This window comes from Salmo salar, unplaced genomic scaffold, assembly GCF_905237065.1.
Source record: "Salmo salar unplaced genomic scaffold, Ssal_v3.1, whole genome shotgun sequence".
NCBI lineage: Eukaryota > Metazoa > Chordata > Actinopteri > Salmoniformes > Salmonidae > Salmo > Salmo salar.
In genome coordinates this window covers 85,549-147,112 of record NW_025548015.1, presented here as the reverse complement: position 1 = coordinate 147,112, position 61,564 = coordinate 85,549, and the positions used below count along the sequence as shown (strand labels likewise).

The 61,564-nt window shown below is 43.8% G+C and overlaps 1 protein-coding gene across 1 annotated transcript; it reads right to left on the bottom strand.

Moving 5' to 3' along the window:
• Positions 1-15,957: 15,957 nt before the first annotated feature.
• LOC106597559 (iroquois-class homeodomain protein irx-4-like) lies at positions 15,958-31,738 on the bottom strand. The gene is made up of 4 exons (XM_045711847.1): positions 31,107-31,738; positions 29,343-29,449; positions 25,757-26,067; positions 15,958-16,914 (listed from the first exon to the last, which is right to left on the bottom strand). The coding sequence occupies exons 1-4, from the start codon at positions 31,350-31,352 to the stop codon at positions 16,244-16,246; spliced, it is 1,335 nt and encodes a 444-aa protein (XP_045567803.1). The 5' UTR covers positions 31,353-31,738; the 3' UTR covers positions 15,958-16,243.
• Positions 31,739-61,564: the final 29,826 nt, after the last annotated feature.

Below are 61,564 nucleotides of genomic sequence, written 5' to 3'. Positions count from 1 at the left end.
GCTAGGTGGGACGCTAGCGTCCCACCTACGTAACAGCCACTGGCAGCCTGTGGCGCGATTTTCAAAACCTTAACCTGTTAGGGCTAGGGGGCAGCATTGACACGGCTGGATAAAAAACATACCCGATTTAATCTGGTTACCACTCCTACTCAGTAACTAGAATATGCATATACTTATTACATATGGATAGAAAACACCCTAAATTTTCTAAAACTGTTTGAATGGTGTCTGTGAGTATAACAGAACTCAAATGGCAGGTCAAAACCTGAGAGATTCCTTTACAGGAAGTGGCCTGTCTGACCATTTCTGGAACTTCTTTGCCATCTCTATCATTTACTAAGGATCTCTGCTCTAACGTGACACTTCCACGTCTTCCATAGGCGCTCAGAGCCGGGAAAAAACAGAATGTCGTCATTCCAGCCCCAGGCTGAAACACATTATCGCCTTTCTCAAGTGGCCCATCAAGAAACACTAGCTTATGCGCGTGACCCCGACCTCCGCGCCTTTGGGATTTTTTCCTCTGTTTGCGAAAAGGAGATTCCCTGTCGGAATATTATCGCTTTCTACGAGAAAAATGACGTAAAAATTGATTTTAAACAGCGGTTGACATGCTTCGACGTACGGCAATGGAATACTTTGAATTTTATTGTCAGGAATTGCGCTAGCGCGTGACACTTCTTTACTATTTCGGATAGTGTCTGAACGCACGAACAAACGCCGCTATTCGGATATAACGATGGATTATTTTGGACCAAACCAACATTTGTTATTGAAGTAGCTGTCCTGGGTGTGCATTCTGACGAAGACAACAAAAAGGTAATGACATTTTTATAATAGTAAATATGATTATGGTGAGTGCTAAACTTGCCGGGTGTCTAAATAGCGAGCCCGTGATGCCTGGGCTATGTACTTAGAATATTGCAAAATGTGCTTTCACCAAAAGCTATTTTAAAATCGCACATATCGAGTGCATAGAGGAGGTCTGTATCTATAATTCTTAAAATAATTGTTATGCTTTTTGTGAACGTTTATCGTGAGTAATTTAGTAAAATGTTAGCGAATTCCCGGAAGTTTGCGGGGGTATGCTAGTTCTGAACGTCACATGCTAATGTAAAAAGCTGGTTTTTGATATAAATATGAACTTGATTGAACAAAACATGCATGTATTGTATAACATAATGTCCTAGGGTTGTCATCTGATGAAGATCATCAAAGGTGAGTGCTACATTTAGCTGTCTTCTGGGTTTTGGTGACATTATATGCTGGCTTGAAAAATGGGTGTCTGATTATTTCTGGCTTGGTACTCTGCTGACATAATCTAATGTTTTGCTTTCGTTGTAAAGCCTTTTTGAAATCGGACAGTGTGGTTAGATTAACGAGAGTCTTATCTTTAAATGGCTGTAAAATAGTCATATGTTTGAGAAATTGAAGTAATAGGATTTTTAAGATTTTGAAAATCGCGCCACAGGCTGGCAGTGGCTGTTACGTAGGTGGGACGAATTCGTCCCGCCGGTCCCATAGAGGTTAAAAATCCTATTACTTCAATTTCTCAAACATATGACTATTTTACAGCTATTTAAAGACAAGACTCTCGTTAATCTAACCACACTGTCCGATTTCAAAAAGGCTTTACAACGAAAGCAAAACATTAGATTATGTCAGCAGAGTACCAAGCCAGAAATAATCAGACACCCATTTTTCAAGCCAGCATATAATGTCACCAAAACCCAGAAGACAGCTAAATGCAGCACTCACCTTTGATGATCTTCATCAGATGACAACCCTAGGACATTATGTTATACAATACATGCATGTTTTGTTCAATCAAGTTCATATTTATATCAAAAACCAGCTTTTTACATTAGCATGTGACGTTCAGAACTAGCATACCCCCGCAAACTTCCGGGGAATTCGCTAACATTTTACTAAATTACTCACGATAAACGTTCACAAAAAGCATAACAATTATTTTAAGAATTATAGATACAGACCTCCTCTATGCACTCGATATGTCCGATTTTAAAATAGCTTTTTGGTGAAAGCACATTTTGCAATATTCTAAGTACATAGCCCAGGCATCACGGGCTCGCTTATTTAGACACCCGGCAAGTTTAGCACTCACCATAATCATATTTACTATTATAAAAGTTTCATTACCTTTTGTTGTCTTCGTCAGAATACACACCCAGGACTGCTACTTCAATAACAAATGTTGGTTTGGTCCAAAATAATCCATCGTTATATCCGAATAGCAGCGTTTTGTTCGTATGCTCCAGACACTATCCGAAATAGTAAAGAAGTGTCACGCGCATGGCGCAATTCGTGACAATAAAATTCTAAGTATTCCATTACCGTACTTCGAAGCATGTCAACCGCTGTTTAAAATCAATTTTTACGACATTTTTCTCGTAGAAAAGCGATAATATTCCGACAGGGAATCTCCTTTTCGGCAAACAGAGGAAAAAATCCCAAAGGCGGGGGCTGTCGGGGTCATGCGCATAAGCCAGTGTCTCTTGATCGGCCACTTGAGAAAGGCGATAATGTGTTTCAGCCTGGGGCTGGAATGACGACATTCTGTTTTTTCCCGGGCTCTGAGCGCCTATGGACGACGTGGGAAGTGTCACGTTAGAGCAGAGATCCTTAGTAAATGATAGAGATGGAAAAGAAGTTCAACAAATGGTCAGACAGGCCACTTCCTGTAAAGGAATCTCTCAGGTTTTGACCTGCCATTTGAGTTCTGTTATACTCACAGACACCATTCAAACAGTTTTAGAAAATTTAGGGTGTTTTCTATCCATATGTAATAAGTATATGCATATTCTAGTTACTGGGTAGGAGTGGTAACCAGATTAAATCGGGTATGTTTTTTATCCAGCCGTGTCAATGCTGCCCCCTAGCCCTAACAGGTTAATACATTTTATACAACCATTTAGATGCAAGTCCCATAGCTGAGGCTATTATATAACCAGTATTATGGTAATATGGCTATATTGTCTCTTCTGAGTATCACAAAATTGTACCAAGCGGACCAGTTCGTAGCTGGATTCTTCACCAATCTTTTCTACCTTCTCCAGAACATAAATGTCGTTCGGTTCCCCAAATCTGTGAGTTGGAAGAATTTCCTGTGTCTCTCTATGAAACCCCTCTGTGTCTCAACTGGGCCATGTGGCAGGAGATTCTCCTCTAGAATTTTACCACCCCTTCACACAGGGCCTGGGTGGGGGGAGGTAGGTTGGGGGATGGTGCAAGGGGGGAAGGGGTCAACTGTCCTCCCTGTACTCAAAGAGGGCAACGTCATGACACAGGAAATGTTTGTTCCCTTGGACTGTCGGCGTGCAGCAGTGAAAGCTCATTTGAATATGTATAATCTGCCACATGTTCGTAGTTGTCACGGCGAAAGGTCCTCTGGAATCCTTAATTTGTGAAAAAGAAATTGACCTGGATGCAGCTAAAGAAAGGATTATTACTCTTTATGAAGAAATAAAACATTTGACCAGGCGCCTTGAACTGAATATGGATTCTATCAGACTATCGGCATCTTTAAATGCTTCCTATCAAAACATCCAAGAGGATTATAATGGGGCCTTCCTGGACTATGATCAATTTCTGCCATTGCACCCCTCTACTAGCTTGAACCAAAACTTGGCTGCTCATTGTTCGACTCCAGGTGAGCGTAAATGGATGCCTGTCGGAACCAAAATGAAGGAGAAGAATCATTCTCGGCACGCCTGCCTTTTCCCCCTGCGTCTGGAGTTAAGACTTTGAGCCCCTGTACCAGCTGTCTTCTGCTGGGGGCTTGGGTGTTCCTCCATGGCTTTGGACGCCCCTCCAGCTACCTCTCCCTGTCCTAGTCAATCAACTGCCTGGGCACAGCCTGGACCACCGCGGCCCCCATTCCGCTGGGCCGTGCTCTCTGGACCAGAGCTCTGTCCCTTTGGCTGTTGTGGCCTGCACACAGCCTGAACCACCACTCTCTGGATCAGAGCTCTGTCCTTTGGCTGTTGTGTCCTGCACACAGCCTGAACCACCACTCTCCGGATCAGAGCTCTGTCCCTTTGGCTGTTGTGGCCTGCACGTAGCCGATGTCTCAGCATCCCTCATCATAGGTGAGTTCTGTGGCTCTGGGCTCGCAATCTTCTTTTAAGACACGGCAGAGGCCGGATCATTCTTGCTATTGTGATATAGAGTTTGATGGTGAGGCATATCTCTGTACCTGGGGCAAAGTCTTTGTGTTTTCCTGGTCAAAGTTCAGGATTTCACCAGGTTGCTTCCTGAGGCTGTGAGTCAGTCACCGGGGGCTGATACTGTCATGGGTCATGTGGGGTCAAATTACATTATAAAAGGCAGCTCAGAACAGCTGAAGAGGGATTTTAAAGAAATGATATGGTCTCTACTTGACACCAACAAACGCCCCATAATAGTTTCTCCTCTGCACTGCCTAAATCGTAGCATTGAACTGTTCGGCAGACTTTTATCCCTCCATAACTGACTACGAGAATATTGCAGCTCTGTGGGTGTAACATTTATTGACAATGTTGATACCTTCTGGAAACAAAGCTCGTATTTTAAGGAGGATGGGATCCACCCAAATCATTTGGGTTCCTGGATCCTTTCACAGCATTATAAGGCTGAAGTGAGACAATGACTTATCAATGACCCAAGCTAAGCTCAGTTAAACCCTACCATTGTGTTGCTGAGTTGTCATAATGCTTCAGCAAATGTACATTATCCCAGGGGCTTTGGAAGACACAATGTAAGTAACCAAATGTATTTCCCTCTAACTGCCCTGAATGCCTCTTCTGATCCTACAGCTATTGTATGCAGTAATCATATGCCTATGAACCAGAGTAATACTGTTAGCACTGAGGCAGTGTGCACTAGTAGGAAGTCCACTGTGTGCAGCTCACCCTGCACTAAAAAAATAACCAAAGCATGTCTACCTCTGCTAAGCTTCCCAGTAAATCATTGTGTCACAAGAAAAAAAAATCAGCAGTTTAATTTAACTTAGTGCTTTATGTTTAAGTGCCTGGTCAATGTTTCAACTTCAGGAAGTTCCTCCATAGAAATGATTATCCAAGCCAGAGAACACAGTAGACTAAATTCAACACACACTACCAGCTTGCCAGCAAGACTAATAATCAAGCATCCCAGAAAAGTGTTAAAAATAGCTCAAGTTAACATATGGATCTTAAGAAACAAGGTTCATGAAATCAATAATTTACTAGTAACAGATGACATTCATATTCTGGCAATCTCTGAAACTCACTTAGATAATAACTTTAATGATACAGTGGTAGCAATACATGGTTATAAGATCTACAGAAAAGACAAACATGTCAAAGGTGGAGGTGTGGCTGTTTAAATTCAGAACCACATTCCTGTAAAGCTTAGAGAGGAGCTCATGTTAAATACTGTTGAAGTAATATGGCTACAGGTTCATCTGCCTCAACTAAAGCCCATTCTGGTGGAAAGCTGATATAGACCACCACATGCTAACAGTCAGTATCTGGATAACGTGTGAAATTAAATAAAATGTTATTTGTCATATGCGCCGAATACAACAGGTGTAGAACTTACAGTGTAATACTTATTTACAAGCCCTTAATCAACAATGTAGTTTTCAGAAAAAAATAAGTGTTAAAGTGTTTACTAAATAAACTGAAGTAAACAAATAAATGAAAATGAAAGAAGGAGAAATTTGAAAAATGACAAATAATTAAAGAATAAAATAACAGTAACAAGGCTATATACAGGGGGTACCGGTACAGAGTCAATGTGGAGGCTATATACAGGGGGTACCGGTACAGAGTCAATGTGGAGGCTATATACAGGGGGTACCGGTACAGAGTCAATGTGGAGGCTATATACAGGGGGTACCGGTACAGAGTCAATGTGGAGGCTATATACAGGGGGGTACCGGTACAGAGTCAATGTGGAGGCTATATACAGGGGGTACCGGTACAGAGTCAATGTGGAGGCTATATACAGGGGGGTACCGGTACAGAGTCAATGTGGAGGCTATATACAGGGGGTACCGGTACAGAGTCAATGTGGTGGCTATATACAGGGGGTACCGGTACAGAGTCAATGTGGAGGCTATATACAGGGAGTACCGGTACAGAGTCAATGTGGAGGCTATATACAGGGGGTACCGGTACAGAGTCAATGTGGAGGCTATATACAGGGGGGTACCGGTACAGAGTCAATGTGCAGGGGTACAGGTTAGTCGAGGTAATTTAGGTAATATGTACATGTAGGTATGACTTAATCTGCTCCAGTACAGCCCCATCGATGAGAATGGGGGCATGCCCGGCCCTCCTTTTCTTGTAGTCCACAATCATCTCCTTTGTCTTGATCACGTTGAGGGAGAGGTTGTTGTCCTGGCACCATAAGACCAGGTCTCTGACCTCCTCCCTATAGGCTGTCTCATTGTTGTCGGTGATCAGGCCTACCACTGTTGTGTCATCGGCAAACTTAATGATGGTGTTAGAGTCGTGCTTGGCCATGCAGTCATGGGTGAACAGGGAGTACAGGAGGGGACTGAGTATGCACCCCTGAGGGGCCCCCGTGTTGAGGATCAGCGAGGAAGATGTGTTGTTACCTACCCTTACCACCTGGGGGCGGCACGTAAGGAAGCCCAGGATCCAGTTGCAGAGTGAGGTGTTTAATCCCAGGGTCCTTAGCTTAGTGATGAGCTTTGAGGGCACTATGGTGTTGAACGCTGAGCTGTAATCAATGAATAGCATTCTCACGTAGGTGTTCCTTTTGTCCAGGTGGGAAAAGGCAGTGTGGAGTGCAATAGAGATTGCGTCATCTGTGGATCTGTTGGGGCGGTATGCAAATTGGAGTGAGTCTAGGGTTTCTGGGATAGTGGTGTTGATGTGAGCCATGACCAGCCTTTCAAAACACTTCATGGCTACAGACGTGAGTACTACGTTTCGGTAGTCATTTAAGCAGGCTACCGTAGTGCCACGGGTCAGTAGTCATTTAAGCAGGCTACCGTAGTGCCACGGGTCAGTAGTCATTTAAGCAGGCTACCGTAGTGCCACGGGTCAGTAGTCATTTAAGCAGGCTACCGTAGTGCCACGGGTCAGTAGTCATTTAAGCAGGCTACCGTAGTGCCACGGGTCAGTAGTCATTTAGGCAGGCTACCGTAGTGCCACGGGTCAGTAGTCATTTATGCAGGCTACCGTAGTGCCACGGGTCAGTAGTAATTTAAGCAGGCTACCGTAGTGCCACGGGTCAGTAGTCATTTAGGCAGGTTACCTTGGTGTTCTTGGGCACAGGGACTATGGTGGTCTGCTTGAAACATGTTGGTATTACAGATTCGGTCAGGGACAGGTTGAACATGTCAGTGAAGACACTTGCCAGTTGGTCAGCACATGCTCTGAGTAGACATCCTGGTAATCCGTCTGGCCCTGTGGCCTTGTGAATGTTGACCTGTTTAAAGGTCTTTCTCACATCGGATATGTAGTGGGCGATCACACAGTTGTTCGGAACAGCTTGTAGTCTCATGTATGCTTCAGTGTTGGTTTCCTTGAAACGAGCATAAAAACCATTTAGCTCGTCTGGTAGGTTCGCATCACTCGGCAGCTCTAGTCTAGTCTTTAGCAAGGTGCGGATGTTGCCTGTAATCCATGGCTTCTGGTTGGGATATGTACGTACGGTCACTATGGGGACGATGTTGTCGATGCACTTATTGATGAAGCCGGTGACTGAGGTGGTATACTCCTCAATGCCATTGGATGAATCACGAAAAAGATTTAAGTCAGTGCTAGCAAAACAGTAGACTTGTTTACGTGCTGCTGTGCGGTTTGTTGCTAATGTTTCTTTGCTACCTGCCAGCTTTACGGTTATTAATTTTTAATGACCTTTTTATATTTTTTATTTTTCCCTCGCTCTACTTTTTTTCATTCAACTTTTTCACCCCGGACTCTTTATCTGGACACGGTTCTACACGACCTCCACCAGCCGACACTAAGTAGTAACATTAACATTATACCTTCTAATTGCAGTCGCTGTACTCATAATATACAGGAGAACGATTGCCTTATGGCGAGGACAACCATACTGCAAGCCCAGCTTCAGACGCAATCGTTAGGCAAGGGTAATGCTAGGCATCCCTCGTGGGACAACTTCCAGTGAAACTGGAGGGCGAGCAATTCAAATAAATAATCATAAAATTATGGATATTAAACATTTAGGAATATACACGTGTCTTATATCAGTTAAAAGCTTAAATTCTTCTTAATCTAACTGCACTGTCAGATTTACAACAGGCTTTACATCAAAATCATGCCATGCGATTGTTTGAGGACAGCGCCACACATCAAAATATTTTTCAACAGGGACAGGTTTCATAAATTCACAAATAGCGATTAAATATTCACTTACTTCTTGAAAATCTTGAGCGTCAGCTGTCAGAGCAGCTTACCGATCATTGCACCTGTACACAGCCCATCTGTAAACAGCCCACCAAACTACCTCATCCCCATATCGATATTTTTTTATGCTCTTTTGCACCCCAGTATCTCTTCTTGCACATCATCATCTGCACATCTATCACTCCAGTGTTAATGCTAAATTGTAAATATTTCGCCACTATGGCCTATATATTGCCTTACCTCAAATCAAAATCAAATCAAATTTTATTTGTCACATACACATGGTTAGCAGATGTTAATGCGAGTGTAGCGAAATGCTTCTAGTTCTCACCATGCAGTAATATCTAACAAGTAATCTAACAATTTCATAACAACTACCTTATACACACAAGTGTAAAGGAATGAATAAGAATATGTACATAAAGATATATGAATGAGCGATGGCCGAACGGCATAGGCAAGACAGGGTAGATGGTATAGCGAGGAGTATATACATATGAGATGAGTAATGTAGCGTATGTAAACATTATATAAAGTGGCATTGATTAAAGTGGCTAGTGATACATTTATTTCATCAATTTTTCATTATTAAAGTGGCTTGAGATGAGTCAGTATGTTGGCAGCAGCCACTCAATGTTAGTGATGGCTGTTTAACAGTCTGATGGCCTTGAGATAGAAGCTGTTTTTCAGTCTCTCGGTTCCAGCTTTGATGCACCTGTACTGACCTCTCCTTCTGGATGGTAGCGGGGTGAACAGGCAGTGGCTCGGGTGGTTGTTGTCCTTGATGATCTTTTTGGCCTTCCTGTGACATCGGGTGCTGTAGGTGTCCTGGAGGGCAGGTAGTTTGCCCCCGGTGATGCGTTGTGCAGACCTCACTACCCTTGGTGAGTTGACGTTGCTCTTATATCCAATAGTTCCTCCCTAATCTTACTACATTTGCACACACTGTATATATATTTATATATTGTGTTATTGACTGTACGTTTGTCTATTGTCTATCCCATGTGTAACTCTGTGTTGTTGTTTGTGTCACACAGCTTTGCTTTATCTTGGCCAGGTCGCAGTTGTAAATGAGAACTTGTTCTCAACTGGCCTACCTGGTTAACCTCTCTTGGGTATGTAGGACGTGACCGTCCCACCTGCGGGACACACTATTCAACAGCCAATGAAATAGCAGGGCGGCAAATTCAAAACAACCAAAATCTCATAATTAAAATTCCTCAAACATACAAGTATTATACACCATTTTATAGCTTTACTTCTTGTTAATCCAGCCACAGTGTCTGATTTCAAAAAGGCTTTACAGTGAAAGAAAACCATATGATTATGTTAGGTCAGCGCCTATACACAAAAAAACACAGCCATTTTCCAGCCAAAGAGAGGAGTCACAAAAACCAGAAATACAGCTAAAATTAAGCACTAACCTTTGATGATCTTCATCAGATGGCACTCATAGGACTTCATGTTACACAATACCTGTATGTTTTGCTCGATAAAGTTCATATTTATATCCAAAAAACCCATTTTACATTGGCTCGTAATGTTCAGAAATGTTTTTCCTTCAAAAACTTCCGGTGAATGAGCACATTAATTTATAGAAATACTCATCATAAACGTTGATAAAATATTAAATTGTTATTCAAAGAATTATAGATAAACATCTCCTTAATGCAACCGCTGTGACAGATTTCAAAAAAGCTTCACGGGGGAAAGCACACTTAATCTGAGTACTGCGCTCAGAAAACAACAGCAGGCAAATACAGATACCCGCCATTTTGGAGTCATCTAAAATCATAAATAGCATTATAAATATTCACTTTCCTTTGATGATCTTCATCAGAATCCACTCCCAGGAATCCCAGTTCCACAATAAATGTTGTTTTGTTCGATAAAGTCCATCATTTGTGTCCAAATACCTCCTTGTTGTTTACGCGTTCAGTAAGCTACTCCAAATGTAGGAAGCGCGCCAAAAATTTCACAACGAAAAGTCAAAAATAGTTCTATTTACGTTCGTAGAAACATGTCACACAATGTATAGCATCAATCTTTAGGGCCTTTTTAACATAAAACTTCAATAATATTCCAACCGGACGATTCCAATGTCTTGACAAATGTAATGGAACACAGCTACCTCTCACATGAATGCGCGCCAATGAACGTGCGCCTTTGCTGAGTCAACAAATTCCAACGTCCTTTGTTCGCTCTCTGTTCACCATAGAAGCCTCAAACAACTTTCTGAAGACTGTTGACATCTAGTGGAAGCCTCAGGAAGTGCAAAATGAACCCTAAGTCACTGTGTGTTAGATAGGCAATCACTTGAAAAAAACTCCAGCCTCAGATTTCCCACTTCCTGGTTGGATTTTTCTCAGGGTTTTGCCTGCCATATGAGTTCTGTTATACTCACAGACATCATTCAAACAGTTTTAGAAGCTTCAGAGTGTTTTCTATCCAAATCTACTAATAATAGGCATATCCTACCTTCTGAGCCTGAGTAGCAGGCAGTTTAATTTGGGCACGTCTTTCATCTGGACGTCAAAATACTGCCCCCTACCCTAGAGAAGTTAAATAAAGGTGAAATAAAAATAAATAAAAAAACTGGGTCTGCAGTATGGGCTCTGGGCTGATAGGACACTAACAGGGTCTGCAGTATGGGCTCTGGGCTGATAGGACACTAACAGGGTCTGCAGTATGGGCTCTGGGCTGATAGGACACTAACAGGGTCTGCAGCACGGGCTCTGGGCTGATAGGACACTAACAGGGTCTGCAGTATGGGCTCTGGGCTGATAGGACACTAACAGGGTCTGCAGCACGGGCTCTGGGCTGATAGGACACTAACAGGGTCTGCAGCACGGGCTCTGGGCTGATTGGACACTAACAGGGTCTGCAGCACGGGCTCTGGGCTGATAGGGCACTAACAGGGTCTGCAGCATAGGCTCTGGGCTCTGGGTTCTGGGTTCTGGGCTCTGGGTTCTGGGCTCTGGGCTCTGGGCTCTGGGCTCTGGGCTCTGGGTTCTGGGCTCTGGTCTCTGGGCTCTGGGCTCTGGGCTCTGGGCTCTGGGTTCTGGGCTCTGGGCTCTGGGCTCTGGGCTCTGGGTTCTGGGCTCTGGTCTGAATGGCTACTAGTACAGTCTGTTGAGGACATATTTGTCACGTCTAACTGTTGACTGCCGTCTCTCCCTTCAGTCCAACTCTCTCTAACCCTTTAACCATCTGATTGTCTAACCATCTGATATCTAACCCTTTAACCATCTGATATCTAACCAGCTAATATCTAACCATCTCATATCTAACCATCTGATATCTAACCAGCTAATATCTAACCAGCTAATATCTAACCATCTCATATCTAACCATCTGATATCTAACCATCTGATATCTAACCATCTCATATCTAACCCTTTAACCATCTGATATCTAACCATCTCATATCTAACCCTATAACCATCTCATATCTAACCATCTCATATCTAACCATCTCATATCTAACCATCTCCTATCTAACCATCTCCTATCTAACCATCTCCTATCTAACCATCTCATATCTAACCAGCTGATATCTAACCAGCTGATATCTAACCATCTGATATCTAACCAGCTAATATCTAACCATCTGTTATCTAACCAGCTAATATCTAACCATCTGATATCTAACCATCTCATATCTAACCCTATAACCATCTGATATCCGACCATCTCATATCTAACCATCTGATATCTAACCAGCTAATATCTAACCATATGATATCTAACCATCTCATATCTAACCATCTCATATCTAACCCTATAACCATCTGATATCTAACCATCTGATATCTAACCATCTCATATCTAACCATCTCATATCTAACCCTATAACCATCTCATATCTAACCATCTCCTATCTAACCATCTCATATCTAACCAGCTGATATCTAACCATCTCATATCTAACCAGCTAATATCTAACCATCTGATATCTAACCATCTCATATCTAACCCTATAACCATCTGATATCTAACCATCTCATATCTAACCATCTGATATCTAACCAGCTAATATCTAACCATCTCATATCTAACCAGCTGATATCTAACCAGCTGATATCTAACCAGCTAATATCTAACCATCTGATATCTAACCATCTCATATCTAACCCTATAACCATCTGATATCTAACCAGCTGATATCTAACCAGCTAATATCTAACCATCTGATATCTAATCAGCTAATATCTAACCATCTGATATCTAACCATCTCATATCTAACCATCTCATATCTAACCCTATAACCATCTGATATCTAACCATCTCATATCTAACCATCTGATATCTAATCAGCTAATATCTAACCATCTCATATCTAACCATCTCATATCTAACCATCTCATATCTAACCCTATAACCATCTGATATCTAACCATCTCATATCTAACCATCTCATATCTAACCATCTCATATCTAACCCTATAACCATCTCATATCTAACCCTATAACCATCTCATATCTAACCATCTCATATCTAACCATCTCATATCTAACCCTATAACCATCCCATATCTAACCATCTCATATCTAACCCTATAACCAGCTAATATCTCTTTCCAGTTCATTCTCTCGCCATCTCTAAATAAGGAACATTTTGACCAACTCATGGAGGACAGTCGAAGTGGAGGAAGTATTTGGGGGCTCTGATTATTCCCCTCTGAGCCTTTGTAATGTGTTTATTGTGATGATCTGTGTGTTTTTTGGAGCAGTTGGAATAAAGACGCGTTTCCGGTGAACATACATTCAACAAAAAAGTCTCGCAGTCTTCCTCTTCATTAAATATTTTCTCAAACCCCTTTTTGCACACTTAATTCCAGAAAATCGAATTAATAGATTAAAAGGTAAATTAAAGTAGCAATCAATCAATCAATCAATCAATCAATCAAATGAATTTATAAAGCCCTTTTTATATCAGCCGATGTCACAAAGTGCTATACAGAAACACACTCATTATTGCGAGTGTAATGATGTGTAAATATATTTATGACTGTCGTATTAATGTGATCTGTGTTCTCTGGGGAGACAGTGTGTCGGCGCAAACATTTCTGGACCAAATTTCCTGAATCCTGAGAATATTTTGAAACATTTTCATCATTAATACATCGTCCGATCTGTTTTTATTTGTACTCTATTCATACACATACAGCATATTATACAGCTATAAGAAACAGACGGGTCCTATTTGTTTCAGTTATACACCACAGCGTCAGGGAATCAGTTGATCCTCAAATTAAGTGAATACATCTCCTGGTCCGTAATTTATGTTGTCTACAAATTATCCTTGACATTGTGGTCTCAACTGTAATTACACTATAGATAAGAAATACATTATTTCAAACATCCACAATATAATATTTCTAAAAGGACCGTTTGCTTACTTGTGTTCCTCAGACGTTAGACAGACCTACGGTATATGTCTGCTCTTATTTGTCCCTAATAATTTCTACATTCGATGATAAGCTATTTGATTATAATGTGTGTCTGGAGGCACCTTGGGCTTACATCTTATTTAAGTTTTAAACCTCTAATAGGTAACGTTTAAGTGTCGTTTAACTGGGGCTGCTCTTCTCCTCCGTCTTATTTCCCAGTTAATGCGTTGTGTCAAAGTCTATTACCTCTGCTGGACGGCGACGTCCCTTAAGTTGAAAAAAGCCTCTCGGAACCATCAGCAGAGGGCTGCAGGTCGATAAAGCTTTTAGATTTGGAGATGTTTTCTGGGAGCCCGTTTCCTGCGGCTAAGAGTTGTTAATGGAGCTGAAGGAATTATCTTATGACTCTGAGTCTGACAGTAGTTTATTTCCTGGGTCCTGCTCCCCTGTCGAAGCGGAATATGCTCCTGTCAAACCCGCTTAATGAAAAGCAACGCGTCGCTGATTACACTTTTATTTGGTCTCTATGTAGAAAGCAGCGCTGCTAATTTACCCTCCGCTCCTCTGTGTGTTTGAATTCGCTACGGATGAATGATTTGGTCTGCCTGTTAAAAAACATTTCCCTCTCTCTCCCCTCTCTCTCTCTTTCTGCTGAAATAGAAAAGGGAAATAGCCACTTTGGTGAAAAAGATCAGTAGAATTGTCCTCAATATTATTATCTTACAAATATGAATTGATCTTTCAGTTTATCGGTGACCAATTGTAAAATCTGTAGCCTATTTTTTTATTTTATATTTGACACAAATCTCGAAAGCATCTTGTTTCCCATGTGCTCATTGAAATGAAGACATCATACCTGTTTTAGTCCCTAAAATAAAATGAATAACATGCTTGTTAAATGTTACCACCAAGTCACATTGCTGTCTCTTGTATTTCAGTTGCTATTGAATTGTAAAGGCCTGTTGTGTTTCGGTATAACGTCAACTTCTCTATCCTGCTACAGTATCAATATGGTGCTGGAGGTAAAACTGGTCTGGCAGAACAAATAAAAACATCCAGACGGGATAAATACTTTGTCCAGCCGGCAGCTCTGTTCTCCTTGTTCCAGGGAAGATCTCAATCGTTTGGCTTCACATTAAAACGCCTCATCTCTCTCGGAGCAGCTTTCTCTCTGAGGGGTTCTTCCCCTCTCAGGCCCGCTGTCCCCCAGGATCTCACACAGGCCATTACTGTCAAGTACCCTCCACTCTTTATTTTTGCCCTTTTATCTAGAACAACTAATTCAGGTTCCGTTGCCCTTTTCACTCCAAGACGTGTCTTCTGGTAAAGCCCTTCAGCAGGCGGCTGAGAGCACTCAGCATGGAGGGGTTCGTGTCTGGATGAAAACTTGACTCCAGATGATCTCGGCTGTTGCCAATATTAGCGGCCACATGGAATAAGTGAGCCCTCTTCCAGCTGGATCAGAGATCAAAGATCATGTTTAGATGTCTCCATCATATTATCAGGAGGAGTGGAGATCGATAGTCTGACAGAGCTATGAAGCAATATATCCCAATTATAGGCTGTTTATGGCGGAGTAATAAGCCACATCTCCCGCCAGCTGGTATTAATGTTGAAGGCTCTTTCTCTCTCTCTCTCTCTCTCTCTCCCTCTCTCTCTCTCTCTCTCTCCCTCTCCCAACCCCCTGTCACTGTGAGAGAGGAGACGTTGACTGACTCAAAAACTACATTTATGATTATAGATTTAACAGCTTTAAAAAACATAACGTTTTATGTACTGTCAGTCATTATTGGCTTGAATTCTGCGTGTTTGAAGAAATAGGTCCCTGTGAATAGGCCTATAAAGCAACACTTGCTAGAAAGATATGGTAAACATTATATTTCTCTACTTCCGACGATCTCTTAACGGCGACAAAAGCAAATGAAAAGATAGGATAAGCTAAAGATAAGGCCACGAAGACGCAAAGATCATTTTGTTATCGCAAATTCGAAAACGTTATAGCCTATAATTTCAGGACATTGGACAGCGACCAGCATTGACGCAATCTGACCACAATCTCATCAGAAACCGACGTTTTATTTGTGAACAAACTTGAAACTCCTTCAATTTTAGGAGAACTGGTGATTTGTGACTTTTTTCTTTCATCAGTGATACTCACAAACCATCGATTAATGACGGCTGCTTTTTAAAGAATGTTTAATAGAAATTATTAACATCTGCATGCTATAAGAAAAATAATAACGTAAAAAAAAACATATTTATAATGTTAACTGTCAGTTATACATTTAGATACAGTAGATTGTAGGCAGGCCTACGTGCTTTTTTTAACGAAATAGCAATACGCTCAAACGAATCCTGTTTGGAAGTTTCACCAGTGAAATGCCAATATAATTACGTAAATATATCCTTGCAACAACAAAAAAAGTAACCCCCACAGAATAATAAACTAAAGCAGGTTTGGTGTGTTAAGAGCAGAAGTGTTTGTTGACAGGTTTAGGGAAATTCATATTGTCCTTCGTGGAGTCTTGGTGCTGTAGAGACGGAAGTCCTTTGACGCTCCCAACAGAACGTTCCAGAGCGTCCGTCTCTAGTATCGAACCCTTGGTGGTCGTGGTCCATGAGACCGTGGTGTTGGTAAGGGCCTGGTTCAAAGTACTGTGTCTGAACAACGGGTCGTGGAAAACCCCATCCACCCAGTTTCTGAGAGTTGTAACGGGAGAGTCCTGCCGTCTGTCTAGAACCGTGATAGGGGAGGAGACGGCCGGAGAGGCGGGCAGGCCCGGCTGAGGCTGACATCTCAACATACAGGACGGGTACTCCGCCTGGTTCAGAGACGTGGCCGTCTGGGCCAACGACCATATCCGTGGTTTGCCGTCCAGTATCTGTTGTTGGTAACAAGCTTTCCCCTGCCGGCTGTCGCAGCCGTCTGGTGAGGTTTTACTGAGCTGCTGCTCCCCGCCCAGGGACACGGGTATGCTGATCTTTAAAGATGTGTCCTTCAGATGCTCGTCCGAACAGTCAGTAGTCGTCATGTGAGTGTTCATGAGGTACCGGTGTTTGAGCTCGCACTCCGAGCTCTCTGATTCTATCAGGTCGAAGTCGTCCAGGTCACTCAGCGCGAGATCTTTATCTTTCTCTGGAAATGAACAGACATGAGACATCAGCGATAAGAGGGGAATCAAACTCTAATAAAAGTATCACTGTTAATGTAATTTAAGCATTTAGCATCACATTATTGAAAGGAGCTTTGGCCTAGCAGATATGCCTATTCAAAGAAGTTGAGGTAGAAGTCCATGCAGTTTCATAGCACTTTGCATTACAGCAGAATAACTGGGTAATAACATGGTAACATTGTGGTAACTAGATGAATGTGTATCTTGTGCATTCAAGCTTTTGAGTTCACTTTTTAATGTATCTAAAAAACATCCTAAAGCAGCCCAAAGTTGTTTCATTTCCATTCGGCCATTAGGCCATTTCCATGATACATTTAGGTTCATACTTCCTCTGGTAAAGGACTATTCCACTGTTAATGTGATGCATAAAGGGCAGCAGGTAGCCTAGTGGTTAGAGTGGAGGGGCAGCAGGTAGCCTAGTGGTTAGAGCGGAGGGGCAGCAGGTACCCTAGTGGTTAGAGCGGAGGGGCGGCAGGTAGCCTAGTGGTTAGAGTGGAGGGGGCAGCAGGTAGCCTAGTGGTTAGAGCGGAGGGGCGGCAGGTAGCCTAGTGGTTAGAGTGGAGGGGGCAGCAGGTAGCCTAGTGGTTAGAGTGGAGGGGCAGCAGGTAGCCTAGTGGTTAGAGTGGAGGGGCGGCAGGTAGCCTAGTGGTTAGAGTGGAGGGGCGGCAGGTAGCCTAGTGGTTAGAGTGGAGGGGCGGCAGGTAGCCTAGTGGTTAGAGTGTAGGGCCGGCAGGTAGCCTAGTGGTTAGAGTGGAGGGGCGGCAGGTAGCCTAGTGGTTAGAGTGGAGGGGCGGCAGGTAGCCTAGTGGTTAGAGTGGAGGGGCGGCAGGTAGCCTAGTGGTTAGAGTGGAGGGGCGGCAGGTAGCCTAGTGGTTAGAGTGGAGGGGCGGCAGGTAGCCTAGTGGTTAGAGTGGAGGGGCGGCAGGTAGCCTAGTGGTTAGAGTGGAGGGGCGGCAGGTAGCCTAGTGGTTAGAGTGGAGGGCCGGCAGGTAGCCTAGTGGTTAGAGTGTAGGGCCGGCAGGTAGCCTAGTGGTTAGAGTGGAGGGGCGGCAGGTAGCCTAGTGGTTAGAGTGGAGGGGCGGCAGGTAGCCTAGTGGTTAGAGTGGAGGGGCGGCAGGTAGCCTAGTGGTTAGAGTGGAGGGGCGGCAGGTAGCCTAGTGGTTAGAGTGGAGGGGCGGCAGGTAGCCTAGTGGTTAGAGTGGAGGGGCGGCAGGTAGCCTAATGGTTAGAGTGCTGGACAAGTAACCGAAAGGTTGCAAGATCGAATCCCCGTCATTGTAAATAAGAATTTGTTCTTAAATGACTTGCCTTGATAAAAAGAACCAGGACTATTCACCTGTTAGTGTGTTACATAAAGAACCAGGACTATTCACCTGTTAGTGTGTTACATAAAGAACCAGGACTATTCACCTGTTAGTGTGTTACATAAAGAACCAGGACTATTCACCTGTTAGTGTGTTACATAAAGAACCAGGACTATTCACCTGTTAGTGTGTTACATAAAGAACCAGGACTATTCACCTGTTAGTGTGTTACATAAAGAACCAGGACTATTCACCTGTTAGTGTGTTACATAAAGAACCAGGACTATTCACCTGTTAGTGTGTTACATAAAGAACCAGGACTATTCACCTGTTAGTGTGTTACATAAAGAACCAGGACTATTCACCTGTTAGTGTGTTACATAAAGAACCAGGACTATTCACCTGTTAGTGTGTTACATAAAGAACCAGGACTATTCACCTGTTAGTGTGTTACATAAAGAACCAGGACTATTCACCTGTTAGTGTGTTACATAAAGAACCAGGACTATTCACCTGTTAGTGTGTTACATAAAGAACCAGGACTATTCAACTGTTAATTTGTTACATAAAGAACCAGGACTATTCACCTGTTAGTGTGTTACATAAAGAACCAGGACTATTCACCTGTTAGTGTGTTACATAAAGAACCAGGACTATTCACCTGTTAGTGTGTTACATAAAGAACCAGGACTATTCACCTGTTAGTGTGTTACATAAAGAACCAGGACTATTCACCTGTTAGTGTGTTACATAAAGAACCAGGACTATTCACCTGTTAGTGTGTTACATAAAGAACCAGGACTATTCACCTGTTAGTGTGTTACATAAAGAACCAGGACTATTCACCTGTTAGTGTTACATAAAGAACCAGGACTATTCACCTGTTAGTGTGTTACATAAAGAACCAGGACTATTCACCTGTTAGTGTTTTACATAAAGAACCAGGACTATTCACCTGTTAGTGTGTTACATAAAGAACCAGGACTATTCACCTGTTAGAGTGTTACATAAAGAACCAGGACTATTCACTTGTTAGAGTGTTACATAAAGAACCAGGACTATTCACCTGTTAGTGTGTTACATAAAGAACCAGGACTATTCACCTGTTAGTGTGTTACATAAAGAACCAGGACTATTCACCTGTTAGTGTGTTACATAAAGAACCAGGACTATTCACCTGTTAGTGTGTTACATAAAGAACCAGGACTATTCACCTGTTAGTGTTTTACATAAAGAACCAGGACTATTCACCTGTTAGTGTGTTACATAAAGAACCAGGACTATTCACCTGTTAGTGTGTTACATAAAGAACCAGGACTATTCACCTGTTAGTGTGTTACATAAAGAACCAGGACTATTCACCTGTTAGTGTGTTACATAAAGAACCAGGACTATTCACCTGTTAGTGTGTTACATAAAGAACCAGGACTATTCACCTGTTAGTGTGTTACATAAAGAACCAGGACTATTCACCTGTTAGTGTGTTACATAAAGAACCAGGACTATTCACCTGTTAGTGTGTTACATAAAGAACCAGGACTATTCACCTGTTAGTGTGTTACATAAAGAACCAGGACTATTCACCTGTTAGTGTGTTACATAAAGAACCAGGACTATTCACCTGTTAGTGTGTTACATAAAGAACCAGGACTATTCACCTGTTAGTGTGTTACATAAAGAACCAGGACTATTCACCTGTTAGTGTGTTACATAAAGAACCAGGACTATTCACCTGTTAGTGTGTTACATAAAGAACCAGGACTATTCACCTGTTAGTTTGTTACATAAAGAACCAGGACTATTCACCTGTTAGTGTGTTACATAAAGAACCAGGACTATTCACCTGTTAGTGTGTTACATAAAGAACCAGGACTATTCACCTGTTAGTGTGTTACATAAAGAACCAGGACTATTCACCTGTTAGTGTGTTACATAAAGAACCAGGACTATTCACCTGTTAGTGTGTTACATAAAGAACCAGGACTATTCACCTGTTAGTGTGTTACATAAAGAACCAGGACTATTCACCTGTTAGTGTGTTACATAAAGAACCAGGACTATTCACCTGTTAGTGTGTTACATAAAGAACCAGGACTATTCACCTGTTAGTGTGTTACATAAAGAACCAGGACTATTCACCTGTTAGTGTGTTACATAAAGAACCAGGACTATTCACCTGTTAGTGTGTTACATAAAGAACCAGGACTATTCACCTGTTAGTGTGTTACATAAAGAACCAGGACTATTCACCTGTTAGTGTGTTACATAAAGAACCAGGACTATTCACCTGTTAGTGTGTTACATAAAGAACCAGGACTATTCACCTGTTAGTGTGTTACATAAAGAACCAGGACTATTCACCTGTTAGTGTGTTACATAAAGAACCAGGACTATTCACCTGTTAGTGTGTTACATAAAGAACCAGGACTATTCACCTGTTAGTGTGTTACATAAAGAACCAGGACTATTCACCTGTTAGTGTGTTACATAAAGAACCAGGACTATTCACCTGTTAGTGTGTTACATAAAGAACCAGGACTATTCACCTGTTAGTGTGTTACATAAAGAACCAGGACTATTCACCTGTTAGTGTGTTACATAAAGAACCAGGACTATTCACCTGTTAGTGTGTTACATAAAGAACCAGGACTATTCACCTGTTAGTGTGTTACATAAAGAACCAGGACTATTCACCTGTTAGTGTGTTACATAAAGAACCAGGACTATTCACCTGTTAGTGTGTTACATAAAGAACCAGGACTATTCACCTGTTAGTGTGTTACATAAAGAACCAGGACTATTCACCTGTTAGTGTGTTACATAAAGAACCAGGACTATTCACCTGTTAGTGTGTTACATAAAGAACCAGGACTATTCACCTGTTAGTGTGTTACATAAAGAACCAGGACTATTCACCTGTTAGTGTGTTACATAAAGAACCAGGACTATTCACCTGTTAGTGTGTTACATAAAGAACCAGGACTATTCACCTGTTAGTGTGTTACATAAAGAACCAGGACTATTCACCTGTTAGTGTGTTACATAAAGAACCAGGACTATTCACCTGTTAGTGTGTTACATAAAGAACCAGGACTATTCACCTGTTAGTGTGTTACATAAAGAACCAGGACTATTCACCTGTTAGTGTGTTACATAAAGAACCAGGACTATTCACCTGTTAGTGTGTTACATAAAGAACCAGGACTATTCACCTGTTAGTGTGTTACATAAAGAACCAGGACTATTCACCTGTTAGTGTGTTACATAAAGAACCAGGACTATTCACCTGTTAGTGTGTTACATAAAGAACCAGGACTATTCACCTGTTAGTGTGTTACATAAAGAACCAGGACTATTCACCTGTTAGTGTGTTACATAAAGAACCAGGACTATTCACCTGTTAGTGTGTTACATAAAGAACCAGGACTATTCACCTGTTAGTGTGTTACATAAAGAACCAGGACTATTCACCTGTTAGTGTGTTACATAAAGAACCAGGACTATTCACCTGTTAGTGTGTTACATAAAGAACCAGGACTATTCACCTGTTAGTGTGTTACATAAAGAACCAGGACTATTCACCTGTTAGTGTGTTACATAAAGAACCAGGACTATTCACCTGTTAGTGTGTTACATAAAGAACCAGGACTATTCACCTGTTAGTGTGTTACATAAAGAACCAGGACTATTCACCTGTTAGTGTGTTACATAAAGAACCAGGACTATTCACCTGTTAGTGTGTTACATAAAGAACCAGGACTATTCACCTGTTAGTGTGTTACATAAAGAACCAGGACTATTCACCTGTTAGTGTGTTACATAAAGAACCAGGACTATTCACCTGTTAGTGTGTTACATAAAGAACCAGGACTATTCACCTGTTAGTGTGTTACATAAAGAACCAGGACTATTCACCTGTTAGTGTGTTACATAAAGAACCAGGACTATTCACCTGTTAGTGTGTTACATAAAGAACCAGGACTATTCACCTGTTAGTGTGTTACATAAAGAACCAGGACTATTCACCTGTTAGTGTGTTACATAAAGAACCAGGACTATTCACCTGTTAGTGTGTTACATAAAGAACCAGGACTATTCACCTGTTAGTGTGTTACATAAAGAACCAGGACTATTCACCTGTTAGTGTGTTACATAAAGAACCAGGACTATTCACCTGTTAGTGTGTTACATAAAGAACCAGGACTATTCACCTGTTAGTGTGTTACATAAAGAACCAGGACTATTCACCTGTTAGTGTGTTACATAAAGAACCAGGACTATTCACCTGTTAGTGTGTTACATAAAGAACCAGGACTATTCACCTGTTAGTGTGTTACATAAAGAACCAGGACTATTCACCTGTTAGTGTGTTACATAAAGAACCAGGACTATTCACCTGTTAGTGTGTTACATAAAGAACCAGGACTATTCACCTGTTAGTGTGTTACATAAAGAACCAGGACTATTCACCTGTTAGTGTGTTACATAAAGAACCAGGACTATTCACCTGTTAGTGTGTTACATAAAGAACCAGGACTATTCACCTGTTAGTGTGTTACATAAAGAACCAGGACTATTCACCTGTTAGTGTGTTACATAAAGAACCAGGACTATTCACCTGTTAGTGTGTTACATAAAGAACCAGGACTATTCACCTGTTAGTGTGTTACATAAAGAACCAGGACTATTCACCTGTTAGTGTGTTACATAAAGAACCAGGACTATTCACCTGTTAGTGTGTTACATAAAGAACCAGGACTATTCACCTGTTAGTGTGTTACATAAAGAACCAGGACTATTCACCTGTTAGTGTGTTACATAAAGAACCAGGACTATTCACCTGTTAGTGTGTTACATAAAGAACCAGGACTATTCACCTGTTAGTGTGTTACATAAAGAACCAGGACTATTCACCTGTTAGTGTGTTACATAAAGAACCAGGACTATTCACCTGTTAGTGTGTTACATAAAGAACCAGGACTATTCACCTGTTAGTGTGTTACATAAAGAACCAGGACTATTCACCTGTTAGTGTGTTACATAAAGAACCAGGACTATTCACCTGTTAGTGTGTTACATAAAGAACCAGGACTATTCACCTGTTAGTGTGTTACATAAAGAACCAGGACTATTCACCTGTTAGTGTGTTACATAAAGAACCAGGACTATTCACCTGTTAGTGTGTTACATAAAGAACCAGGACTATTCACCTGTTAGTGTGTTACATAAAGAACCAGGACTATTCACCTGTTAGTGTGTTACATAAAGAACCAGGACTATTCACCTGTTAGTGTGTTACATAAAGAACCAGGACTATTCACCTGTTAGTGTGTTACATAAAGAACCAGGACTATTCACCTGTTAGTGTGTTACATAAAGAACCAGGACTATTCACCTGTTAGTGTGTTACATAAAGAACCAGGACTATTCACCTGTTAGTGTGTTACATAAAGAACCAGGACTATTCACCTGTTAGTGTGTTACATAAAGAACCAGGACTATTCACCTGTTAGTGTGTTACATAAAGAACCAGGACTATTCACCTGTTAGTGTGTTACATAAAGAACCAGGACTATTCACCTGTTAGTGTGTTACATAAAGAACCAGGACTATTCACCTGTTAGTGTGTTACATAAAGAACCAGGACTATTCACCTGTTAGTGTGTTACATAAAGAACCAGGACTATTCACCTGTTAGTGTGTTACATAAAGAACCAGGACTATTCACCTGTTAGTGTGTTACATAAAGAACCAGGACTATTCACCTGTTAGTGTGTTACATAAAGAACCAGGACTATTCACCTGTTAGTGTGTTACATAAAGAACCAGGACTATTCACCTGTTAGTGTGTTACATAAAGAACCAGGACTATTCACCTGTTAGTGTGTTACATAAAGAACCAGGACTATTCACCTGTTAGTGTGTTACATAAAGAACCAGGACTATTCACCTGTTAGTGTGTTACATAAAGAACCAGGACTATTCACCTGTTAGTGTGTTACATAAAGAACCAGGACTATTCACCTGTTAGTGTGTTACATAAAGAACCAGGACTATTCACCTGTTAGTGTGTTACATAAAGAACCAGGACTATTCACCTGTTAGTGTGTTACATAAAGAACCAGGACTATTCACCTGTTAGTGTGTTACATAAAGAACCAGGACTATTCACCTGTTAGTGTGTTACATAAAGAACCAGGACTATTCACCTGTTAGTGTGTTACATAAAGAACCAGGACTATTCACCTGTTAGTGTGTTACATAAAGAACCAGGACTATTCACCTGTTAGTGTGTTACATAAAGAACCAGGACTATTCACCTGTTAGTGTGTTACATAAAGAACCAGGACTATTCACCTGTTAGTGTGTTACATAAAGAACCAGGACTATTCACCTGTTAGTGTGTTACATAAAGAACCAGGACTATTCACCTGTTAGTGTGTTACATAAAGAACCAGGACTATTCACCTGTTAGTGTGTTACATAAAGAACCAGGACTATTCACCTGTTAGTGTGTTACATAAAGAACCAGGACTATTCACCTGTTAGTGTGTTACATAAAGAACCAGGACTATTCACCTGTTAGTGTGTTACATAAAGAACCAGGACTATTCACCTGTTAGTGTGTTACATAAAGAACCAGGACTATTCACCTGTTAGTGTGTTACATAAAGAACCAGGACTATTCACCTGTTAGTGTGTTACATAAAGAACCAGGACTATTCACCTGTTAGTGTGTTACATAAAGAACCAGGACTATTCACCTGTTAGTGTGTTACATAAAGAACCAGGACTATTCACCTGTTAGTGTGTTACATAAAGAACCAGGACTATTCACCTGTTAGTGTGTTACATAAAGAACCAGGACTATTCACCTGTTAGTGTGTTACATAAAGAACCAGGACTATTCACCTGTTAGTGTGTTACATAAAGAACCAGGACTATTCACCTGTTAGTGTGTTACATAAAGAACCAGGACTATTCACCTGTTAGTGTGTTACATAAAGAACCAGGACTATTCACCTGTTAGTGTGTTACATAAAGAACCAGGACTATTCACCTGTTAGTGTGTTACATAAAGAACCAGGACTATTCACCTGTTAGTGTGTTACATAAAGAACCAGGACTATTCACCTGTTAGTGTGTTACATAAAGAACCAGGACTATTCACCTGTTAGTGTGTTACATAAAGAACCAGGACTATTCACCTGTTAGTGTGTTACATAAAGAACCAGGACTATTCACCTGTTAGTGTGTTACATAAAGAACCAGGACTATTCACCTGTTAGTGTGTTACATAAAGAACCAGGACTATTCACCTGTTAGTGTGTTACATAAAGAACCAGGACTATTCACCTGTTAGTGTGTTACATAAAGAACCAGGACTATTCACCTGTTAGTGTGTTACATAAAGAACCAGGACTATTCACCTGTTAGTGTGTTACATAAAGAACCAGGACTATTCACCTGTTAGTGTGTTACATAAAGAACCAGGACTGACCATCATCGTTGTTCTCACTGTTGATGTTCTCCTCCTGAGACGCCTCGTCATCCTCATCATATCTCTTCTCATCAGAACCCTTGTTCCTCGGAGGCCACGTCATCTTGTTCTCCTTCTTCAACCTCCTCCTGGCGTTGGCGAACCAGGTGGATACCTGCGTCAGGGTCATCTTAGTAATGATGGCCAACATGATCTTCTCTCCCTTAGTGGGGTAAGGGTTCTTCCTGTGCTCCTGTAGCCAGGCCTTCAGGGTGCTGGTTGTCTCCCGGGTGGCGTTCTTCCTCCTGGTCCCTCCGTCCATACAGCCATATCTAGTAGTGAAGATGTTGTTACAACAATGTCTCTTTGTAACAGTAGGCCTATATATCTATATATAGGGTCCTGTAGCAGAAGAGAGGCAAGATAACAACTCATTGTGTCCTGTCCATTAGAAATGCATAGTGTTGATTCATCCAGCAGTACACTGCAGCCCAACATACCTCCGGGAGCTTTTGCAAAAGAATAATGCCCCTATATGAGTGAGCTCAAGCCCTGCTAGGTGAGTAAACACAGGGCAGCGCTAGGCTAGCTGTCTATCCATCTAGAAGGCTGACTGCTAGGTGAGTAAACACAGGGCACCGCTAGGCTAGCTTAGCTGTCTCTCCATCCAGAAGACTGACTGTTAGGTGAGTAAACACAGGGCAGCGCTAAGCTAGCTTAGCTGTCTCTCCATCCAGAAGACTGACTGCTAGGTGAGTAAACACAGGGCACCGCTAAGCTAGCTTAGCTTTCTCTCCATCCAGAAGACTGACTGCTAGGTGAGTAAACACAGGGCACCGCTAAGCTAGCTTAGCTTTCTCTCCATCCAGAAGACTGACTGCTAGGTGAGTAAACACAGGGCACCGCTAGGCTTGCTGTCTCTCCATCCAGAAGACTGACTGCTAGGTGAGTAAACACAGGGCACCGCTAAGCTAGCTTAGCTTTCTCTCCATCCAGAAAACTGACTGTTAGGTGAGTAAACACAGGGCAGCGCTAAGCTAGCTTAGCTTTCTCTCCATCCAGAAGACTGACTGCTAGGTGAGTAAACACAGGGCAGCACTAGGCTAGCTTAGCTGTCTCTCCATTCAGAGACTGACTGCTAGGTGAGTAAACACAGGGCACCGCTAAGCTAGCTTAGCTTTCTATCCATCCAGAAGACTGACTGCTAGGTGAGTAAACACAGGGCAGCGCTAGGCTAGCTTAGCTGTCTCTCCATTCAGAGACTGACTGCTAGGTGAGTAAACACAGGGCACCGCTAGGCTAGCTTAGCTTTCTCTCCACCCAGAAGACTGACTGTTAGGTGAGTAAACACAGGGCACCGCTAGGCTAGCTTAGCTTTCTCTCCACCCAGAAGACTGGGGAAAACAGACTGGAGAATTGTCTGATTGAGTGTAATGATGCAGCCCCAGGTGAAAGGGCCTAAAGCATTAGTGTAATATTCAGCACTCTGGGTTCTCCTTGAGGCTAAGCCCAGGGATATAACTATATCCAACTTCTCTAGTGGAGTTCATGTAAGCCTATTATACACTTCAATAAGAACAGTTTCGAGTTTGGCAACTCATCAACTAATCCTATGAATTTGATCAGGCATGATATTCGAGACCATATGGAAGCCAGTACTGTAATAGACAGGGTTTTTTTTCTAATAGTTGTTAATTTAGAGGTAAGGTGACTCGTGTCAGTGAACACACATATGAAGGATTGGGAAATGGGCTTCCATTTGACAGAACATTATTATGTGTGTAATGTTGCTAACTCATATTGGTACTGTGCAGAGTAGGATCACACAGATAGTACATCATTATATTATATTACCACTATATTATTATTATTATAATGTACAACATTATATTATATTACCCCTATATTATTATTATTATAATATACAACATTATATTATATTACCACTATATTATTATTATTATTATAATATACAACATTATATTATATTACCCCTATATTATTATTATTATTATAATATACAACATTATATTATATTACCCCTATATTATTATTATTATAATGTACAACATTATATTATATTACCCCTATATTATTATTATTATTATTATAATGTACAACATTATATTATATTACCACTATATTATTATTATTATAATGTACAACATTATATTATATTACCACTATATTATTATTATTATTATAATATACAACATTATATTATATTACCACTATATTATTATTATTATTATAATATACAACATTATATTATATTACCACTATATTATTATTATTATTATTATAATGTACAACATTATATTATATTACCACTATATTATTATTATTATTATAATATACAACATTATATTATATTACCACTATATTATTATTATTATTATTATAATATACAACATTATATTATATTACCCCTATATTATTATTATTATTATTATAATATACAACATTATATTATATTACCCCTATATTATTATTATTATTATTATAATATACATCATTATATTATATTACCCCTATATTATTATTATTATAATATACAACATTATATTATATTACCCCTATATTATTATTATTATTATTATAATATACAACATTATATTATATTACCACTATATTATTATTATTATTATAATATACAACATTATATTATATTACCCCTATATTATTATTATTATTATTATAATATACAACATTATATTATATTACCACTATATTATTATTATTATTATAATATACAACATTATATTATATTACCCCTATATTATTATTATTATTATTATAATATACAACATTATATTATATTACCACTATATTATTATTATTATTATAATATACAACATTATATTATATTACCACTATATTATTATTATTATTATAATATACAACATTATATTATATTACCCCTATATTATTATTATTATTATAATATACAACATTATATTATATTACCCCTATATTATTATTATTATTATTATAATATACAACATTATATTACCCCTATATTATTATTATTATAATATACAACATTATATTATATTACCACTATATTATTATTATTATTATAATATACAACATTATATTATATTACCCCTATATTATTATTATTATAATGTACAACATTATATTATATTACCACTATATTATTATTATTATTATTATAATGTACAACATTATATTATATTACCCCTATATTATTATTATTATTATAATATACAACATTATATTTTATTACCCCTATATTATTATTATTATTATTATTATTATTATTATAATATACAACATTATATTATCCCTATATTATTATTACTATTATGAATATTATTATCATCATTATTATTTGTATTATTATTAATAATACTATTTATTATTATTATGATTGTTATTATTATTACTATGATTGCTATTATTATTACTGTTATCATTATTGTTATTATTATGATTATGATTATTATGGTGAATATTATGATTTCTATGATTATTATTAATATTATTATAATAACCATACCTGTCATATTAGTACTGTGCAAGTGTAAGGTACACAGTTATTATTATTACTATTATATTATTAATATTATTATAGTAACCATACCTGTCGTATTGATAATGTCCCAGAGTGGGGTCAATGGGGTAGTAAGCTGTAGCCTGGGTTATCCCTGCATGCGCGGGCACTGTTGCATCTTTGGTATCGAATGTCCCCTGCAACAAGACAGACTGTCAGTCAGGAAAACGTGACACTATTGACATTAATGGACTGTTATACTTATATATATAATAACATGTATACTGTTTCTTATTAACATGTATACTGTTTCTTATTAACATGTATACTGTTTCTTATATAACATGTATACTGTTTCTTAATAACATGTATACTGTTTCTTATTAACATGTATACTGTTTCTTATTAACATGTATACTGTTTCTTAATAACATGTATACTGTTTCTTAATAACATGTATACTGTTTCTTAATAACATGTATACTGTTTCTTATTAACATGTATACTGTTTCTTATTAACATGTATACTGTTTCTTAATAACATGTATACTGTTTCTTAATAACATGTATATTGTTTCTTATTAACATGTATACTGTTTCTTAATAACATGTATACTGTTTTTAATAATTTCACTCATAAAGTCTAGTGTTCCCATTTCAACACAAACACAATAACAGTAACTAAACATGGTGTTCAATAGCAAAGTCAAGTTATATCTGTGTTATTGTAGGCATTCTAACTAATGAATACAGGGAAACAATGACAGATACATAATCGAGCACACTGCAGTATAAGTTGTAGTAACATTAAAAAAATCCATTCTTAACATAGGTGTCATATTGCAGTTTACAGTACATATTTTCACCTGACACTTTCACTTGCCAAACTCAACATTTTCATTAAAAGTTGCACTTGGCTATTCAGTCATAGCCTGCAGTTGTTTCACCGTGAAGACAGGTTTTGTGCATCAAGAACAGTCAGACCGTGTGCGTAAAGCGGCGTCCTGTGACTGTAGGCTATATGCTATAGATACAGCTCTGTGACTGTAGGCTATATGCTATATAGATACAGCTCTGTGACTGTAGGCTATATGCTATATATATACAGCTCTGTGACTGTAGGCTATATGCTATATATATACAGCTCTGTGACTGTAGGCTATATGCTATATATATATACAGCTCTGTGACTGTAGATTATATGCTATATATATACAGCTCTGTGACTGTAGGCTATATGCTATATATATACAGCTCTGTGACTGTAGGCTATATGCTATATAGATACAGCTCTGTGACTGTAGGCTAAATGCTATATAGATACAGCTCTGTGACTGTAGACTATATGCTATATATACAGCTCTGTGACTGTAGGCTATATGCTATATATACAGCTCTGTGACTGTAGGCTATATGCTATATAGATACAGCTCTGTGACTGTAGGCTATATGCTATATAGATACAAATCTGTGACTGTAGGCTATATGCTATATAGATACAGCTCTGTGACTGTAGGCTGTATGCTATATATATACAGCTCTGTGACTGTAGGCTATATGCTATATAGATACAGCTCTGTGACTGTAGGCTATATGCTATATAGATACAGCTCTGTGACTGTAGGCTATATGCTATATGCTATATATATACAGCTCTGTGACTGTAGGCTATATGCTATATATATACAGCTCTGTGACTGTAGGCTATATATAGATACAGCTCTGTGACTGTAGGCTATATGCTATATAGATACAGCTCTGTGACTATAGGTTACATGCTATAGATACAGCGTCACTGCCATAGAGAGATGAGTAGAATTATTACGATATCATACTATATTATAGTAACCATACCAGCGAGTAGAAAGCGGACGCGTCGGTTCCATAAGTAACGTAATTTCCATAGCCTTGACTCCCGGTGTACGGGTTCCCATACATCCCCAGAGCAGCTGCGGAGCTCAGCTCGTGCCTGGCGGTGGCCAACAACCGGCTCTCGTACACTGGGCAGTAGACCGGCGTCTGGGCGGAGGCGGTCACCCTGGAGTCAGCGCTGCTTCTGCCGCTTGACTCGCAGCAAGTTGTCAAAGAGTTGGTTGTCATGAGGAACTGAAATGCAAGAACATAACAATTTATTTACAACGTACAGTGGGCAATTTTATTAAAGAATACCGTGAATGAGTGGTATTGATGTTTAGGCTAATTGCAAAACAACCCTTTATAATTCAAATATGTAAAATGTTTCCAGATCCCCAAAAGACATGTTATGGATGATTGCCAAAAAGACACCAGTTGGGTTTTCTATCCAGCCCCCGACACAACAGCACCGCACGTCCACAAAACAGGTCGGCATGTGGGATATCAGATGAAAAACATGGCACACGTTCCGAGGTTATTATCTGGCAAAAATCACTTCACGATAGGTCGGACTGCGCCTGGTCCTGGTTACCCTCCTTACCGTTACCGTTCAAAGAGCAGGTATCACGAGCCCTTTACGGTAACATAATACAATTCCGATACAGTGCATTAAAGATACAATGCTGTCTCCTTTCTTGTTGAAAGTGAATCACATGATCAACATTTAATCAATGTAAGAATCAATAGTGATGAAATCTGACCGAATATTCAGTTGATAAGCGAAGAAGGTAACTTACTTGTGTTGCAGACGAGTAGGGATATCCGAATTGTGGATATGACATTGTGGAGAGGTCCCAATATGCGGAGATAAAGCGAGCCTTCAGGTCTCCTCGCTATAGTAACGTAGCCTTGCACTGTTTCAATGTACCAATTGATTGGTAAGCACAGGCAGTAGGGCTGGAGGCTTATAGGGCGAGCCACACTACCATGTTTAATTTGTTAAAATGCCCCCAAAAACGACTCTCCAAAATGCGCCCTCTCTTTTCCCCTGGTCTTTTTAACTCTTCTAATGTGCAAATGAATTAAGACAGTGAAATATATTTGTCCAGATTGATGACTTTGATGTCAGAAATACATATTTTGCTTTATATAAAAAAAAGAAAGTATTCTAAAACACGTCCGCCCAGATGCAGGTTGTTTTAAACACCAGTGCCTCTGACGTCAGAAGAAGCCACTCAGTCTAGACTGAAACTTCAACGCGCATTTCTGGTGAGAAACATCGAACCAGTAATAGGGAGCGGGACAAAGACTTGGTGACATTTAACCGGATTGAAATTCAATCAATCAATGAACCCATGATTTTAAATATACCATTTCTTATCTCGATGTATATCTAATAGGTGCAATTAAACATGTGAACCAGGAGGAACATGTCTGATTGTAATTATAATTAATCCCGTTAGTAATTATATAGCCCATTAATAAACATATACATATGGAGACTATTTCAATGTGGATAGTTCACCAAACAAACACGGGAGATTTGTAGTATTTTAACATCTTTGCCAATAATACAAATAAATCTAGTGAACTTTAACGTGTTATTTGATCTCATCATGGCCCCATCTTCACTTGGTTCCCTTGAGATTTGGTCATTATTTGGATGACACCAATTAACATTGATTACGATAAATACCACTGCAATTACGTTCAACTTCATCTTCATAAAACGTTCAAATGTACGTTCAATCTCTGAAGAAGAAGAAAAATGGTATCACACTTCCACAATTTCCCTCTCGTGTTATTCTCCTCTTGGCAAAATGACAGAGTCGGAGTTTGCTCTCCGTTAATTTCCCAGCCTAAAGCTCGAAGTCGTTTCTCCAATAACTTTAATGTGTGGAGTGTCAGCGGGCTGGGTGTGTGATGTGGGTCTGGTTCTACTTTAAGGCCGGGCTGGGTCTGCTCTGGGGCCGGGCTGGGTCTGCTCTGGGGCCGGGTTGGGTCTGGGTCTCAGCTGGGTGGGGCAGCGGACAGAGACGGGTTCCATGGTGTGCTGACTTGCTTAGAGAAGCCTGGGTTCAGACATGTGAATAGCCCGCGGGGTCACACTCAAATTAATGATGATGTTCTCCTCTGTTCCCAGCTGGAACGCCAAGCCCTGGGTGACAGCTCGAGAAGGGTGATGGATGGCTACCTCGAGACCCGCCAACACAATATCATAGGCTACCCACAGCATAATTACCGCGCATCTACAGATGAAAGAACCTGTGCTCAAATTAAGTTAAGACTGTATGAGGCAAGTTTCTTGTAGAGTTTATAAACAGAGCGTTCTGTCGATCAATTGAATTAGTGTGACACCTCCTCAGACCAAAACAGTCACATTTAACATTTACCGGGAACATGAGCGTCAGGTCAGAGGACGACACCGACCTGACAGGACTTTTCATTTGCATTAAACTGTAAATGACACCAGAAGCCACACTTAATTATTCAAACTTAATTATTCAAACATAATTATTCAAACATAATTATTCAAACTTTTTTGGCGGCGTTTAATAAAAAAACAAAGTCATTGTTCAAATTCATTACAAAATACATTTGAATCTCAACGAAATCAACTGGATAAAACAAGCCAAGACTAAATACATATTAAACAAAATATTGGGCTTTAGGTCATTTTGGGGCAAATTTTACATCACTTGGTTTTGACGACATGTTTCCGTTGATTTGAGAAACTGGAGGTTTTTGGACACACACACACACACACACACACACACACACACACACACACACACACACACACACACACACACACACCTGGGGGTTCTTTCAAATTAATCTACCTTTGCCCTCATTGATATTTTAGTTTTCCAATTTTTTATTACGAATAATGACATCTAAAACTAACCTCGTTTTTGTGATTTCATAACCCATACTGTTTGCTTGGATATTATAGTAAAATCTATTTAACCACATTAGATCATCTAAAACCTGGGCTTTGCTGTACTCATGTGTTCCACAATGGAAAAGACAGGGACGTTTTGATGGACGTGTGCAGTAAACTGTATTGTCCAGGCGGCCTCTCCGTATCCATTTTCATTATCCTGCTTGTGTTATCACGTCCCTATGAAATATTTAGATGACCCAGTATATCCTTTTAGACCGGAATGAAGGCTGCTCAGAGGTTCATTCTGGTTTAGCGTTTAAAAAAGACAGCGCTCTTCTGTGACAGACGGCGTCCATTTAATGTAGAGCGGTATATGATTGTTATGAAGTGTACTTTAATGTACAACAATATGGTAACAGGCCTATTGGATGTACTGTATGTGAGGTTGGTTGGCAGTAGTTCATTGGAGTTTAAATGTAAATGATAATAGATCATTATCTATCAGTCTTATCATAAAGTGAATAATGGCTTTAATCTTACTATATAAATGAAGACAGATAAACGTATCTTATTTCGACAGCATCCATCACTCAGGACTCGCATTAATCACCTGAACTGCCTTCTCTGGAATTAATGGATTAGCGTTTATACAGTTTGTCATATCTGTTTTACTCTTAAATAAAACAATGCATATAAATAACATGTCATAATATTTATCTGCAAATTTGCGATGTTTCTGAGGGGGGAAAAACGTTTATTTTTTGTCAACTTGGACTCAATGCTCTTATAAATGTATGCATTTGAGTGGATAGGTCTGTATATCCCGAGAGAGTGGACCTATCGTTGCGCTACTGTAATAATTGTTGAGTCTTGTTAAATGCATCGTTAACTTGAGTTTCCAGTTTCTATAACATTCAATTCATAAACCTGTCACTTGATAATTTCTCTGGTTGATTAATGACGCAGCCAGAACACTGGGAGAGCAGCGCAGTACAGGAGAACCTCGCTTCAACACCACTTCCCACTAGTGAGACTGACTGTCAAACAATTTACAAAATGTTAATGTCGCCATGAAAGTCTCTGTATCATGGAATTATTATACATATTGGAGAAAAAAAAAAAGATACCAAGATGCTCCTTTTATGAGGATAGATTGCAATTTACAGTAACATTCGTATATTCTTCGGACCAATAAAGGTTAAACATTTAATTGGATCTCAATATGTCAATTAATCCAGGCAGGCCACCGGTGGTACAAGTCAGTATTCGTTAGCCATCCATGTTCTGAAGACGGGAGATGACGTGGAAAACCGGTAACTTGGGGCAACAGTTAGTGCTATTAGTCTTAAAACTGGTTTGTGGAGGCAGTGGCGGATGTGTGTGAGCATCTGGTTCTAGCTGAAGGTTGCGTGTTCGAATCCAGCGATACAACGTTATTTTTTATATTTTAGTTTTAAGCCTCAAACCTGAACCCTTACTTTAACCATTGAGTTAATGCCTAACCTAAAGAATTCGGAGTTAATGCCCAACCTTAAGAATTCGGAGATAATGCCCAACCTTAAGAATTCGGAGTTATTGCCCAACCTAAAGAATTCGGAGTTATTGCCCAACCTAAAGAATTCGGAGTTAATGCCCAACCTTAAGAATTCGGAGTTATTGCCCAACCTTAAGAATTCGGAGTTATTGCCCAACCTAAAGAATTCGGAGTTAATGCCCAACCTAAAGAATTCGGAGTTAATGCCTAACCTAAAGAATTCGGAGTTAATGCCCAACCTAAAGAATTCGGAGTTATTGCCCAACCTAAAGAATTCGGAGTTAATGCCTAACCTAAAGAATTCGGAGTTAATGCCTAACCTAAAGAATTCGGAGTTAATGCCCAACCTAAAGAATTCGGAGTTAATGCCCAACCTAAAGAATTCGGAGTTAATGCCCAACCTAAAGAATTCGGAGTTAATGCCCAACCTAAAGAATTCGGAGTTAATGCCCAACCTAAAGAATTCGGAGTTAATGCCCAACCTAAAGAATTCGGAGTTAATGCCCAACCTAAAGAATTCGGAGTTAATGCCCAACCTAAAGAATTCGGAGTTAATGCCCAACCTAAAGAATTCGGAGTTAATGCCCAACCTAAAGAATTCGGAGTTAATGCCCAACCGAAATAATTCGGAGTTAATGCCCAACCTAAAGAATTTGGAGTTAATGCCCAACCTAAAGAATTCGGAGTTAATGCCCAACCTAAAGAATTCGGAGTTAATGCCCAACCTAAAGAATTCGGAGTTAATGCCCAACCTAAAGAATTCGGAGTTAATGCCCAACCTAAAGAATTCGGAGTTAATGCCCAACCTAAAGAATTCGGAGTTAATGCCCAACCTAAAGAATTCGGAGTTGTGCCTAACCGTATCATTGGAATGACACAGAAAAGAAACCAAACACTTCGACATTTGATGTTTGGAACAACTTCGACATTTTATTAACATCTAATTCTGATGTGAGACTGAGAGCTTGTTGAATTAATCATACATTGTAATGCAATAAATGTATGCAACACTTAATTATAAAGTCTTTCACTTGTATTAGTCTTGTAGATGCATACACGTTTGAATAAGGGTCTGTTATGACTACGCTTTGGTGTAGAAACAACTCTATGACTCAGTCTGAAATGAATAAGATATTTTGTGTCTAATTTCACAGCAGTCCTCTTGAGTTTGTAGCTGAGCTGCCTGGGCCTTACTGAAGTAGCTAGAGGTGTTGAGGGACATCACACATTCATTAAATCAGTTTCAGTGGCTTCAGACCTAACCCTAATGTAAAGCTAAATGACTATTCTGAGACCTAACCCTAATGTAAAGCTAAATGACTTCTGAGACCTAACCCTAATGTAAAGCTAAATGACTTCTGAGACCTAACCCTAATGTAAAGCTAAATGACTATTCTGAGACCTAACCCTAATGTAAAGCTAAATGACTTCTGAGACCTAACCCTAATGTAAAGCTAAATGACTTCTGAGACCTAACCCTAATGTAAAGCTAAATGACTATTCTGAGATCTAACCCTAATGTATAGCTAAATGACTTCTGAGACCTAACCCTAATGTAAAGCTAAATGACTTCTGAGACCTAACCCTAATGTAAAGCTAAATGACTATTCTGAGACCTAACCCTAATGTAAAGCTAAATGACTATTCTGAGACCTAACCCTAATGTAAAGCTAAATGACTATTCTGAGACCTAACCCTAATGTAAAGCTAAATGACTATCCTGAGATCTAACCCTAATGTAAAGCTAAATGACTATTCTGAGATCTAACCCTAATGTAAAGCTAAATGACTATTCTGAGATCTAACCCTAATGTAAAGCTAAATGACTATTCTGAGACCTAACCCTAATGTAAAGCTAAATGACTATCCTGAGATCTAACCCTAATGTAAAGCTAAATGACTATTCTGAGACCTAACCCTAATGTAAAGCTAAATGACTATTCTGAGACCTAACCCTAATGTAAAGCTAAATGACTATCCTGAGACCTAACCCTAATGTAAAGCTAAATGACTATTCTGAGACCTAACCCTAATGTAAAGCTAAATGACTATTCTGAGACCTAACCCTAATGTAAAGCTAAATGACTATTCTGAGACCTAACCCTAATGTAAAGCTAAATGACTATTCTGAGACCTAACCCTAATGTAAAGCTAAATGACTTCTGAGATCTAACCCTAATGTAAAGCTAAATGACTTCTGAGACCTAACCCTAATGTAAAGCTAAATGACTATTCTGAGGCCTAACCCTAATGTAAAGCTAAATGACTATCCTGAGATCTAACCCTAATGTAAAGCTAAATGACTATTCTGAGACCTAACCCTAATGTAAAGCTAAATGACTATTCTGAGACCTAACCCTAATGTAAAGCTAAATGACTATCCTGAGATCTAACCCTAATGTATAGCTAAATGACTATTCTGAGACCTAACCCTAATGTAAAGCTAAATGACTATCCTGAGATCTAACCCTAATGTAAAGCTAAATGACTATTCTGAGACCTAACCCTAATGTAAAGCTAAATGACTATTCTGAGACCTAACCCTAATGTAAAGCTAAATAACTTCTGAGGCCTAACCCTAATGTAAAGCTAAATGACTATCCTGAGATCTAACCCTAATGTAAAGCTAAATGACTATTCTGAGATCTAACCCTAATGTAAAGCTAAATGACTATTCTGAGACCTAACCCTAATGTAAAGCTAAATGACTATCCTGAGATCTAACCCTAATGTAAAGCTAAATGACTATTCTGAGACTTAACCCTAATGTAAAGCTAAATGACTATCCTGAGATCTAACCCTAATGTATAGCTAAATGACTATTCTGAGACCTAACCCTAATGTAAAGCTAAATGACTATCCTGAGATCTAACCCTAATGTAAAGCTAAATGACTATTCTGAGACCTAACCCTAATGTAAAGCTAAATGACTATTCTGAGACCTAACCCTAATGTAAAGCTAAATAACTTCTGAGGCCTAACCCTAATGTAAAGCTAAATGACTTCTGAGATCTAACCCTAATGTAAAGCTAAATGACTTCTGAGACCTAACCCTAATGTAAAGCTAAATGACTTCTGAGACCTAACCCTAATGTAAAGCTAAATGACTATTCTGAGACCTAACCCTAATGTAAAGCTAAATTACTTCTGAGATCTAACCCTAATGTAAAGCTAAATGACTATTCTGAGACCTAACCCTAATGTATAGCTAAATGACTATTCTGAGGCCTAACCCTAATGTAAAGCTAAATGACTATTCTGAGATCTAACCCTAATGTAAAGCTAAATGACTATTCTGAGGCCTAACCCTAATGTAAAGCTAAATGACTATTCTGAGACCTAACCCTAATGTAAAGCTAAATAACTATCCTGAGACCTAACCCTAATGTAAAGCTAAATGACTATTCTGAGACCTAACCCTAATGTAAAGCTAAATGACTATTCTGAGATCTAACCCTAATGTATAGCTAAATGACTATTCTGAGACCTAACCCTAATGTAAAGCTAAATGACTATTCTGAGACCTAACTCGAACATATGACTGTTCTATGAAGATGCAGAGCTGAGCTGAATGTTAGAGGACAGGTGCAGTGGAAGGTTTGTACTCTGACAGTGTTAGCACTAATACCCTGGAGCTGGTCCCAGGCTGGTCTATGGTAGGGCTGGTCTATGGTAGGGCTGGTCTATGGTAGGGCTGGTCTATGGTAGGGCTGGTCTATGGTAGGGCTGGTCTATGGTAGGGCTGGTCTATGGTAGGGCTGGTCTATGGTAGGGCTGGTCTATGGTAGGGCTGGTCTATGGTAGGGCTGGTCTATGGTAGGGCTGTCTCTCTGCTGTCTCAGTGCTGCCTCAGTGCTGTCTCATGGTCTCGGGTCAAACAGAACAGAACAGGCTATCCAAGGTTAGAAATTCTGCTTGTCTGGTAAAACATTAGCCTGTGTAGTCTCTATGACCAAATTAAATATTGATCTCTTTATGACCAAATGGAATATTGATGGAATATTGATCTAAACGTTACTGTTTATTTCACTGTCACAGTGCAGGTGTTTGATGCTGTTTTGATAGTGCAGTTTCTTATGGATTTCATGTAAGTACTCAATCTCTAGATACAGTATATGTATAAACAATGTGTAAATGCATCAATGAACCTTCTTCAAAAGCTACATATACCAATGAATCTTTCTCCTCTTCAAACACCCAGCAGGCATGTTGTCTGAATAGGACCCCTCAACCCCCCAGGCTGACTGGTAAACTGTCCCCAAGCCTCAGCCCCCCAGGCTGACTGGTAAACTGGCCCCAAGCCCCTCAGCCCCCCAGGCTGACTGGTAAACTTGCCCCAAGCCTCAGCCCCCCAGGCTGACTGGTAAACTGGCCCCAAGCCTCAGCCCCCCAGGCTGACTGGTAAACTGGCCCCAAGACCTCTCAGCCCTCCAGGCTGACTGGTAAACTGGCCCCAGGCCTCAGTCCCCCAGGCTGACTGGTAAACTGGCCCCAAACCTCAGCCCCCCAGGCTGACTGGTAAACTGGCCCCAAGCCTCAGTCCCCCAGGCTGACTGGTAAACTGACCCCAAGCCTCAGGCCCCCAGGCTGACTGGTAAACTGGCCCCAAGCCTCAGTCCCCCAGGCTGACTGGTAAACTGGCCCCAAGCCTCTCAGCCCTCCAGGCTGACTGGTAAACTGGCCCCAAGCCTCTCAGCCCTCCAGGCTGACTGGTAAACTGGCCCCAGGCCTCAGTCCCCCAGGCTGACTGGTAAACTGGCCCCAAACCTCAGCCCCCCAGGCTGACTGGTAAACTGGCCCCAAGCCTCAGTCCCCCAGGCTGACTGGTAAACTGACCCCAAGCCTCAGGCCCCCAGGCTGACTGGTAAACTGGCCCCAAGCCTCAGTCCCCCAGGCTGACTGGTAAACTGACCCCAAGCCTCAGTCCCCCAGGCTGACTGGTAAACTGGCCCCAAGCCTCTCAGCCCTCCAGGCTGACTGGTAAACTGACCCCAGGCCTCAGTCCCCCAGGCTGACTGGTAAACTGGCCCCAAACCTCTCAGCCCCCCAGGCTGACTGGTAAACTGGCCCCAAGCCTCAGTCCCCCAGGCTGACTGGTAAACTGGCCCCAAGCCTCTCAGCCCCCCAGGCTGACTGGTAAACTGGCCCCAAGCCTCTCAGCCCCCCAGGCTGACTGGTAAACTGACCCCAGGCCTCAGTCCCCCAGGCTGACTGGTAAACTGGCCCCAAGCCTCAGTCCCCCAGGCTGACTGGTAAACTGGCCCCAAGCCTCTCAGCCCCCCAGGCTGACTGGTAAACTGGCCCCAAGCCTCAGCCCCCCAGGCTGACTGGTAAACTGGCCCCAAGCCTCTCAGCCCCCCAGGCTGACTGGTAAACTGGCCCCAAGCCTCTCAGCCCCCCAGGCTGACTGGTAAACTGACCCCAGGCCTCAGTCCCCCAGGCTGACTGGTAAACTGGCCCCAAGCCTCAGTCCCCCAGGCTGACTGGTAAACTGGCCCCAAGCCTCTCAGCCCCCCAGGCTGACTGGTAAACTGGCCCCAAGCCTCAGCCCCCCAGGCTGACTGGTAAACTGTCCCCAAGCCTCAGCCCCCCAGGCTGACTGGTAAACTGGCCCCAAGCCTCAGGCCCCCAGGCTGACTGGTAAACTGGCCCCAAGCCTCTCAGCCCTCCAGGCTGACTGCTAAACTGGCCCCAAGCCTCTCAGCCCCCCAGGCTGACTGGTAAACTGGCCCCAAGCCTCACCCCCCCAGGCTGACTGGTAAACTGGCCCCAAGCCTCAGCCCCCCAGGCTGACTGGTAAACTGGCCCCAAGCCCCTCAGCCCCCCAGGCTAACTGGTAAACTGGCCCCAGGCCTCAGTCCCCCAGGCTGACTGGTAAACTGGCCCCAAGCCTCAGCCCCCCAGGCTGACTGGTAAACTGACCCCAAGCCTCAGGCCCCCAGGCTGACTGGTAAACTGGCCCCAAGCCTCAACCCCCAGGCTGACTGGTAAACTGGCCCCAAGCCTCAGGCCCCCAGGCTGACTGGTAAACTGGCCCCAAGCCTCAGGCCCCCAGGCTGACTGGTAAACTGACCCCAGGCCTCAGCCCCCCAGGCTGACTGGTAAACTGGCCCCAAGCCTCAGTCCCCCAGGCTGACTGGTAAACTGACCCCAAGCCTCAGGCCCCCAGGCTGACTGGTAAACTGGCCCCAAGCCTCTCAGCCCTCCAGGCTGACTGGTAAACTGGCCCCAAGCCTCAGCCCCCCAGGCTGACTGGTAAACTGGCAGGTGTTGGAAACAGCACATTCCAACTTTTCACAGTTAGCTACCAGAGGTTGGGGGGCTGAATGTATTGTAGTAAAGAAACAAACATGGATGTTTAATTAACAGCCTAATAGATCCAAGTGAATAACAGGAAACAATCAGTATATACATTCACTTATCCAGAGTGACTTACAGTTAGTGCATTCATCTTAATATAGCTAGGTGGGACAACAACTCTCAGTCATAGTAAGTGCATTTTCCATCAAAGCAAAGTGAGAGCCAGTAAGGGGAAGAAGGGGGGATTGAATTAGTGAGAGCTAGTAAGGGGAAGAGTGGGGATTGAATTAGTGAGAGATAGTAAGGAGAAGAGGGGGGATGAATTAGTGAGAGATAGTAAGGGGCAGAGGGGGATTGAATTAGTGAGAGATAGTAAGGGGAAGAGGGGGGATTGAACTAGTGAGAGATAGTAAGGGGAAAAGGGGGATTGAATTAGTGAGAGATAGTAAGGAGAAGAGGGGGATTGAATTAGTGAGAGATAGTAAGGAGAAGAGGGGGGATTAAATTAGTGAGAGATAGTAAGGGGCAGAGGGGGATTGAATTAGTGAGAGATAGTAAGGGGAAAAGGGGGGTTTGAATTAGTGAGAGATAGTAAGGAGAAGAGGGGGGATTGAATTAGTGAGAGATAGTAAGGGGCAGAGGGGGATTGAATTAGTGAGAGATAGTAAGGGGAAGAGTGGGGATTGAATTAGTGAAAGCTAGTAAGGGGAAGAGGGGGGATTAAATTAGTGAGAGATAGTAAGGGGAAGAGTGGGGATTGAATTAGTGAAAGCTAGTAAGGGGAAGAGGGGGGATTAAATTAGTGAGAGATAGTAAGGGGAAGAGGGGGTGTCTCATTGGTCTCATTCCGACGACAGCCGTTACAGAACTAACCGCCACCAAAGGACCAAGCAGCGTGGTCAGGACGAATGGACCTGAGAAGAAATCCTAGATGGGAAAGGACCCTGGAGGCAGGCCGGGGAGTATCGCCGTCCGAAGGAGATAGAAGCAGCGATAGCAGAACGGCGACGTTACGAGGAATTAGCACGGCAACAACGGAAGCCCGAGAGGCAGCAAAAAAAAAAAAAATGTGGGGTGGGTAACACACACACGGGGAGATTGGTGGAGTCAGGGTTGAGACAGGAGCCAACTCCTCGTGCTTACCGTGGGGAGCGTGTGACCAGTCAGGCACCGTGTTATGCGGTGATGCGCACCATATCTCCGGTGCGCGTTCACAGCCCGGTGCGCTCGTTGCCTGCGCCCCGCATTTGCCGGGCTAAAGTGAGCATAGAGCCAGGACGGGTTGTGCCAGCCCTACGCTCCAGACCTCCAGTGCGCCTCCACGGCCCAGTATATCCTGTGCTAGCTCCGCGCACCCGGTCTCCAGCGACGGTCCCCAGTCAGGAGCCTCTAGCGACAGTCCACAGTCCAGAGCCTCCAGCGACAGTCCACAGTCCAGAGCCTCCAGCGACGGTCTGCAGTCCAGAGCCTCCAGCGACGGTCCGCAGTCCAGAACCTCCAGCGACGGTCCCCAGTCCAGAGCCTCCAGCAACGGTCCGCAGTCCAGAGCCTCCAGCGACGGTCCGCAGTCCAGAGCCTCCAGCGACGGTCCGCAGTCAGGAGCCTCCAGCGACGGTCCCCAGTCAGGAGCCTCCAGCGACGGTCCCCAGTCAGGAGCCTCCAGCAACGGTCCGCAGTCCAGAGCCTCCAGCGACGGTCCCCAGTCCAGAGCCTCCAGCGACGGTCCGCAGTCCAGAGCCTCCAGCGACGGTCCGCAGTCCAGAGCCTCCAGCGACGGTCCCCAGTCAGGAGCCTCCAGCAACGGTCCGCAGTCCAGAGCCTCCAGCGACGGTCCGCAGTCCAGAGTCTCCAGCGACGGTCCCCAGTCCAGAGCCTCCAGCGACGGTCCGCAGTCCAGAGTCTCCAGCGACGGTCCGCAGTCCAGAGCCTCAAGCGGGGGTTCCCAGTTCGGAGCCTCCGGCGATGATCCACGGTCCGGTTCCTCCGGCGACGATCCACGGTCCTGTTACACAAAAGCGGAGAGATCAGCGGGGCGGAGCAGGGCTACGCCCCAAACCGGAGCCGCCACCAAGGGTAGATGCCCACCCGGACCCTCCCCTATAGGTTCAGGTTTGCGGCCCGGGAGTCCGCACCTTTGGGGGGGGGGGGGTACTGTCACGCCCTGACCTTAGAGAGCCGTTTTATTTCTCTATTTGGTTAGGTCAGGGTGTGATGTGGGGTGGGCATTCTATGTTGTCTATTTCTTTGTTTTTGGCCGAGTATGGTTCCTAATCAGACGCAGCTATCTATGGTTGTCTCTGATTGGGGACCATACTTAGGCAGCTATCTATCGTTGTCTCTGATTGGGAACCATACTTAGGCAGCTATCTATGGTTGTCTCTGATTGGGAACCATACTTAGGCAGCTATCTATCGTTGTCTCTGATTGGGAACCATACTTAGGCAGCTATCTATGGTTGTCTCTGATTGGGAACCATACTTAGGCAGCTATCTATGGTTGTCTCTGATTGGGAACCATACTTAGGCAGCTATCTATGGTTGTCTCTGATTGGGAACCATACTTAGGCAGCTATCTATGGTTGTCTCTGATTGGGAACCATACTTAGGCAGCTATCTATGGTTGTCTCTGATTGGGAACCATACTTAGGCAACTATCTATGGTTGTCTCTGATTGGGAACCATACTTAGGCATCTATCTATGGTTGTCTCTGATTGGGAACCATACTTAGGCATCTATCTATGGTTGTCTCTGATTGGGAACCATACTTAGGCAGCTATCTATGGTTGTCTCTGATTGGGAACCATACTTAGGCAGCTATCTATGGTTGTCTCTGATTGGGAACCATACTTAGGCAGCTGTCTATGGTTGTCTCTGATTGGGAACCATACTTAGGCAGCTATCTATGGTTGTCTCTGATTGGGAACCATACTTAGGCAGCTATCTATGGTTGTCTCTGATTGGGAACCATACTTAGGCAGCTGTCTATGGTTGTCTCTGATTGGGAACCATACTTAGGCAGCTATCTATGGTTGTCTCTGATTGGGAACCATACTTAGGCAGCTATCTATGGTTGTCTCTGATTGGGAACCATACTTAGGCAGCTATCTATGGTTGTCTCTGATTGGGAACCATACTTAGGCAGCTATCTATGGTTGTCTCTGATTGGGAACCATACTTAGGCAGCTATCTATGGTTGTCTCTGATTGGGAACCATACTTAGGCAGCTGTCTATGGTTGTCTCTGATTGGGAACCATACTTAGGCAGCTATCTATGGTTGTCTCTGATTGGGAACCATACTTAGGCAGCTATCTATGGTTGTCTCTGATTGGGAACCATACTTAGGCAGCTGTCTATGGTTGTCTCTGATTGGGAACCATACTTAGGCAGCTATCTATGGTTGTCTCTGATTGGGAACCATACTTAGGCAGCTATCTATCGTTGTCTCTGATTGGGAACCATACTTAGGCAGCTATCTATGGTTGTCTCTGATTGGGAACCATACTTAGGCAGCTATCTATGGTTGTCTCTGATTGGGAACCATACTTAGGCAGCTATCTATGGTTGTCTCTGATTGGGAACCATACTTAGGCAGCTATCTATGGTTGTCTCTGATTGGGAACCATACTTAGGCAGCTATCTATGGTTGTCTCTGATTGGGAACCATACTTAGGCAGCTATCTATGGTTGTCTCTGATTGGGAACCATACTTAGGCAGCTATCTATGGTTGTCTCTGATTGGGAACCATACTCAGGCAGCTATCTATGGTTGTCTCTGATTGGGAACCATACTTAGGCAGCTATCTATGGTTGTCTCTGATTGGGAACCATACTTAGGCAGCTATCTATGGTTGTCTCTGATTGGGAACCATACTCAGGCAGCCTTTTCCCTCCTGTGTTTTGTGTTGTTTTCTGTTTCGTATCTTACCTGACAGAACTGTGCGCTTCGTTTCATTTTTGTTTGAGTGTTTTTGGTGAAAATAAAACATCATGAACACTTTCCACGCTGCGCTTTGGTCTCATTCCGACGACGGCCGTTACAACTCGTAAAAGACCAAGTGTACTACTTGTGTGAAAAGTTTTAAACTAAATGTATTTGAGTCTTTACCAACATTTGCAACTTGATTCTGATAATTGTCTGTACAAGACAGTTCATCTTATAATAGTTGTTTGCTATGTGTTTTCCAGTTTCTTTAAATACTTTGCAAATGCAACTTATTTGTAAGTGAGAACTGAAACGGTCTATTCATTCCTTTTCCATAGACGCTCTTATCCAGAGCACCTTACAGTAGTGATTGCGTTCATTTTCATACAGGTCCCCCAACAACTAAAGTATCACATGCGCCGTGCTCGACCAACTGAGCCACATCATCACAAACCACTTGATGTCTCAATGTACTCAGTTCCTGTATTGGTCAGTGTTGTTCTTCAATGTACTCAGTTCCTGTATTGGTCAGTGTTGTTCTTCAATGTACTCAGTTCCTGTATTGGTCAGTGTTGTTCTTCAATGTACTCAGTTCCTGTATTGGTCAGTGTTGTTCTTCAATGTACTCAGTTCCTGTATTGGTCAGTGTTGTTCTTCAATGTACTCAGTTCCTGTATTGGTCAGTGTTGTTCTTCAATGTACTCAGTTCCTGTATTGGTCAGTGTTGTTCTTCAATGTACTCAGTTCCTGTATTGGTCAGTGTTGTTCTTCAATGTACTCAGTTCCTGTATTGGTCAGTGTTGTTCTTCAATGTACTCAGTTCCTGTATTGGTCAGTGTTGTTCTTCAATGTACTCAGTTCCTGTATTGGTCAGTGTTGTTCTTCAAGGTGATAGAAGTCAACAGCAGGGATCAACAACTAGATCCAGCCGCGGGCCCATTGTTTCCTGAGCGGCTGGTTGGGTGTAATGAATACTCAGGGAGGAAAAAGGTGTCGATTCACGCGCGTACGATCACGTGTCTCTCTGATATACGTGGGAATATTTGCGAACAGACTTCATAAATAAAAATCACTTGGAGCTGTTTTCCTGGTGTTTTTACAGCCTTTTATGTAAAAACAATAAAAACCTAGATGACCAGCCGATGTACAATACAGTCATTCGTTTTTTACATTAGGTGGTTTGTAAGGATGGTAAATCAATACTGCACAAAAAGTGATTGTTTTTAAGTTATTTGATCAAGAAAAAATATTTAATGAGGTTGTTTTGTGTCTTTGCCGATAACTTTGCACCTTTTGATGTAAATGTTTGACACAGGGTTTTGGTATAATGCAGAGGAGAGGTAGGGAAGCAGGGATAATGCAGAGGAGAATAGATAGGGAAGCAGGCATAATGTAGAGAAGAAGAGGTAGGGAAGCAGGCATAATGTAGAGGAGAAGGGGTAGGGAAGCAGGCATAATGTAGAGGAGAAGAGGTAGGGAAGCAGGCATAATGTAGAGAAGAAGAGGTAGGGAAGCAGGCATAATGTAGAGGAGAAGGGGTAGGGAAGCAGGCATAATGTAGAGGAGAAGAGGTAGGGAAGCAGGCATAATGTAGAGGAGAAGAGGTAGGGAAGCAGGCATAATGTATAGGAGAAGAGGTAGGGAAGCAGGCATAATGTAGAGGAGAAGAGGTAGGGAAGCAGGCATCATGTAGAGAAGAATAGGTAGGGAAGCAGGCATAATGTAGAGGAGAATAGATAGGGAAGCAGGCATAATGTAGAGAAGAAGAGGTAGGGAAGCAGGCATAATGTAGAGGAGAATAGATAGGGAAGCAGGCATAATGTAGAGAAGAAGAGGTAGGGAAGCAGGCATAATGTAGAGGAGAATAGATAGGGAAGCAGGCATAATGTAGAGGAGAATAGATAGGGAAGCAGGCATAATGTAGAGAAGAAGAGGTAGGGAAGCAGGCATAATGTAGAGGAGAATAGATAGGGAAGAAGGCATAATGTAGAGGAGAATAGATAGGGAAGCAGGCATAATGTAGAGGAGAATAGATAGGGAAGCAGGCATAATGTATCCTCTATTGACAGACTGTAAAGGGGGAGATGGCCGGTTGAAGAATTATATTCTGCTTATAGCTGCTCGAGGTACTGACTCGTTCCCTGGCTGCTTTTATGCAGAAATTACCAAAATGGAGAGCTACAAAAAGAAACTACATGTTAATAGATTAACATTTTAAATGTGTAATACTTTCAGGTCAGAATATTCAAATGCTTGGTTGTTCTCTGTCTCTGTGATTGAAGGAACTTGTGATTGGGTTTCCACATCATGCCTCCATCTCATCCTCAGGCCGAACCACTGTCATATTAACATGGCTCTGTCATTAAAGCAGACCTTCTCCTGGTTTAGCGCTAAAATAAGATGCAGAATGAGACAATAAAGTGCATTTGTGTTCAGTAGGTGCATTATGAATAAATAATTGTAAGTGCCTGGGCTACATCTTCCGGGATAATCACAAACTCACCCACTCACAGTGTATCTCCCGCATTATGGGGAGGAATATGGAATCAGGACTTTATAATGCAGCTGATGGAAGGAGAAACATGCTGTCTGTCTGCGGCTCTATTTCTAGACAAAGGAAAGAGAGAGGGAGACTTTGTGTTCAGTCAGAGAGACAGGGTTTAAAGTTGGACTGTACTGTAGGTAGGAAGGTTTTAGTTCTGTCCTGTCTTGTTTTGTCCTGTCCTGTCCCGTACTGTACTGTAGATAGGAATGATTTAGGTCTGTCCTGCCCTGTCCTGTCCTGTCCTGCCCTGTCCTGTCCTGCCCTGCCCTGTCCCGTACTGTACTGTAGATAGGAATGATTTAGGTCTGTCCTGCCCTGTCCTGTCCTGCCCTGTCCTGTCCTGCCCTGTCCTGTCCTGCCCTGTCCTGTCCTGTCCCGTACTGTACTGTAGATAGGAATGATTTAGGTCCATCCTGTCCTGTCCCGTACTGTACTGTAGATACGAATGATTTAGTTCAGTCCTGTCCTGTCCTGTCCTGCCCTGTCCTGTCCCGTACTGTAGATAGGAATGATTTAGTTCTGTCCTGTCCTGTCCTGTCCTGTCCTGTCCTGTCCTGTCCTGTCCTGTCCCGTACTGTACTGTAGATAGGAATGATTTAGTTCAGTCCTGTCTTGTGCTGTCCTGTACTGTAGATAGGAATGCTTTAGGTCCATCCTGTCTTGTCCTGTACTGTAGATAGGATTGTTTTAGGTCCATCCTGTCCTGTCCCGTACTGTACTGTAGGTAGGAATGATTTAGTTCTGTCCTGTCCTGTTTTGTCCTGTTCTGTCCTGTCCCGTACTGTACTGTAGATAGGAATGCTTTAGGTCCATCCTGTCTTGCCCTGTACTGTAGATAGGATTGTTTTAGGTCTATCCTGTCCTGTCCTGTCCTGTCCTGTCCCGTACTGTACTGTAGGTAGGAATGTTTTAGTTCTGTCCTGTCCTGTCCTGTCCTGTCCCGTACTGTACTGTAGATACGAATGTTTTAGTTCTGTCCTGTCCTGTCCTGTCCTGTCCCGTACTGTACTGTAGGTAGGAATGTTTTAGTTCTGTCCTGTCTTGTTTTGTCCTGTACTGAACTGTACTATACTGTAGATAGGAAGGTTGTAGCTCTATCCTGTCTGGTTCTGTCTTGTACTGTAGATTGGAAGGTTTGGGGCTGGGGTTTACAGGCCCTGGATGGCACCCGGCTGGTCTGTGTATGTGGCTCTACTGCATGGCTGCTCCTGGCTGGCGTTCGTTTTGATCCATGGTGGAGTTGGGTGGATGCTGAGTCTGTTTGGGTACATGCTTGGGTTCACTGGATGCTGATTGGTTAGATAGATGTCTGGGTGGATGCTGAGTCTGTTTGGGTACATGCTTGGGTTCACTGGATGCTGATTGGTTAGATAGATGTCTGGGTGGATGCTGAGTCTGTTTGGGTACATGCTTGGGTTCACTGGATGCTGATTGGTTAGATAGATGTCTGGGTGGATGCTGAGTCTGTTTGGGTACATGCTTGGGTTCACTGGATGCTGATTGGTTAGATGGATGTCTGGGTGGATGCTGATTGGTTAGATGGATGTCTGGGTGGATACTGGTTGGTTAGATGGATGTCTGGGTGGATGCTGGTTGGTTAGATGGATGTCTGGGTGGATGCTGGTTGGTTAGATGGATGTCTGGGTGGATGCTGATTGGTTAGATGGATGTCTGGGTGGATGCTGGTTGGTTAGATGGATGTCTGGGTGGATGCTGATTGGTTAGATAGATGTCTGGGTGGATGCTGATTGGTTAGATAGATGTTTGGGTGGATGCTGATTGGGCAGGTCGGTTATGGATGTTGTTCTTTGGTTGTGTGGCTGTCTGGAAGGCAACATGAACAATGTGAAGTGATACATTTCATCGACCTGTCTAGTGATGGCCCTGCTGTGGTCTGTCTAGTGATGGCCCTGCTGTGGTCTGTCTAGTGATGGCCCTGCTGTGGTCTGTCTAGTGATGGCCCTGGTGTGGTCTGTCTAGTGATGGCCCTGCTGTAGTCTGTCTAGTGATGGCCCTGCTGTGGTCTGTCTAGTGATGGCCCTGCTGTGGTCTGTCTAGTGATGGCCCTGCTGTGGTCTGTCTAGTGATGGCCCTGCTGTGGTCTGTCTAGTGATGGCCCTGCTGCTGTCTGTCTAGTGATGGCCCTGCTGCTGTCTGTCTAGTGATGGCCCTGCTGTGGTCTGTCTAGTGATGGCCCTGCTGTGGTCTGTCTAGTGATGGCCCTGCTGTGGTCTGTCTAGTGATGGCCCTGCTGTGGTCTGTCTAGTGATGGCCCTGCTGCTGTCTGTCTAGTGATGGCCCTGCTGTGGTCTGTCTAGTGATGGCCCTGCTGTGGTCTGTCTAGTGATGGCCCTGCTGTGGTCTGTCTAGTGATGGCCCTGCTGTGGTCTGTCTAGTGATGGCCCTGCTGTGGTCTGTCTAGTGATGGCCCTGCTGTAGTCTGTCTAGTGATGGCCCTGCTGTGGTCTGTCTAGTGATGGCCCTGCTGTGGTCTGTCTAGTGATGGCCCTGCTGTGGTCTGTCTAGTGATGGCCCTGCTGTAGTCTGTCTAGTGATGGCCCTGCTGTGGTCTGTCTAGTGATGGCCCTGCTGTGATCTGTCTAGTGATGGCCCTGCTGTAGTCTGTCTAGTGATGGCCCTGCTGTAGTCTGTCTAGTGATGGCCCTGCTGTGGTCTGTCTAGTGATGGCCCTGCTGTAGTCTGTCTAGTGATGGCCCTGCTGTGGTCTGTCTAGTGATGGCCCTGCTGTGGTCTGTCTAGTGATGGCCCTGCTGTGGTCTGTCTAGTGATGGCCCTGCTGTGGTCTGTCTAGTGATGGCCCTGCTGTGGTCTGTCTAGTGATGGCCCTGCTGTGGTCTGTCTAGTGATGGCCCTGCTGTGGTCTGTCTAGTGATGGCCCTGCTGTGGTCTGTCTAGTGATGGCCCTGCTGTAGTCTGTCTAGTGATGGCCCTGCTGTAGTCTGTCTAGTGATGGCCCTGCTGTGGTCTGTCTAGTGATGGCCCTGCTGTGGTCTGTCTAGTGATGGCCCTGCTGTAGTCTGTCTAGTGATGGCCCTGCTGTGGTCTGTCTAGTGATGGCCCTGCTGTGATCTGTCTAGTGATGGCCCTGCTGTAGTCTGTCTAGTGATGGCCCTGCTGTAGTCTGTCTAGTGATGGCCCTGCTGTGGTCTGTCTAGTGATGGCCCTGCTGTAGTCTGTCTAGTGATGGCCCTGCTGTGGTCTGTCTAGTGATGGCCCTGCTGTGGTCTGTCTAGTGATGGCCCTGCTGTGGTCTGTCTAGTGATGGCCCTGCTGTGGTCTGTCTAGTGATGGCCCTGCTGTGGTCTGTCTAGTGATGGCCCTGCTGTGGTCTGTCTAGTGATGGCCCTGCTGTGGTCTGTCTAGTGATGGCCCTGCTGTGGTCTGTCTAGTGATGGCCCTGCTGTGGTCTGTCTAGTGATGGCCCTGCTGTAGTCTGTCTAGTGATGGCCCTGCTGTGGTCTGTCTAGTGATGGCCCTGCTGTGGTCTGTCTAGTGATGGCCCTGCTGTGGTCTGTCTAGTGATGGCCCTGCTGTGGTCTGTCTAGTGATGGCCCTGCTGTGGTCTGTCTAGTGATGGCCCTGCTGTGGTCTGTCTAGTGATGGCCCTGCTGTGGTCTGTCTAGTGATGGCCCTGCTGTGGTCTGTCTAGTGATGGCCCTGCTGTGGTATGATTATTTATTTGATTTGCGCGCCCTCCAGTTTCATCGGAAGTTGTCCTGCTAGCGGGGCCCCTAGCCTTTAGGTAATGGCTTGTAGTCAGCATTTCACGGTAAGCTCTACAGCTGTTGTATTCAGCATTTCACGGTAAGCTCTCCAGCTGTTGTATTCAGCATTTCACGGTAAGCTCTACAGCTGTTGTATTCAGCATTTCACGGTAAGCTCTACAGCTGTTGTATTCAGCATTTCACGGTAAGCTCTCCAGCTGTTGTATTCAGCATTTCACGGTAAGCTCTACAGCTGTTGTATTCAGCATTTCACGGTAAGCTCTCCAGCTGTTGTATTCAGCATTTCACGGTAAGCTCTACAGCTGTTGTATTCAGCATTTCACGGTAAGCTCTACAGCTGTTGTATTCAGCATTTCACGGTAAGCTCTACAGCTGTTGTATTCAGCATTTCACGGTAAGCTCTACAGCTGTTGTATTCAGCCTCCCAGACCTGGGCTAAAACATCCGCCAACTCCTGGACAGTGTGTGGTGCAACGTGGCGTTGGTGGATGGAGCGAGACATGATGTCCCAGATGTGCTCAATTGGATTCAGGTCTGGGGAACGGGCGGGCCAGTCCATAGCATCAATGCCTTCCTCTTGCAGGAACTGCTGACACACTCCAGCCACATGAGGTTTAGCATTGTCTTGCATTAGGAGGAACCCAGGGCCAACCGCACCAGCATATGGTCTCACAAGGGGTCTGAGGATCTCATCTCGGTACCTAATGGCAGTCAGGCTACCTCTGGCGAGCACATGGAGGGCTGTGCGGCCCCCCAAAGAAATGCCACCCCACACCATGACTGACCCACTGCCAAACCGGTCATGCTGGAGGATGTTGCAGGCAGCAGAACATTCTCCATGGCATCTCCAGACTCTGTCACGTCTGTCACGTGCTCAGTGTGAACCTGCTTTCATCTGTGAAGAGCACAGGGCGCCAGTGGCGAATTTGCCAATCTTGGTGTTCTCTGGTAAATGCCAAACTCCTGCACGGTGTTGGGGTGGAACAGGGAGGGACACTGCTGGGGGGGTGATGAGGGTGGAACAGGGAGGGACACTGCTGGGGGGGTGATGAGGGTGGAACAGGGAGGGACACTGCTGGGGGGGTGATGAGGGTGGAACAGGGAGGGACACTGCTGGGGGGTGATGAGGGGACAGGGAGGGACACTGCTGGGGGGGTGATGGTGGGACAGGGAGGGACACTGCTGTCTGTGGGCCTGGGGTGGAACAGGGAGGGACACTGCTGTCTGTGGGCCTGGAACAGGGAGGGACACTGCTGTCTGTGGACCTGGAACAGGGAGGGACACTGCTGTCTGTGGGCCTGGAACAGGGAGGGACACTGCTGGGGGGGTGATGAGGGGACAGGGAGGGACACTGCTGGGGGGTGAGGAGGGTGGGACAGGGAGCGACACTGCTGGGGGGGTATTGAGGGTGGGACAGGGAGGGACACTGCTGGGGGGGTGATGAGGGTGGGACAGGGAGGGACACTGCTGGGGGGGTGATGAGGGGACAGGGAGGGACACTGCTGGGGGGGTGATGAGGGTGGGACACGGAGGGACACTGCTGGGGGTGATGAGGGTGGGACAGGGAGGGACACTGCTGGGGGGGTGATGAGGGGACAGGGAGGGACACTGCTGGGGGGTGATGAGGGGACAGGGAGGGACACTGCTGGGGGGGTGATGAGGGGACAGGGAGGGACACTGCTGGGGGGGTGATGAGGGGACAGGGAGGGACACTGCTGGGGGGGTGATGAGGGTGGGACAGGGAGGGACACTGCTGGGGGGGTGATGAGGGGACAGGGAGGGACACTGCTGGGGGGGTGACGGTGGGACAGGCTAAATAGGAGCAGGGACACAGAAACACACCCTGATTGACAGGCCTCGTTGTTATGCAGCAGGAAGTTCTGTCTTTCCTCCTCTCTCCTGTGTGTGTTAGGGAGCATTGCAATGGCTCGTTTGTTGACTGACAATGGATCACTTCAATTTTCAATTTGTCCGAATGCTTTAGATTTGCTTCTCATCATTACATTGTATTTTTATATTTTTATTGTGATTCTGTGTGATGGTAGATTGACTGAGGAGGTGTATTGTGATTCTGTGTGATGGTAGATTGACTGAGGAGGTGTATTGTGAATCTGTGTGATGGTAGATTGACTGAGGAGGTGTATTGTGATGCTGTGTGATGGTAGATTGACTGAGGAGGTGTATTGTGATTCTGTGTGATGGTAGATTGACTGAGGAGGTTTATTGTGATGGTAGATTGACTGATGAGGTTTATTGTGATGCTGTGTGATGGTAGATTGACTGAGGAGGTGTATTGTGATGCTGTGTGATGGTAGATTGACTGAGGAGGTTTATTGTGATGCTGTGTGATGGTAGATTGACTGAGGAGGTGTATTGTGATGCTGTGTGATGGTAGATTGACTGAGGAGGTGTATTGTGATGGTAGATTGACTGAGGAGGTGTATTGTGATGGTAGATTGACTGAGGAGGTTTATTGTGATTCTGTGTGATGGTAGATTGACTGAGGAGGTGTATTGTGAATCTGTGTGATGGTAGATTGACTGAGGAGGTTTATTGTGATTCTGTGTGATGGTAGATTGACTGAGGAGGTGTATTGTGATGGTAGATTGACTGAGGAGGTGTATTGTGAATCTGTGTGATGGTAGATTGACTGAGGAGGTTTATTGTGATTCTGTGTGATGGTAGATTGACTGAGGAGGTGTATTGTGAATCTGTGTGATGGTAGATTGACTGAGGAGGTTTATTGTGATTCTGTGTGATGGTAGATTGACTGAGGAGGTGTATTGTGAATCTGTGTGATGGTAGATTGACTGAGAAGCCCATTCTTTTAGTTCAGGGTTACTTTGAAAAACAAAGTGAAGAGGAATGAGTGGAGCTATATGATGTTATTATATCATACTATAGAGAAGGAGAAGTTGTCCCCTTCTCCTCTCCTCCTTATTTTCCAGCTGACTGACCACATTAAGCTGTTTCTCAGGAGTGCTGATATGCACATTACCATGCATTATTCTGAAACATTACCTGCCTGTCCTTCTCACAGTAATAACCACCGCCAAGACTCTATTCTAAAGCTAAATAATATTCACACCACAGAGGGAAAACACTTTGGTTTGACTTCATTATTCCTCTATAAATGTGCATATTGGGAGATGATTTTAGTGGGTTGTATTGTTCAGACTGTCTGTTCTTTAGATGTCAGAGAAAATTCTTACTGCAGGAGTGATCATGTCTGTATGTGTGTTTTTCCTATCTATTCTCAGAATAGTTTATTGTTTATTGTCCAATGATTGCATGTTGGCGAGTAGTATTGATGGTAACGGCAGCTTTTCCACTCGTCTTCTCCGGGACCTGACCAGGCATCCGGCTCTTTGTCCTCTGTACCTGCGTCGCTTCCTCTTGCAAATAACGTGGATGTCGGCCCTGCCGGGTGTTAGGAGGATGTCTTGTGCGTCTTGTTTGTTGAAGGAAGAAATCTTTGTCTAATCCGAGGTGAGTGATCGCTGTCCTGATATCCAGAAGCTCTTTTTTTTGCCGTAAGATACGGTGGCAGAAACATTATGGACAAAATAAGTTACAAATAGCTGCCATTTCTTCCAGCGCCATTTTGTTTGTCATGAAGAGGGCACGACAAAGCCTATTCCCCCTCAGGAAACTAAAACGATTTGGCCTGGGTCCTGAGATCCTCAAAAGGTTCTACAGCTGCAGCATCGAGAGCATCCTGACCGGTTGCATCACTGCCTGGTACGGCAACTGCTACTGTATATAACCTCTCTACTGTTTATAGCCTCTCTACTGTATATAGCCTCTCTACTGTATATAGCCTCTCTACTGTTTATAGCCTTGCTACTGTATATAGTCTGTCTTTTTACTGTTGTTTTATTTCTTTACTTACCTATTGTTCACCTAATACCTTTTTTGCACTATTGGTTACAGCCTGTAAGTAAACGTTTGACTGCATGGTCTACTACACCTGCTGCATTCAGCGCATGTGACAAATAAACGTTGATTTGATTTGATGTGTCAAGTGTGTCATGGTGTGGTCTCAATCTGTCCATCTCTCAAAGTAAAGACAGGGTATTTACCAGACTATTGTCTAGGCTCAATCTGTCCATCTCTCAATGTAAAGACAGGGTATTTACCAGACTATTGTCTAGGCTCAATCTGTCCATCTCTCAATGTGAAGACAGGGTATTTACCAGACTATTGTCTAGACTCAATCTGTCCATCTCTCAAAGTAAAGACAGGGTATTTACCAGACTATTGTCTAGACTCAATCTGTCCATCTCTCAATGTAAAGACAGGGTATTTACCAGACTATTGTCTAGACTCAATCTGTCCATCTCTCAATGTAAAGACAGGGTATTTACCAGACTATTGTCTAGGCTCAATCTGTCCATCTCTCAATGTAAAGACAGGATGTTTACCTCTTGTCTAGGCTCAATAAACTTACCATACAATATACATATCTTACCATGCAACATATATAATATCTTACCATGCAACATATATCATATCTTACCATGCAACATATATCATATCTTACCATGCAACATATATCATATCTTACCACGCAACATATATCATATCTTACCACGCAACATATATCATATCTTACCATGCAACATATATCATATCTTACCATGCAACCCACCTCTTTTCCAATACATGTTCAGAGGTTGACCAGTTGTTTGACTGCTCCCCTCGACACATTTTGACACAGTTTGACAAGCCCTGTGAAAACACACTCTTGGCATGCACGCACCCACACACACACACGCACGCACGCACGCACGCACACACGCACACACACACACACACACACACACACACACACACACACACACACACACACACACACACACACACCCAGTCAGCCTCAGGATGGCAAATGATTTCCTTATCTTTATCCATTCATTAGGTAGAACCGTTTCTATGGAGCAGGTCACATGATCAAAGTGAATTCTGTTTATCTTGACGAGTTCTGGAACATAATCCTCCCGAGGATTCCGGAACATGTCTGAGTGACACCAGAGACGAGTTGTCCAGGTCACATCGCTCTCTCTGTTGCCTTTATGGAACTGTCTGGAATATACTGTAGAGTTTATGTAATCTGTCAAATAGACAGAGTACTTTCTACACCTTGAATCTCAATTAGGGACATTTAGAATGATAATCAACTGGAACATGGATCTATCGGTATTGATTAAACGGTTAAAGTGAATTGAATACAGCCATATCGCTGTGTTAGTGCATTGACTGGTCTTAGGGTCTGATGGCTATAGCAACCAACTGCTGCAGTACAGGAAGGAAGGAAAGAAGGAAAGAAAGAAGGAAGGAGAGGAGGGTTTGTGATAAATACTGATGGAGGTTAAATCCTCGGAGCTTTACACCTTTATACCTTTCAATCCTGAAGAAAAAGCTTTCAACACACTGCCTGTCCTAAAACCATGAATTGAAATATATGCCCTCGGGGCCTCCTGAGTGGCGCAGTGGTCTAAGGCACTGCATCGCGGCGTCACTACAGCCTGGGGTTCGATCCGGGAGTACCGTAGGGCGGCGTGACCGGGAGTACCGTAGGGCGGCGTGACCGGGAGTACCGTAGGGCGGCGTGACCGGGAGTACCGTAGGGCGGCGTGACCGGGAGTACCGTAGGGCGGTGCCCAGTGTTGTCCGGTTTAGGAGAGGGTTTGGCTGTAGAGGGTTTGGCTGTAGAGGGTTTGGCTGTAGAGGGTTTGGCTGTAGAGGGTTTGGCTGTAGAGGGTTTGGCTGTAGGGGGTTTGGCTGTAGGGGGCTTGGCTGTAGGGGGTTTGGCTGTAGGGGTTTGGCTGTAGGGGGCTTGGCTGTAGGGGGCTTGGCTGTAGGGGGCTTGGCTGTAGGGGGCTTGGCTGTAGGGGTTTTGGCTGTAGGGGGTTTGGCTGTAGGGGGCTTGGCTGTAGGGGGCTTGGCTGTAGGGGGCTTGGCTGTAGAGGGTTTGGCTGTAGAGGGTTTGGCTGTAGAGGGTTTGGCTGTAGGGGGCTTTGCTTGGCTCATCGTGCTGGCTGGCTGGACACCTGCAGGTTGCGGTTGGCTTCCAGGTGAATCAGGTGGGTGTTAATAAACTCTAGAGGGTGGGTCCCCTGTGGGATGTTTAAGCTAACGTAGGCTAATGTGATTAGCATGAGGTTGTAAGTAACAAGAACATTTCCCAGGACATAGACATATCTGATATTGGCAGAAAGCTTTAGTTCTTGTTAATCTAACTGCACTGTCCAATTTACAGTAGCTATTACAGTGAAAGAATACCGTGCTATTGTTTGAGTAGAGTACACATTTATGAACATGAACATGCATTAATAAACCAATTAGGCACATTTGGGTAGTCTTGATACAACATTTTGAACAGAAATGCAACTCCAAGTTTATTGGATCAGTCTAAAACTTTGCACACACACTGATGCCATCTAGTGGCCAAGATCTAAATGGCTCCTGGGCAGGAATAATACATTATTGCCTTTCGATTGCATTTCAAAGATGATGTTACAAACTGCATTGTTTTTCTATGTATTATCTTTTATCAGATCTAATGTGTTATACTCTCCTACATTCATTTCACATTTCCACAAACTTCAAAGTGTTATGTTTCAAATGATATTAATAATATGCATATCCTTGCTTTAGGTCCTGAGATATAGGCAGTTATATTTTGGTATGTCATTTTAGGTGAAAATTGAAAAAAAGGGGTCCTATCGATTTTAAGAAGCGAGGTTTGGCAGGTCATGTTTCAGAGGACGCATGACTTGACCTTCACCGCCCGCTGCTGAGTTGCAGCGATGTGACAAGATCGGAATCAAGAAATTGGGGAGAAAAAGAGGGTCAAAAAATAAATGTTTTAACTTTCTCAACATCCACCCACTCCACCAACCTCTACCCCAGTCAGCCTCCACCCACCTCTATCCCACTCCACCCACCTCTACCCCAGTCCCAGTCCACCCCACCTCTATCCCACTCCACCAACCTCTACCCCAGTCCCACTCCACCCCACCTCTATCCCACTCCACCAACCTCTACCCCAGCCAGCCTCCACCCACCTATCCCACTCCACCAACCTCTACCCCAGTCAGCCTCCACCCACCTCTACCCCAGCCCCACTCCACCAACCTCTACCCCAGCCAGCCTCCACCCACCTCTATCCCACTCCACCAACCTCTACCCCAGTCAGCCTCCACCCACCTCTATCCCACTCCACCAACCTCTACCCCAGTCAGCCTCCACCCACCTCTATCCCACTCCACCAACCTCTACCCCAGTCAGCCTCCACCCACCTCTATCCCACTCCACCCCACCTCTATCCCAGCCCCACTCCACCAACCTCTACCCCAGCCCCACTCCACCCACCTCTATCCCACTCCACCAACCTCTACCCCAGCCCCACTCCACCCACCTCTATCCCACTCCACCAACCTCTACCCCAGTCAGCCTCCACCCACCTCTATCCCACTCCACCCACCTCTATCCCAGCCCCACTCCACCCCACCTCTATCCCACTCCACCCCACCTCTATCCCAGTCAGCCTCCACCCACCTCTATCCCACTCCACCCACCTCTATCCCACTCCACCCCACCTCTATCCCAGCCCCACTCCACCCCACCTCTATCCCAGCCCCACTCCACCCCACCTCTATCCCAGCCCCACTCCACCCCACCTCTATCCCAGCCCCACTCCACCAACCTCTACCCCAGTCAGCCTCCACCCACCTCTATCCCACTCCACCCCACCTCTATCCCACTCCACCAACCTCTACCCCAGCCCCACTCCACCCACCTCTATCCCAGCCCCACTCCACCAACCTCTACCCCAGTCAGCCTCCACCCACCTCTATCCCACTCCACCCCACCTCTATCCCACTCCACCAACCTCTACCCCAGTCAGCCTCCACCCACCTCTATCCCACTCCACCCCACCTCTATCCCACTCCACCCCACCTCTATCCCAGTCAGCCTCCACCCACCTCTATCCCACTCCACCCACCTCTATCCCACTCCACCAACCTCTACCCCAGTCAGCCTCCACCCACCTCTATCCCACTCCACCCCACCTCTATCCCAGCCTCCACCCCACCTCTATCCCAGCCCCACTCCACCAACCTCTACCCCAGTCAGCCTCCACCCACCTCTATCCCACTCCACCCACCTCTATCCCAGTCCCAGTCCACCCCACCTCTATCCCAGCCCCACTCCACCCCAACTCAATTCAGGTCCCAATCCACCCACCTCTATCCCAATCCACCCACCTCTATCCCACTCCACCCCACCTCTATCCCACTCCACCCACCTCTATCCCACTCCACCCCAACTCTATCCCACTCCACCCCACCTCTATCCCAGCCCCACTCCACCCCAACTCAATTCAGGTCCCAATCCACCCACCTCTATCCCACTCCACCCCAACTCTATCCCACTCCACCCCACCTCTATCCCAGCCCCACTTCACCCCACCTCTATCCCAGCCCCACTCCACCCCACCTCTATCCCAATCCACCCACCTCTATGCCACTCCACCCCACCTCTATCTCACTCCACCCCACCTCTATCCCAGCACCACTCCACCTCTATCCCAGCCCCACTCCACCCCACCTCTATCTCACTCCACCCCACCTCTAACCCAGCCCCACTCCGCCCCACCTCTATCCCAGCCCCACTCCGCCCCACCTCTATCCCAGCCCCTCTCCACCCACCTCTATCCCAGTCCCAGTCCACCCCACCTCTATCCCAGCCCCACTCCACCCCACCTCTATCCCAGCCCCACTCCACCCACCTCTATCCCAGTCCCAGTCCACCCCACCTCTATCCCAGCCACACTCCACCCCACCTCTATCCGAGTCCCACCCAACCCCACCTCTATCCCAGCCCCACTCCACCCCACCTCTATCCCAGCCCCACTCCACCCCACCTCTATCCCAGCCCCACTCCACCCCACCTCTATCCCAGCCCCACTCCACCCCACCTGTATCCCAACCCCACACAACACCCACCCCACCTCTATCCCAGCCCCACTCCACCCCACCTCTATCCCAGCCCCACTCCACCCACCTCTATCTCAGTCCCACTCCACCCCACCTCTATCCCAGCCCCACTCCACCCCACCTCTATCCCACTCCACCCCACCTCTATCCTACTCCACCCCATCTCTATCCCACTCCACCCAACCTCTATCCCAGCCCCACCCCACCTCTATCCCAGCCCCACTCCACCCCACCTCTATCCCACTCCACCCCATCTCTATCCCAGCCCCACTCCGCCCCACCTTTTTCCCCAGCCCCACTCCGCCCCACCTCTATCCCAGCCCCACTCCACCCCACCTCTATCCCAGTCCCACTCCACCCCACCTCTATCCCAGCCCCACTCCACCCCACCTCTATCCCAGCCCCACTCCACCCCACCTCTATCCCAGCCCCACTCCACCCCACCTGTATTCCAACCCCACACCACTCCACCCCACCTCTATCCCAGCCCCACTCCACCCCACCTCTATCCCAGCCCCACT

Excerpts from the sequence above, each read along its gene's own strand:
- LOC106597559 (XM_045711847.1), bottom strand. The coding sequence starts at position 31,352 with ATGACAACCAACTCTTTGACAACTTGCTGCGAGTCAAGCGGCAGAAGC. Across the intron at positions 29,450-31,106 it reads CGTCCGCTTTCTACTCGCTG|GGGACATTCGATACCAAAGA; the intron begins GTATGGTTACTA and ends GTCTTGTTGCAG. Across the intron at positions 16,915-25,756 it reads CAGTGAGAACAACGATGATG|AGAAAGATAAAGATCTCGCG; the intron begins GTCAGTCCTGGT and ends GTTCATTTCCAG.